We start from the raw sequence: 72089 nt of genomic DNA on the forward strand, positions 1-72089 counted from the left end.
CTTTTCCTTTTTCTCTGACAGACATACTCCTTTGTATCCCCAAGAACATATCAAATGTCACATTCTCTTTGGAGCCTTTTGAGGCTCCAGTCAGTAAGTAGTATAAGTGCTCTGTTCTAATCTTGTGTGGGGTTTCAGTTTGCAGTGTTGAAGGCCTATGTCTCAATCACACACAATAATGCAATTTATTAAATGTCTTCCAGAGCTGCCTGGTATTTCTCGTTTTAAGATAATAAGCTCCACCTTGCTTTTCCTAACCTGTCTCCACATAGGTGCTTTGATAATGGGTTTTTCTGAGGTCAGATGGCCCATGGCTGTCTGAAGATATACTTTCCTTGGATTCCTCATTGCTAACAGGACACCACTTATTGGGTAGGTGTCCTGTTTTTGTCTTGTTCTTGCTGCTGGTTTTTGATATTTGATATTTTATGTGTTTTAATGTTTTGCAGGCAGGTATGGATGTGCACTTCCTGCATGCCTGGTGCTGATAGGCATCAGGAGACGGTGTTAGACTCTGGGACTGGAGTTACAGTTGTGAGCCACCAAATGGGTACAGGGAACTGAGCTCAGGTCCTCTGCAAGAGCAGCCAAAGCTGTTGCTCTAGCCCCCACCCTACCCCCAACCACCACAAGCATAATGTGAGCCATTTCTAACAATGCTATTTTGAAGGCTCCCCCCCCCCAATATTTGGAGGGTGCTCTGTGCTTGGCAATGTCTCTAATTCTCCCAGCAATCTTGTTTTAACTGGCATTACACAAGTTCACTATGACACTCACTTTATACTTAATATTTTGTCTTGTTATTTTGCTTTTAACATAGTTTTTTTATGTTAAGCAGACTGTGTGCTCCTTACAAACTGGGTGCGGTATGTCATTACATATTACTCCAAGTCCTGATCACGGTAGGAACCAAATATGCAATAAATGCTAAATAACTCCAATGAGTGAATACTGTTTTTTTTTCACTAAATAAGAAACAAAAACAACAAAAAAACCAACCAAGTATCTTTGACATAGATAGTGCTTTAACACTCACTGTACAATACTCCAGAGGAGGACCACCTTTCCATCACTCTGTGCCTCCCACATGCTCTTCCTCAGTCCTGTCCCACTTCCTGTAGGACCTTTCACATGGTGTATAAGAAGGGATCCATTACAGTTCCATTTGTAGCCCTGGCTACCTTCACACTGCCTATGAAATAAACATTAATCTATTGGTACAAAAGGTTCATCATAGCCAAACCCAGGACTATTCTTGGCCTGTTTCTGACACTGTAGTCACAGTGGATTCTACGCTTCTTACCCTTGTAGCTTTTACTTCCCTCCACCCACTTTCCTGTGTCCGGTAGGTTCCTCTATCTTTACAGAGCTGGTTCTAAATGTCACCTTCTTCTAAGAAGACAAAGAAGGAAGAATCACCATGCCCATAGTTGTATAGTTGTCCTGTTAGTGCTTTCCACCCTGCGCTATGGTTGTTATGTCTGTTTGCAGATTGTGAGACCCCAGCGAGCAGGAGGCCAGTCTTAAATCACTTTATACTGAAGGCATATGGGTGGGTCATGATCAAAATCTAGTAAATTCTACTAAATGTGTGAAAATGATACATTTCCATATCAGCCATCCTAGGCACCACCTTCCTGCTGTACCATGTCATTTTTCTGAGAAGATGGAGGGGTATCTGCCAGGGCTGATCATCCCTTGTTCCTCTCTCTGCAGTGTTCAGTGCGCTGAGCCCTCCCCTTCAATGGCCATGGCCACAGCACCATGTATCTGCTATTTCATTGAGCTAGTGGTGCTGAAAAATTGGCAGAAGGATACTTCTGTGTTGAAGTATAACAGAAACCTTGGTTGGGATTAGGGGGTATTGGGGTCAATACAATTTATCTGTCTTATTTTTCCTCTTCTATTCTACAATTAAATTTGTTGTAAATATTTATTTAGGTATCATAGTGATAAAATTTTGATATATTTACAGTTCTTGAGGTTTTTTGTTGTTTTGTTATGTATCTTAGGCAAACTGCATGAAAGGATTGTACAGGAAAATAATTCTGGTCTGCTCACAATTGTATTGGCAGTCCGCAGGAAACCTTGACTTTAATGCTTCCTAGAGGAGGAACCTGCCTTCAGCTTCCACCTGAACCAGCTTATTCTTCCTTCGGTGGGAAAGCATAAAGGGCAAAATTAAGATCCTGATGTAAGAACAAAGGCCACTCGGGTTAGCAGATGCTGACTAAAATGGGCAAGGAAGTGCTTTTCCACATAGGTCAAAGTGTCTTAGCATACCACCAGTAAATTCTGGTGTGCGTGTGCTTGTGCGTGTGTGCAGATTTTTCAATCGCTTCACCTTATTTTTTGAGACAGGGTCTCTCCCTGAACCCTGAGTTCTGTAATTATTTAGACGAATTGGCCAGCAGTCCCAGGGAGTCTCCTGTCTTTGTGCCCCCCCCCCCTTTTAAACGTGTGTACTAGGAGAGGGGGAATCCAAACAACTCAGGTCCTCGCGCTTGCATTACAAACACCTCACCGACTGTGAAATCTTATCACTGAGGAAACCCCGTTTTAAAAGCAATTTTATGCAAGTGCAGCAAAAGCTAGGTTTCCTTTGAACAGAAATACAGGTCCTGATCTCCCCCAACCCCGCAACCCCGCCCCCCCAAGATCCTGACAGGGACAGCAATAGGTCAAGCGTGGTATGGCACAACGAGGGGTCCCTGAGTGTCCACGTAGAACACAAGATGGCTAGGGATTGTACCTGTCCATGCCGAGGAAGACCTGGAAGTTAGGGTGAGGATCTCACTGTGTAGCTGCGTGTGTCGTTCTATAGAGAACTAATCTATTGACTTAGACCGAGTGGGACAGGGGGACAGGCAAACAGAGAAGTAAAGACTTGAGAGGTGGAGGAATAAAGGAAGAGCCATGGAAGTCTACTAAGAATCTCCATGGAGTTAACTTGTTTTTCTAGGCACGCACTGTCACCAGCAGTCTGATGCCGCCACAGGTTAGGTATCCTGCGGCCCCCTAGTCCTTCTGACAGGTCTAGGCCCAGCGCTGGGTCCCCAGCGGGTCACACACCCCGGAGTTCAGACCGCCTGTGAGCCCTCGACCTGGACCCGCAGAGCCATCGAGGGGGTTGAGGTGGTGGTGATGTTGCAGTCTCCCAAGATCCTCAGTCTGGCCTTGAGCTGGGTGGAGGGGCGGGGCGTTGCTCCGACGCGAGCCGCTGGTCCCTGGCAGCGGGCCGCCACGTCAAGGTTTGTTTAATAATCGACAGGGTATTTATGGCCTGGCGGGCGAGCAGCGGCGGAGGAAGCTAGAACAGCTAGCCGGCCAGTGGATGAGGCGCGTCGCCCGCGGCTAAGAGCGCCTCCCCCCTCGGTTTCCCGAACCCTGCCAGGTCCGACCCGAGGGGGAGGATGGACACTCCAGCTGCGTTCTGAGCCTGCGCGGAAGATAACACCTTGCGACCACAGCACCCCACGGTCCCTCCCAGACCATCCCCCCTCGTCCCTGTCGGAGTCAGACACCGCGCGGAAGAGCGCGCGATGGCAGAAAACGTGAGGAAGCTGGCCAAAAGCGAATCTTTTCGAGGACTGCAGGAAAAAGTCAACTACTGGGCGAAGGAATACAACGTGAGTCCCGGTGGGAGACCCCAGGCTCGCTCTGCCTAGTTTCCCCCGCATAGCCTCGGCCCCGGGCTGGCGTCCGGGAGGTCGCTTCGCAAAGCTCTTGAGACCCTAACGGGGATCTCAGACTCCTACCCAGATCAAAGAAGGAAGTCCCCTGTCAATCGGAACTCTTCACCCGGGGTGGGGCGATTCTGGCAGCCTCAGAGCGCTAACCTGTGTTGGGTAACCATGGACGCCGGTGGCCCTAGCAACAGAGGGGCTGAGTCTGGCCGCCAGCCACTCTCATTTTCTCTGCCTGCTTTGGAGTCATTTTATACACTACCCTTCCCATTCCCTGCCTTTCCGGAAGGTTCTCACTTTTCACAACACCCAGGATCGTATCACAGCGAACTTTTCTAAACCTACACCTGGAATTTAGTATAGGAAAAGGGAAAGTTTGTAAAAGTTGCGCCCTTTGTTTGAGTACTGGTCACCATGGCACACAGGAAGGCACCAGAGAGGCTTCCAGGAGGTGTTACCAAGGCTTTTGTAAGAAATTACTGTGTCACCAGCATTCTGCCACACCCAGAAGCACACTCCAAGTTTTATTAATCACACTCCACCCTGGCTCCAACAGCTGCATGCTGAATTTGTCTGACATTCGATGCAAGTGCCTTGAACAGGAGGCTCTGGGCTCCACCCAGAGCATAGAGCAGTCAACAGGGAGAGAAGCGGGCTGAGAAGTCAGGCCTTGGCCTGGGTTCTAGGTCTGAATGTGACTACAACTAGCCAAGTAATGTTTCCCAGCCTTTCTGGGTCTTACCACCTCAATCTGTTCCATGGTTGGGATTTTTACTATTATTATTATGTAATAATAATAATAATTAGAATAATTTGTAACATTACTTTCTAAATATCAGATTTTAAAAAATCTAGGTCGGTTTGTTTTTGAACCTACATCTGAATGTATCCTGTATCTTGTTATGTGTGGTTTGGATTTGGGTCAGTTGCTAAACACATTCCTGTAAACCCCAAAGTGGTTTTATTGGTACCAGGGAATTTTGGCTTAAACCTTAAGATGAATATTCACTGCAGCAAACTCTAGTTAAGCTATGAACATTAAATAATACCCAAAGCAGAATAAAAACCAAGAGGCCCACATGGCCTTCTAGTGTTCCATCCTCAGCAATGAAAGAGTTCCACATCCAGTAGGGCCATCTCTTTCCCCCAAACCACCTAGTTGACTTACTTTCTTCTCCGACTTCAGAACCCTTCCCCAGCATTTCAATACAGCAGCTCTTCAGTGGACTCGATGTCCCTGGCACTCCCTAATGTCATCTATCTACTAGTGGCTATGGGCCTATTTTGTCATGCTTCCCATCGTATTCCTGTCCGCACCACTAGCACAATACCTTCCTGCTGTTAAAGGAGTTGTAAACTCGGCACGTATAATATTCAAAACTGAACTTTATGTACAAGATTAATGGCACAGCAGATAAATGAGGCAGCCATATGTATTGGGGTGTAAACAGTCTCTTCAGTTCATAAGGGGACTTTTTTATTTCCTTTAGGAGTAGAATTACTGAGTAGAATTATTGCTGTGAAAGCAGCTTCTCAAACCTCAAAGGCTTAAACACCCACAAAACAGTTCAGGGCAAGTGTTTATCAAGTCAACAGTTCTGGGGGGTTTATGCCTCCACACCCCTTCCCCTTAGAGATTCCTAATGCTTCCTCTGCGTTTAGCTGGAAGATCTGGAAATCTAGAAACAGGGCTGCTCAAGAGATTTTCTCTGCCAGGCCTGGTGTCTACCACTTCCAAGACCATGAGTTGAACCCAATCACAGAGTTTCCTGGGCCAAACAGATCAATCCCAGCTGTGTGTCCAGAGGAATCTATTCTGATAGTACCCAGCAATTGCTGTCAGATCCTGGTAGCCTTTGGACTACACAGCCTCGTGTCTATCTGCAGTGGGTTCTAGTAACTAGGAAATGTACGGATGTCTTCTATTTTGACATTACAGACAAATTCCTGTGATGAAAATCTAAATTATTGCATTGGACTCATCGAACAAGTTGCCAAAGTGCAGGCACAACTCTTTGGGATCCTCACAGTGACAGCCCAAGAAGGTGAGAGCAGCTTCTGCCTCCCCACCCCTTAAAATCTCTCCTTTTCTGTTTGCTCTTTGTGTGTGTGTGTGTGTGTGTGTGTGTGTGTGTGTGTGTGTGTGTGTGTGTGTGTATTCTGGCTGAGATCCCTCCCCCACCCTGCTGATCTGCCATGTACATTCTCTTAGGAGGACGTAATGAGGGTGTGGAAACAATCAAGGGTCGACTTTTGCCTTTGCTGGAGAATTCTTTCAGTTCTGTAAACATGTTAAAACTTATGGAGGCCAAGGACCCCTCTGCTCAGGTAAGGATGCTCAGGGGTGATGCAGCATAATAAAATTGGAACTTCCAAGATAGGAAAATTAAGCAAAGTGTTCTCACTTAGTCCTGGTACTGGTAACATGCATAGGTCAGTGTCAGTTTTTAGACAGTTGGAACACAGACTGGAAAGACAGTATGTACCATATAAGGTATCTGTCCCATTGTGTTTCCTGTTGCCACAACAAGCTCACCCAGTTTGGATAATTTCCAAATAAGTGTATTTACTTTAGGGATCCTTCAGGGGACAACATTATGTATATGGGAAGAAGTGATCACATGGCAGGACAGGAAGCCAGAACATGGGGAGAGGCCAGGCTTGCTCCTTCATAGTGACTCTCTTGAGAATTAGCCAGGGTCTCATGAGAACTTCTAGTTTCCCATGTTCTAATAGCTTCTCCCATCAGATCCTACCTGTCATCTGGACACACTAAGGTCCAAGCTTCCAATCCATGTACTCTTGAGGGAGTACATGCACTCTTGAGTGTAGTCATATTATATACCATGGCAGCCAGTGATTTTACTTCCAAATGTTTAAATGGTTTTGTATAGATTCCTAATGAAAACAGATGTAGTTAGAATGAGCTGTTCTGAGTGGGAACCAGGAGCTGGGGGTTTCCACTTAGGTGAGAACCAAACTGGACAGAAACCTGCACTCTCTACAGACCCAGGGGAAGTTGTAAACTTTTATATTTCCATATAATTATTGGCCACATGGGGACAATAAGTTTGCCAATTTAATGGTAGGATCCTGATTTTTAAAACTTGGCAGGTATACAAAAACAAAACAGCTTTGCTAAGAGCCTGGCACACGGTAAGAACTCTCTCAACCTAGAGATGTCAGTTGTCATTAGTATTTTTTGAGGACATACACTGATTAGAGTTTTACTTCCTGTGGGTTTTATTCTTGTTTGGAACATGCTTTAGATTTTTTTATTCTGGGAGTAGAGATGATGTAGGATGAGGTTTTAAAGTCTTCACTTAAAGTCAAGTCAGTTTATATACAGTGAAGCCCACAGTAGATGAGTTTTGAACAAGGAACAAACACACAAAACTCATTCCTGCACTGACACGCAAGCCATCACCACCCTCCGAGCCTGCCTTGTACCACCTTGAGAACAGCCACTGAGGCTTCCTGCTATAGAAGTTCACACAAATGGAATCATGCTCTTTTGTGTGTGGCTTCTTTTGCTTAGCACTGTTTTCGTCATCTGTCCATGTCATTTTTCATGTCCATACTATTTTTCTTTTCTTTCCAGGATGCGTATTATAGAGATAAAAACAGAGAAACTGGCTTTCGGGATCCGGACCAAAAGCAATCAGACTCTGACCACTACCAGGACAATCCACAAAACCAGGTTCAAGACGAGTAAGAGGAATGCAAGTTATCTTTTTTTCAAACAGAATTGTTCTAAAATTAGTTACATTTTAAGTTTGGAAAGAGAATAATGCATCATGTAAAGTGTAGGGATTTGCAAATAGTACGTGTGTGTGCGTGCGTGTGTGTGTGTGTGTGTGTGTGTGTAAGGGAGGAGGAGAGGGAGAAGGGGGAGTAGAAGGTGTGTGGGGAACGTAATGACTGAGTTGGGACCTGGGTATCTACACTCTGTGATCCTTGGTTCTTTACCTCCATCTCTGTTGCTCCCTCAACAGCTCATATTTTAAACAAAGACCATTAGATAATAATCTGTTAGTTGTCAGAGAATGTATAGAAGGAGGAGGAAGATGAAGGAGGCTGAAAGATGAAGTGAAGAGGAAAACTGAGGAAAAGGAGTGGAGCAGGGACCCTTGTATCAGTCACTTTTCTAGGTGCTGGGACAGAGGACCTGACAGGAAGTGGTTTAAGGGACACAGGGTCTATTTTGGGGAAATAAATCCCATCCTGGTGGAGAAGGCAAGGTGACTGAATCAGGGAGCGGCTGCTCACATTGCATCCAGTCAAGGGGTGGAGAGTGAAGAATGCTAGGCTCAGCTCTTTTCCCTTTTCGTTCAGTCTGGCAGCTAGGCCAACTTCAATGACCCCAATCTAGATAATCCCTCACCGGCATGCCCAGAGGCTTACGTTCCAGTGGCTTTGTTTTTGTTTTTTAATATGTAGACCATGGCTGGTCTGGAACTCACTGAGATCCATCTATCTCTTCCTCCCAAGAGACAGGATTAAAGGTGTAAAGTCATATGCCACTACACATATGACTTACCTTCTAGATAGGTCGAGACCCACGGTATTTATCGATTATCCTCTTTTAGAGGAGCATTTATATTTTACTGAGACAACTGTAAACTTAATCAAGGTTTGGAATAGCAAGCTATTATATATATACATATATATTGTAAAATAGCTTGTTAATATATAATAACATATATGTATATATAATAAAAGTTAGGCAATGCCAGGCAATAGAAAGAGTCAGATTAAGCTCTGGAATCACTGCAAAGAAATTTCAGGCTTTGGGTCTGAACTTGAGGAAGGTAGGCAATTTAAATGGGACACCATTTGACATGCTTAACTAAAAAACAACAACAAAATTCACCCCACAGCATCCACTTCATTCCTACCATGGACAAGATAGCGAGAACGTCAGAGATGGATAGTTTGTGACTCTGTCTTGTTCTCTGGTGGGATTTCCTTTTTCCCCCCTACATGGGAAAATCTTCCATTTTGCTTGATAATAAAAATAATACAAATTTCCTTCTCAAATACATAGAAATAGAAATGTCAAGGAGAGTGGGGTGGTGGTGACACACGCCTTTAATCCCAGCACTCTGGAGGCAGAGGCAGGAGGATCTCTCTAAGGTGGAGACCAGCCTGGTCTACAAGAGCTAGTTCCAGAACAGGCTCCAAAGTTACACAGGGAAACCCTGTTGCAATCAATGCCCACCCCCCGCAAAAAAATCATGTTAGCTCAGTGTTCAACATTTTGACATACTTTACTCCAGACACTGTGTGTGCTTGTACACACACCTATGCATCTGCCATAGGCAAATGAACACACACACAAGCTGAGTTCCTCTAAAAGATTTTAAAGTGTTTCAGCCCATGTTAGCTAATCCCTCCACTTGCTGCTACTTGGTTAGATGGGCTTATCTCGTTTATCACAGTACTCTTTGTATAAAGTGTCTACTAAATTTCAAGACCCATTTCCCTTCTGAGTTGGTTTGTCTCTAGGATTCTTCCCTGCTCTATTCTTAGACATCCCAAAGGTGAGTCACTTGGGTCTAGCATTGTCCTGTGGTCTTTTCTGGCCTTGGTTCCCTATGGGCACTAGTGTCTTATGCTTGTGGGTTCTGAGTCAGGGCTTGTCCAGTTCAGTTTCCTGACAACTGCTTCAGATAATGATAGCTCTCTGGTTTCTCTAGTTATAAGGTAAAGCTTTGAGAATTTGTTGCATTTTGTTGTCTGCCAGCACAGATAGGGCCAGGATTTCCTACTTTCCTTTTGTGTGTTACATGGGTCTCCCACCACTCTTAAGGGGTGAGAAGGACCAGGAATCTTGGTTGTTTTGACCAGTGTTCTCTTGCTTTGAAGAGCCCATGACCGTGACAACTCATCACTGAAAGCATTTCATTGGGGGCTTGCTTACAGTTTCGGAGGTTTAGTTCATTGTCATCATGGCAGAAAGCACGGCAGCATGCAGGTAGACATGTTGCTGGAGAAGTAGCTGAGAGTGCTATACCCAGATCTGCAGACAGCAGGAAGAAAAAGACACTGGATTTGGCTTGGACTTTTAAAACCAAATAGCCCTTATGGCACATTTTCTCCACCAAAGCTGCACTTACTCCAAAATGCCACACCTCCTAATCCTTCTAAGTAGTGCTACTTCCTGATGACTAAGCATTCAAATATATGAGCCAACGGGGGTCAGTCTTACTCAAATCACTACATTGGTGAATGCACGTTTTTTTTTTTTTTTTTTTTTTTTTTTTCCCCAAGACAGGGTTTCTCTATGTAGCTTTGTAGACCAGCCTGGCCTCAAACTCACAGAGATCTGTCTGCCTCTGCCTCCCCAGAACTGGCATTAAAGGTGTGTGTCACCATTGTGCATCTGCATTTTTTTAAAAAGCTTTTTCTTTGGAAAATGCTTCCAGGACGGAAATTTATAAGAATAATGTCAACAACACCCAACCCACCCTCTCATGTCATGTGTCTCATTTACTTTATCTCCCCTGATTGACCAGTTTTCCTTCCAAGAGGCTTTCATGCTCACACAGAGACAGTTGCTGCCATGCCCCCATTTTGCTTAGTTTCATTTAGTATCTCTTTAACTCTTACTCTGTTGTTATTTGTGGTCTTCCAGATGATGGAGTCTGTGTACCCTGTATCAGAAATTTGCTCAAAGAATCAAGTCACTCTATCACAAAACATTAACATAAAATGTATTTACCTGACTAAAACAGTTCTAGTTCCAGAAAGTATCTCTAGCTCTTATCTAGTCTCTGTGTCATCCAAATGTGTGAAATTAGTACTGTGCTTGCCTGTGTGTAGTTGTTCATGTACGTTTGTGCTGTATGTAAGGAGGGGAAATACTTCATCATCTCTGTCTTCACTTTTTCTCTTGGCCCATTTTCTTTGCTACAGTTGATTTCCTTCTGTTCTCTCTTGATAAAAAAATCCATTTTCCCCACATTTACCTTTAAAATCTATAATAGATTCAAATTTCATCAGAATAAGCTAATTTCCTTTCAACCTGCAAGAGCCATATGAAGTCATTTCTATTCCAGCACTCTTTCAGACTGTAGACGATTTGCTTATTTACTCATTTCATATTTCATCTTTTACAAAGATCTGTGTGGCAGGCACTGACTACTTTAAGTGATGAGGGTAAAGAGGAATAATATAGTTTGTAGTTTATGGTATGGATGTGAGATAAATGTGACTAGCACTCAGTGAAAGAGGAGATGCTGAGCTTGAAGGTATGTCTGTGCCATGTAGAGTGGTGCTGGAAGGTGGAGGTGGGCTCGCATTGTAGGTTGTGACAACTTGCCTGGTTTGTGTGGGGTTGGTAGGAATTCTTCATACTGTTATTTCCCAGTCTGCTTTATTCTGTAGGTGAATATCTGTGTCTGTCAGATTTCCAGTGCTGTGACAAAATACCTGAGATACATAACTCAAAGGGAGAAATGGTTGTTTTGGCTCCCGGTTTCAGAGATCACAGTCTCTGGGCAGCTACGCTTTGGGACTGATAAGGCAGAATATCATGGCAGGGGGTCCACAGTGAAGTAAAATGCCTAACTTCATTCTGTCGGGGCAGCAAAGAAAGAAAGGACAGTGTCTGTGTCCCCTTGAAGGCCATGCTCCTGTGTCTGTATCTTCCAAGCAGGTCCCATGTGCTCCCAATAGCATTTCCAACCAGGTATCAAGCCTACCACACTTGAGCTCTTGGCACATTACAGATTCAAACCATAACAGGATCCCAATGCTATGTTTTTAGTCTATTTTTTTCACCAAAAGACTTGTACTCTTTAGTCTCAGGATAACTGTGATGAAACAGCCTAGATAGAAGGCAATCCACAGATGTGGACTTGTGAATCTGTGATGTCTCCCTGTATCAGGCCAGCTCCGTTGAGAACAACTGGTCTTCATCCAGTGTTGTCCATCTCACCTCCACTCACTAAATTTAAATTCTCTAGTCAGAGGAAGATGATGTGGCTTGATCCAAGTTAAGAGGGTCCTGGATATCAATTTTGACTAAGCCATTTGGAAAATTGTGCTTAGTAAGTGTTAAAAATCAGTGGCACAAAACCATGAGATGGGTGTATAACGACTATTCTGAATGCCATGACCAAATATTTACCAAAAAGCAATGTAAGGGAGGCAGGGTGGTTCAGGCCATATAGTCCACCATGGCAGGAAACCTGTGGTAGCAGGACCAGCTCCTGCCTGTGGCAGCAGGAGGCTGCTTGCTCACATACTGGAGGACTACAGAAGAGAAAAGGGAATATTGATGCTGTGCTGTTCTGGCTTTCATCCTTTTCCTAGTTTCCCCAGAAGTATATGATATTGCTGCCCACATTAGAGAATATCTTTCTCTCTCAGCTAATCCTCAATGGAAGCCCCTACACAGACAAGATCCTAATAGAGTGCCTCACTGATGCCTTAGGTGATTCTGCGTCTATCAAGTTGATTTCAGACTCAACTGTCAGCTGTTGAGATGGTTCAGTAGTTAAACAGTGTTTTCTGTCAAGCCTGATGACCTAAATTTTCTACCTGGAAGGACAGAAAATGACTCTCATAAGTTGTCTTTGACCTCCACACATGCACCATGGCATGCATGAGTACATACACTATAAAAAGAGAATTTTAAAAAGCAACCATCACTAATCCAACTTGAGTCAGCCTGATACCCAAGCATACCACTTTAAACCATAATATCATATCCTGCACCTGTAGCCTCAGGCTGATCTCAAAGGGCAAAATGCATTTAGTTCTAAAAGTTCTCAAAGTCTTATGAGTTCTAGAGTTGTTCACAAGTTCAGAGTCTTCTCTGAGATTCCAGGAACTCCATCAACCCATATAAAATACAAAAGCAAGTTCCATACTTTAAATATACAGTGACACAGTATACATACCCATTCCTTAAAGGTATGAACTGGAGCATAGAAAAGAAAGATCAGAGCAAAGCAAGACAGATCTTGCAATTCAAAACCAAACCCTGGGGCTCCATGTGTAGCTTTGGGGGTTCTTGTGGAATTATCTAGGCTTTAGGGGTAGCCCCCTTTTCCTGGGGTCTTCACTGCAACATAAGCTGCACTTTCAGTTTTGTGCACAGTGCACTCTGTAACTAACCTTGCTACATATCACCTGCTTTCACTTTTTTTTCTGGATCCTTGGTATCTTATCTCCATGGTTCTGTCATTCTTATATCTCACATGTCTACAAAAATCAGTACCACATGCCTAATGCAAAGTTCTTTCACCATCTTGAGAAGTAGCCCAGCACCCTTGGACCATAGTGCAACAAGCTGTGTGACTTCTCAGCTGAACCCAGGAAAGCACTTTCTTACTCAGCTATTTTTCTGCACCTTGAAGCATCCTCCTTTCAAATGAATTTTCATGAACATACTGAGGAACTCTTGTTGGCTGAGATCTTGTCCTCTAGGCAACTTTTGTATGGACCTCATGCAATATTCGAAGTTTCTTTAAGTTTCTCTACCTGTCTGGTCTTCATCTTGAACTGGGTCCAAGTTTCTTCCCCCACTAAACTGCACACTTCTGTTTGCAGCCTTATCCAGGTTCACATGATTCTTTAGTAAACTGCACACTTTCCTGTCTTTGGCCCCATTGCTCACTCTCACTTGTAAATCTGGGAAATGTGGGAAGCAACAGCCACACCATAATCTGGATATTATGCTTCCTGAAATTTCCTCTGCCAAACAAATGATGCACTGTTTTTAAATTCAACCTCAGGGCACGGACAGAAGGCAGCCAGATTCTTTGCCAGAATGACATGAGTGGCTTCTACTCCAATTCCCAATGAAGTTCTGTTGGTCTGAAACCTTGTGAGCTGGTACTGTCCATGCTTCTACAGTTTACACTGTTCATATCTCCATTCTGGTGCTTGGGAACTTCCCAGAGAACCATTAAGCTCTGATTACAGAATTCTAGGGCTTTCTCCAGCCTAAAGCTTCAAACTCTTCCATATTATTCCCACAAATTAGTTGCATGAGCCTTCTGGCCAGGAAGTCACAGCACCGATCCTGCTTTTTAGGACCAGTTTTTGGTGTTAGTTACACTGCTCAATGCTGTGGCTAAAAACCTGATATCTTAGGGTTTCTATTACTGTGATAAAACATCATTACCAAAATCAGCTTGGGGATGAAAAGGGTTTATTTAACCTTACTAGAACATAATCCAGGGAAGTCAGAGCAGGAACTCATGGCAGGTTCCCATAAGATACGGACTGATGCAAAGGCTGTGCAGGAGTGCTGCTTACTGTCTTGTTCCCTGTAGCTTGCTCAGCCTGCTTTCTTTCTATACCACCCAGGGCTTCTGCCTAACGGTGGCACTTCTCTCAGTGAGCTGGGCACTCAGAGAGCAATCAACAATCAAAATGCATCACAGGTTAACCCATAGGCCAATCTGATGGGGGTATTTTCTCAACTGAAGCTCTGTCTTCCCAAATGACTCTGGCTTGTGTCAACCTGACATAAAACTAACCAGCATACCTGACTAGATGAAACTTAGGGGAAGACATTTATATTGGCTCATGGTTTAGGGGGATATAATCCATTACAGAGAGGAAAGAGTGATGGAGGTATTGGAGGCAGCTTGCTCATGTCTTCATGGATCAGGAAGTAGAAGCAGGGGAATGTTGGCTTTCAGTGGCTATCTCTCCCACTCTCCCCATTAGTCAGCCCATGGGATGCTTCTGGCTCCATTAAGGGTCATTCTCCCTCTCTTCCCTTAATCTTCTCTGACATACTTCCAAACATGTATCTTGCCAAGATGTTTCTTAATAGAATCAAGTTGGTAACCATAATTAACCCCAATGGACAAATGACTATTTTTATATTAAAAAAGTACTAGAAAAAGGAATGAAGCCCCACAGTGAAAAGCAGTGAGAATAGGAATTGCTACAGAGTGGAAAACGAAGAGTTTACACAGAAAGGCTACCTGGGGACTGGATGGAAAGGGTAGATGATGTGAGAGGAAGGAGCAGGAGGAACTGTTTCTTTATCCATTACCATCTAATGTTAGTTTTTTTAGGGACTAGCTCTGTAATCTCTCTGCATTTGACTAAGCAAGGGATGTCAGAATGCTTCTGTTTGAGTCCATTGTAATGTCTACAGTAAGGTCTGAGGGCTTAGAATCTGATGTTGGTTATGGTGAATTTATCACTCAGGCCAGGAGTTCCCTAGAAAATCTAGACCTTGAGTTGGAAAGTCTGCCAATTTGGGAGAATCTGGTTTTAGTTACTGATTTCTCTTACAGTCTGGCTGACACTGGAAAGAGTCTTGAAGGAAGCAAGAACAGATCAACCATATCCCTCATGGCTGCAGAGGAGGAGATAAATCAGCTAAAAAAGCAGTAAGAAAAAAAAAACTATAGAATTCCTGCAGCTGCTGCTGAATCACTGAGTTTAGCTCTTCAGTCATTTATTATAATATGAGAATTCACCATGGAGGAGAAAGTGCAGCAGTGTTTTTATGAATATTCAGTCTCTTTTTCTCACTACAAGACTTTCTTTTTGACCACAGGAAATTTCTAAAATGCAGCATAGTGTTCAGGAACCTAAAAACCTTCTCATCATTCTACGGCACTTACTGTTACCACTTGCTCTTTCTCCCAATTAATATACTGAAATATCAAAGAACAGATTGAAGTCTGTATGGTTTTGGACTCTACCTTTTCATTTTATATTCTTTTTTTTTTAAGTCACCGAGAAAAAAGTAATGCAGAAGTTAGTTTCAAATAGGTTCATCATCTTAAATTGTCTTAGAATTTCCTTCATGTTGAGAACTTAGACATTAACTTTTAATTGAGGATGCAACATTGGGATAAACTTTTGTTAAATCTTAATTTAGACTTCTCATTAGTTCCTAATGATTGTTTCTAGAGGGAAACAGTGAGCGCAGATCCTTTATCTTCATTTTGAAGCCCACCTCGTTCCTCCAAAGGGGCAAGTGGGAAGTACATCTTATATGTACACACATGCACACACCAAGACACATATCCCTTGAGTACTTTTCACATATATTTTTTAGCTTAATTTAGTTTCCATATATGTTCTAGTGTTAATTTCTTCTAGAACACTCCTAAGGCTTCTTGAGATGCTGTTATGTTTTCCACTTCTTTTTCCCCCTGCCTCATTTTGATCTTTTACTTCCTGATTGGTACACCACCTTGAATTCGTGGGTGATATTACCCAGTTGTCTTCTGCTGTTTCTAGAGCACCTTTAAATCCTTCAGTGCTTCTGGCTTTCAGCACATCCTAATCAGCCCTTCTTCTTTTCTTTCCTCTTCCACTGTTGTCATCTCATCACCACATGTTCTCGGGATTTTTGCTTCTGTTTTATAATGGTCACATCTCTTTGGATCTCAATGAAGATGTCAAATTTGTTTCTAACATTTTTATTTTAGTGCTGCACTATATTTAGAGGTCCATACCTACAGCTAGCCCTTACAGTCTTCCTTTATACTCTGTCTGTTTAAGAAATGAGCTAAGGAGGGTAGGGGGTTATACCAGTGTCAGATTACGTTTTGAAGGTGAAATGCTTTAGGAATTTTGTGCAGTGAAGTGAGTCCTATTGTGAAATACTCTACTGCTCCCAGGGGATCCACATAAATATAGCCTTTCTTCAGGAAGCTTCCCACCTTGCCATCTGTAGAAGTGGGTTAAGTCTGTATCTCTGTGGTTTTGTTCTTTACTTATTGTAGGTTTTCACATATATTTCCCTGGGAATTTCCCTATGCAATGATGGTATGCTGGGTGGTACCAACTGTTTCCTTCCTTCCTTTCTTCTTTTCCATTCACCTTTCTTCTTTTCTAATTCCCTTGCTACCTCTTAAAAAAAACTATTTCATTTTTTTCCATCTTACTTCCTTTCTTTCTGATTTCCATTTCAATGTCTTTGTTGTTAGGCTTAAATCTCTTCAAGCCCAGGAAGATGCCCGCCATAAGAACTCAGAGAATCGTCGCACTGAGTCTTCAAAATCTGAACGTCGGGGAATTTCAGGCAAACGGACCGGAGATGCACGGAGCGCAGAGACACGGGGCTCAGACACGCGGAACACAGAGACGACATCCGAGTATGAGAAACATCTCCAAAATCTGAAGGATGAGATATCTGGCTTGTCTGCTGAAAAATCCGGTCTCCAGGGAAGGTCTGACAAACTCTAATGGATTCTTTCATTTACCTTTTTTTTTTCTTTTCCTTCCTTAGTAGCTAAAGCCTGGATTGTAGGGAGAGGATGACAGAGTGAAATCAAAATCCCACTGGGAAGCTTTAGTGTGTAAAAGTGTTGTTTTCTTCAACTGCACCCTTCTATCCAGGAAAAATGGCTGACAGCCTATGAAGGAGATGCTTGGTCTTGAAACCAGGCTTGCACGAGCTGGCTCTTCAGTGGATAGTACATGCTGGAAGAATGCTCCATATGCTAAGGATCTTACCTCAGAAGCCCAGGAGTCCTGTGTCCAGTGACGGGAGATGGTGGTTCATTTTACAACACTACATTTCCCCCTCTTGAGTCACAGTCCCGCTTTGTAACCAAGACTGGCCTGCAGTTCACTATATAGTCAGGATTGGCATGAGTTTTGCAATCCTCCTGCCTCAACATCTTGAATGGTGGAACTCTAGTGTGAACTACCACACCAGGCTGGAAGTTCCTCTTTTCTCTCTCACTCTGTTGACGGGCCATCTATAGGCTGTTTTCATGAAATCCCTCCATTCAACATGATAGGACAGATAGTATTAAGTAAGGACAAAGCAGCTATGTCTCCGACATTGCATTTACTTACTTGCTCCAGTCCCCCCCCCTCCCCGGCATCTCCTATTGAGGTTATTGCTGGGCTCCCAACTATCCCTGTTTGCCTAGATGTTTCCTGAATCCTTCATTTGTGGAGGATCTCCTCTTTGCTGTACCTATATTGATTGGCACTGAACAGCCAATGGCCGTGGTGGAAATATTTGCCCCATGGCAATTGGCAACACCAGGAAGGAAGGTGGCAGTCTAGACTCATAGAATCTTCTGACTGTATGACTGCTTTGTTGGGCTACTTGCATAGTTCCTTCTGAAGACTTCTCTTTGGGGCCTTATTGCCTTGGGACTGACTGGTTTGATATCTAATAGTTTAGTTTGCTCTTGATAGCAATCCAGTTTCAATCACAAGGCCCTGGGAAGCGCTTGAATGCCGTGTTAGTACTTCAAGATCAGTTTAAGAAACCCTAGCATTCGACTTGTATGTTAACTCTGGCCTTCGTTTGGCTGGTGTTACCTACAGATGGTTCCCAAGAGCTTCCAGTTTCCCCTCTGTGAAGTGGCCAGCAGTCAAAGCTGGAGACACAGAGTGACTGAAACTATAAAATTAGGTGCTTTGTGAATTCGAATTCACTAGATAAATATGAGGTATTTTTTCTCATTTCTGGGGGCCTTTGGAGACAAAAGGCCTTTGGATGACCCCCTAGGTAATCCCCACAGACCCTCTCCCCACCCACATGTGAGAGGCAGTATAGTGCTAGTGTGTCATTTGTGAAGTGTGTGGGGAGAAGACTAGGAGCTCAGGAAGTACAGGAACAAGGGAAGAGGGAATCACAGTCTTGCCCAGCTGATTCTTGTTTACCAACAGGTCAGCCGGGAGCCGGTCTCCTAGCCCTACCTGCCGTAGCAGCAGCCACAGCCGCAGCCGCAGCCACAGCGGCAGCCACAGCGGCAGCCACAGCGGCAGCCACAGCGGCAGCCACAGCGGCAGCCACACCCACAGCCGCCAGCCACAGCCACAGCCGCAGCCACAGCCACAGCCGCAGCCACAGCCGCAGCAGGTCCAACAGCCCCTGTACCACAGTGGCCAAGGTCAGAAGCCCATCCCCAAACCGGTCCAAAATGTCCAGCGTGGCTCGCAAAGCTGCTCTCCTGTCCCGATTCAGCGACGCCTATTCCCAGGCCCGCCTGGACGCCCAGTGCTTGCTGCGGCGTTGCATCGACAGGGCAGAGACGGTGCAGCGGATCATTTACATCGCCACAGTGGTAAATGCAACAGATGCAGCTGGACTTCGGGTCCTTGGGGCAGTGGGAGATTGATTGCAAAGTGAATGGTGCAACCATAAAAGGCTGGTGCTTCCTGAGTCACCAGGGAGAGGGGGATTCCAGACTCCCTATCTGTCCTCTGCCTCCCTTCCTTCTCATGGTTTTATTATATATACTCAGAAGCTATTTGTTGTTTCATGACTGCGAATTATCATATCTACTAACATTTATGTTGACCAGACATTTATTGCAGTGTCCATCACTCAACACAGGACTATCTCAAATAGGACTATGCTAAATTGACTGATAGTGTACCTTTTGCAGTATGTGACTACATGAGCAAGCACACAGTAGGGCTTTTATTCTAAATGATTATTACTTATTTGTCTTCTCCCAGCCTTAGAAAACTAGAAGATGAGTTCACTCACTCTTCTGCCTAAGTTATTTATGAGTTACTAAAGCTGCTATTTGAGTACTGCAAATAAAAATGGTATATAAATATAACCCTTGGTTTCCAAAGTGAAAATACTTGTCCTATGAGTAGATGCCACCTTGAGTTCCATTACAAGAATAAACATGAAGAAACGATTCAAAACATCATGCTAGTGTGAGTGCAGACATATCAGAAATCCTGGATTTGTTTATGTCAAAGGTCAGCAGACTATGTATATGGGCCACATCGGGCTTGTTTCTAAAACACTGCCCAGGAGCTAGCAATGAAGAATGGCTTTATACTTTTAAAGGGGTGTGATAAAAGAAAATAACCAATGATGGAAATGGTAGCTAGTGAAGCCTAAAGCATTTAACTTACCAAGCTCTAGTTCATGTCACTAAGAGTGATTTGGTTAAAGCTGCTTTGTGATTTGGTTAAAGCTCGAGAAATGAAGTTTTAGGAGTGTTACCACATAACAAGTATGGGATAAAGGCTTGTTGAGTTTGTAATAGAAATCTGGAACAGATTGTTTTCTCTTAACGTGTTGACCAGTACCATGGCTGGTCTTATATCCTTGTACTTATATCCTTAGGTCTGCTTTTGGCACCCAGAGTTACCAATACAATGTTCACTTATCTTAAAATTATCACTTGTCTTAAAATTAGCGTGTTATCATGTATATTTCTACAAATGTTTTTACATTGACAGTCATATTATCTCACAGGTCAAAACCATGTTTGGTCAACCATGTTATATGAACACTGGTTTGGTGTTGCACTCTGAATCCTTCCTAATTCCTTTCTTTGAGCCTTTCCATCTCCTGTCCTCATCAGATAAACTTGCTGTGTTTTCATGTACAGGAGGCATTTCACGTAGCTAAAATGTCGTTCAGGCATTTCAAGATCCGGGTGAGGAAGATGCTGACACCATCGAATATGGGGACAAATGACTTTGAGAACGCAGTCATGGACTACATCGTTTGTCATCTTGATCTATATGACGCTCAAGGCAGTGTTAATGTAAGTGTTGGGTCTCTTTTGAGGACTAGCATGTGACTGGTGATGACATATAGAGTACTGATAACTTAGGAATCCACCTGTTGTTGGTTTTATGGCTGTGTGGTGGAAGAAAACAACAACATTCAATTTACTCTGCACCACTAGTCTTTATTAGCTGCTTTTCTTTTTGTATGTCTGAAATGGTGTGTGTATGTGTGTGTGCGCACACGTGCGTGCTGCATGTGTCTGTGAGTGTGTGCACACATCTGTGGAGGCCAGAAGTTGACACTGGGTATATCCCTTGATCACTCTCTGATTACTAAGGCAAGGTGTTGGGCTTGCCAATTTGGGTACGTTAGCTAGCCAGGTTGGCCAGGGAACCTCCAGTCTCTGTCTCTTCAGGGCTAAGACAGTCACCCTGAATTTATGTGGGTGTGGGATTTGAACACAGGTCCTCATACTTGTGGTAAACGCTTTACACACTGAGCCATCTCCTTAGTTTCTTACCCAGATGTCCTGTGGGGAAATGTTCTGAGTTTTCTACTCACATCCTTTAGGTGGGTCTTTGAGATTGGGAGTTGAAATATTTTGGTTCTTAAGAGCAAGAACACTGGGAAATGAATATGGATTTGACCTTGACTTTGCTATGTGACTACTGTGTTGTCTTCCATTTAAACTCTCAGTAGTCTGGTTTCCTAATCTCTGAAAGAGGGCGCCAGAGATCATTATCCCACAGAGTTTACTGGGAGGGTCAAGGAAAGGAGGCAGGCCACTTGTCTAGCACAAGACTTGGTGCATAGTAGACACTTAATAAAGGCAAGCTATTTTACTCATTCTATAGTATAACATGGTGAGGTGATATATTATTTATGAATTAATGAAGATTGCCTGAAGGATCAGAATGCAAAACTAGCCACACTAATTAGTTATAGAAGCTGGGCAGTGATGGCACACACCTTTAATCCAAGGACTCAGAAGGCAGAGGCAGATGGATCTCTTTGAGTTCAAGGTCACCCAGGGCTACATTAGAGTGAATCAGTCTAGAAGAGAAACAGCTTATGTCCTTAATCCCAGCAGTAGAGAGTATATAAGGAGCTCAATGTAGTCTCACAGAAGTCTAGGATTCTGAGGCTTGGTGGAGAGCAGTGGCATCTGGAGACATAATCTGAGGTTCAGTGGATGGCTCCTTTGGTCTGAGAACTGTCTAGTGGCTGGATGCTTTGATTCTCTCATCTTCAGCTTGAACCCCAATATCTGTCTCTGGCTTTATATTATTCATGCTACAGCAGGGGACTAGCCAGAGTCTTTGGCTGGCATCTCATACATTTATTCACAGAAGGAAAATCATGAGGGAAGATGGCTCAGTTGGTAAAGTGCTTGTCGTGGAAGCATGAATACCTGAGACACACATAAAATCTGGGTGAGGTGGCACACATCTGTCATGCCAGCATGAGGAGTCAGAGACAGGCAGATCTCTGGGACTCATTGGCTGGCCCGACAGCCTACCTAAATCAGTGCACTCCAGGTTCAGCAAGAGACCCTGTCTCAAAAAAAAAAAAAAAGATTGAGAGCAATAGAGGAAGACATCCATCATTAACCTGTGGACTCTACATGTGTGCACACGTTCATATGAACCCTGACGTCCCCCCACCCATGAACTAATAAACACCATGGGCCTCTTTAGATTTTAAGAGGGATTTTTCTTGCTTGCTTCTGGTATGTTTTCTTCTTCCCCAGGATCCTCTCCTCATAGTACACCCACACCCTTTTCTGAATTAACTTATTGTCATTCATGTGTCCATTCCCATTCAGTCACAATGGTGTTGGGAGTCCTCTGGATGTCAGAACTTCTTGTCACAAATTGGCAGCCAACTGATGCTATCATTTGCTTTTCAGGATGTCATCCGTGCCATGAACGTCAACCCCAAGATCTCATTCCCTCCTGAAGTTGACTTCTGTGTCCTTAGTGACTTCATCCAGGAGATATGCTGCATTGCTTTTGCAATGCAGTCCTTAAATCCACCGCTTGACATCGCGTTTGGGGCCGATGGAGAAGTCTTTAATGACTGCAAGTAAGAGACACAGGAGCAGCTGCTAAAAGATGCTCGCTCTCTGCTCCCTGGGAGGATGAAGGGGATAGAACCCTGGGTAGAGAAATCAGTAGCTACTCCTATGCCATGAGTTTCTCTGTACCACTGTCTGTTCCTGCTAGTGGGCTCATTCTTCACTGAATGTATTAGCTTTGGGGAGACCTAAGGAGTTGCCTGGAGCCTTTGGTAGTAAAAAAATGCATTCTGTGAATACAAGCACAGTTAAAATTTTATTTTTATTAGTTTTATTATGTGTGGTATAGACATGTGTGTGCACATGTGTGCAGATGGATGCTCCTGTGGAGGTCAAAGGTTGACTTTCAGAGACACCGATTCTTAACTGCATAATTTAGACCAGGTCTCTCAGAGTGTGGTGTGTGCACCACCAACCTCATTTGTTAGGGATGCACACAGCTGCACCACAATGTGTCTGTTTTCTGCTGTGGTTCCAGCATGGGGCTTGGGAGGCTGCAGATCATAAACAGCAAGCACATTCCATGCATACTGAAGTGCTGGACTCTTGTCGAGAACCATTAGATGTTACCAAATTTCACATGGTGAATAGTCCTCTAATAAACCACATGAAGTTGAAATAACCTGGAACATTCATTGAGATTTGGCAAGACCTTAGCTATAGCTGGAGATGACCAAGCTAGTGGTTAAGAAGGCCAGTTCTGGCCTCAAGCTGCCTAGATTTGATTCCTGGCTCTACCTATCCACCATGTGATCTTGAGTGTATTGTGTTATATATGTGCTATTGGTATATATATTTTTTCTGTTCTTAAGTTTTCTTCTCTTTCTAGGGGTGGGGGCTAGCTAAGCTATATCAGATGGAGCAGTGAGGGTGATGCCAGGCGTGTAGTGAGTGCTCAGGAATATGACTCTGGGTCTTCCTCTTAGTCATAGGTCAGGATAGGTAGCTGTCCAGCATTCCTGCAAGCTTATTGATGGAGGGAGACCACACATCTTTCTCTCACCACAGGAATGAGCTTTCTGGTTGGGGTGATACATGCTCTTGATCTTTCCTAGTGTCTTTTAGGTCATTGTTCCCAACAAATATCCACTCCAGAATGGATGCTTGAACATTGCCCTGCAGTTGGGTCTTTTTCCTATACAGAGATTCTTACCATCTTCCATCTTTATTTCTTTCTTCTTTGGAATATGGCTATCATCACTCAGATGGTCACCCACTTTGGTTTGTGGACAACTGTTGGGTGTCTCTGTCACATGTTTTTAACCAGAGATAACATACTTGTGTGCCTGGATGGCTGGCCACTTGAAATTAGAGTTCCTAACTGTGATTGAATGTGATTCTATTGTCTCTCTCTGTCTAGAGGTCCCTGTCTGTTGAGTCAACCAGCCAGGGGTTTAAAATAACCAGGGAGAAAGTCTGAATATGTTTTTTCTTTGTCACCCTCTAAACAGTACATAATAATAATTGTCAATATCTTATTTACACTCTATTAGGTATTTCTAAGTAATCCAGATGTGACTTAAAGTATGCAGGAAAAGGTCCACAGATTATATAAAAATGTAACAACATTTTCTATCTATCTATCTTCTATCATCTGTCTATCATGTATTTATTTATAGTCAGTCTTACTACATAGCTAGCTACATACATACTTTACATTCTGGAGGCAGAGGCAGGTGGATCTCTGTGAGTTCAAGACCAGCATGGTCTACAAGAGATAGTTCCAGGACAGCCTCCAAAACAATACATAGAAACCTTGTGTCAACAAAACAAAACAAAACAAAACAAAAATACCCCAGCAGCAGCAACAACAAAAAGACTGACTTTAAACTCAATCCTGCCTCAGCCTCTAAGTTTGCTGAGCATTTTCTAGGCTTGCAACTCTTATAATTCTGAGAAGACTAGAGGTGGGATGAAGTTTGCTGACATGTTCTTAGCAAGTCTGTGCCAGAGCCACCTGTTTCTGGTTTCTGTTCTGAGAGTACATGTCCATCTCCTTAACCATAGAATGAGGATCTGAGCCCTGTTTAGATCGAAGCCTAGTCAAGAATGAACTTTTCAGTTGGGTTCAGTTAAGCTACAATACACTTAGCTTCCAGCTGGTGGCCATACCCCAGTGGGAGAGTGCATACTTAGAATGCACAAAGTTCTTGGTTTGATCACTACTATGGAAAAGCAGTTTCTTACTATCTTTGTTCTCTTATGCATTCCCACAGGTACCACCGCAGCTATGACTCGGATTTCACTGCTCCCCTGGTCTTTTATCACGTGTGGCCTGCTCTCATGGAGAATGACTGTGTCATTATGAAGGGAGAAGCTGTCACCAGGAGAGGGGCTTTTGTACGGTGGCCTTGCATAGTGACAATTCATCCCCTGTGTTTGATTCACAAGTTCGAGAACATTTATAAACCCAAAGATTCTATAAAAAGAAGTTGATAGAGTTGTTTGATAAGATTTCATACAAAGGAGAAGGAAAACCAGCTGTCTGTTTTTTGGACTGTCCCATAATTCCCTGACAGCGATTTTATTGCTGCTCTTCTGTCTAAAGATGGAGTTATCCACATCTCATTTATTTTTTTAAGTCTTGGAGATATTTTGACATTCCTAATTCTCCATTTGGGGAAACTGTGCATGTATCCCATTTTCTCTCCTTGGTATGATGTATAGATAAGGATGGTAGAAAATGGGGCAGAGGATGGGGAGAAAGGAGCCTCTTGGCTTTGGAAGGGGACTTCCTATAGCTCTTGGTTATAGATGGTTTGAACATCTTAAAAAATTGCCTAGCCTTCCAAATGGAGTGTGTGTGTGTGTGTGTGTGTGTGAGAGAGAGAGAGAGAGAGAGAGAGAGAGAGAGAGAGAGAGAGAGAGAGAGAGAGAGGAGAGAGGAGAGGCACTTTGAGGCTGCACATAGTAGGGGAACTATAGCTTCCCCTACTAGGGGAACAGAGAAGTTTATTTAAAAAAAAACTTAGAATATTGGTGTTTGTTTTACAAGTTAAAAATCCCATTATAGTGAAAACTATCTCCACAAAAACGTTTTGTGTTTCAAAAGCTGAGCTTATCAAAATTGGATTTTGTCTACCTGACGACACATGTGCTCTCCAATGAGTATTTTCATAAAACAGGATTCTTACCCTTAGCACTCTTTGTTAGAAAATTTTAACTACTGGAGTGCAGTTTGGAAGGGAGGGAGGCGACTTGGCCACAGTTTTATTGCTCATGTCAAGTAGCTATTGTCTCTGGATCTTTCTCTCAGAGGCACACTTGGACTTGCTCTTTTTTGTCAACACAATTAAAACAGCACACCTACCATGAATTTGGTGCATAATTTTCTTCATATGGACTCAGTAGCTGTCCAATAGAGGCCTTTCATGGTGTTCAGTGAGACTTGTTTATTCTGTAGAATGTATGGCATCAGTGCTCATTTACATGGCAGATACTTAAAGTGAACAACCAGCCATGAATCGCAAATGGGATGTCTAACAGTTGACCCATGAAAATACTTCCCCAAACACCAGAAAGCGCATTCCCTCAAGTTCATTGTGATGGGATTCTGCTGGAGAAGTTCTTGCCAAACACTGTGATGCAGGAAATAACAGGAGTGTTGCTCACACTGGTGTCAAGGGGACGTGCCGTCCTGTTGGTAAAGTTGGTGGTAAACTGTATCTACTTTCACAAACTCACGACTCTTTCTCTGCCTCTTTTTCTTAGTGGAGTTCTGTGCGACCTGTAACACGATGCCGCAGCAGGAGTTTAAGTCCCATCTGCCCTCGTAGCCGCATTGGAATAAGCACGGTACATTCCTGTCTAATCATTTGTGCAGGAAACCTAATACATTGATGCTTTCCTGTGAAAGCAGTGATTTCAGGTAGAAAGAGAAACTAAGCCCCTAAGTGATTCTTTTTGTAGTTGTTTTTCTCATCACCATAGCTAAGAAATTTAGCATTCTAGAAAGAAATGGAAGTGCTTCCCTTTTTAACTTTCCTGCTTTGGTCTTTCAAGGAATAAAAGACTTATTTAAAAGTTTTATTCTTTTTACCCTTGAACAGGCTGTTAGAGAACAGACAGCTGGACATGGGACATTTGAGTCATAGATCTGAACACAGGTCCCTGGTTTTTATAGAAATTAGTACATGAATTTGGAGGATTTACTTAATCTAGATTGAAATATTTTCTAAAGGGCAGCTAAAGTATCAATTTGTCCCCAAATTCAAAGTAGAATAGATTAAATTAGTTTCTTTGTTTATTAATCCTTGGAAAGATTACTAATCTATTTAAATTAAAAATAACATAAAACATTTCTGAAAACTCTATTTGCTTCCCTAAAAATATCACAATGACTCATCACTGTTAGTTTACTCACCAAGTAGCATTTAGTTAACACCTGTCGACTGTGGGGCTGGACCAACATAGACAGGCTACCAGATCTACCACTCCTTCAGGTGGAGATTCTATATTTATTTGAGCTTGTTCTCAAGGACAGAGCAGTGAAGGAGAATTATGGGTAGCAATATCTCACATCTCCCAACTGCCTCTGGCAATGTGGTGGCAGAGCTACCTCTGCAGAACCACAGAACAGCCCAGTAATAACTCAGACCCAACATCATGGCTGAGTATTCCTCCAATAGGTTCCTTCTTAAACAACTCAAAGGCCAGCTCTGTGTGGGGAGGCAAAAAAACAGCCAAATGCAGTCTTCTCCATGAATGGGTCACCATATGGGACGGTCATTGTAATTTGAACAACTTAGCTGGATGATCATGATGCAGATCAAGTTGAGAGGTCCATGGTTGATGTGGTGTGATATAGTCTATACTATAAAAACCTGGAGGTGGTGAGCAAACAGCATGGAAGCCACAGATGAGGAAAACCACATAAGAAGTGCAAGGGAAGTGAAGACCCACAATGGACACAGTCCTTTTGCTCTTGGAGATTTTATAAAACTTAATTACATAAATGAATAAGTATGTTCAGGAGGTCAAAAAGAGGACCATGCATTTAGTGACCTGATAAATAAAAAGGGAACCTTGGGAGCATCATGATGGGATGCCTCCCTGTCCCAAGAAGAAATGGTGTGTCACAGGGGAGAGCAGTTGAGACTAATATAGTAGATAGTTCTCCAGCCATGGGGCCTTGAACTCTGGATTCTCAATAGAGGTTTTATTCAAGGGGAGTGTCCCCTGCACTGAGTCCTGAGACATGTCTGAACTCCCTTCTCTATCATTCTACCCCCAGAGAGAGCAACATAAATTCCAGTGTAGATGAGGACATAAAATATATTCTCAAAGATGAAACTGAGCCAACTTCCCTTTTCTGCCTATCTCTCTCTCCCTTCAACAAGGGTAGGAACCTCCAAGATGAAACATAATTACTTTGGTTGGTCTGTCTTTGGGGTATGATTAAGGTCATGACTCCCACAGAACAGATTCCAGTTTGGACAGTATCTATCTACCTAACACGTTTGAGAGTTCACAAGAGGACATGGGTGTGTACCTGGTGTCAGATGTGAAGTCACAGTGTGGTAGTTTCTGCTTAGGGAAGGTAATGGTAAGATTTGAAAAGCATTCTTTTGTGGGTGCTCAGACTTTGCTTAGTAGGGCAGGGTTTGGACACATGAGAACTTTTATAAAGAGATTTGAACTTGTGGCATAATTTTAACTCTTACTATGTTAAAAAGTTTCTCTTCCACTAAGCCATTAAATCTGTCATGATTTTAGCTCTTACTAATTATGTTAAACATTTTCTCTTCGCTAAGTCAATATAATTTAAACAGAATTGGATGTGCATTTTACTTAAAAAGCCTGGGAAGACTCACGGGGTGCAGTGCCTCAGAGCAACTAACTGGCTAGCTTTTGTTTTATCTTATTATATTTTATTTTGTTAGGGTTTGTTTTATCTCTCAGAAGAAGCTGTTCTTCTTATTTCTTTTTTTTAAAAGAGCACTTACTGCTCTTTTTAAAAATATTAATTTATTTTATGTATATGGCGCTCTATTTGCATCTATGCCTGCATGACAGAAGAGGGAACCAGATCTCATTACAGATGGTTGTGAGCCACCATGTGGTTGTTGGGAATTGAACTCAGGTCCTCTGGAAGAGCCGCCAGTGGTCTTTTTTTTTAAAGTTTTTTGATTCAATTTTACATTCCAACCACAGTTCTCCCTCGCACCCCTTTTCCAGTCCCCTTTACCTCTTCGAACTGCCTCTCACCTCCCCCCTCCAGCAGCCAGTGGTCTTAATTGCTGAGCTAGTTTTAAGAATCACCCATGTCCAAGTAATCTGTCCTCTGAGCTCTGTATATTGTTTAATTCACATTGCTCTTCCATATTTTCAGATGTCTCGAAGTCGGAGTCCTTCTCCAATAAGATGTACATTGCCAAGTAAGTGAGATAGTCAAGACAGAGCGAGTTCTGCTTTTTAAATATCCTCTGTATTATGACACAGTTTGGAGCAAAATGATGATTCTTGGGGAATAACTTTCCGTTCCAATTCACACCATTCATTTCATTGGTGGTGCCTGGGCTGCTCTCATTAGTTATAGAAGAGCAATCTCCATGAAGGGATTTAACTGCTATGTTCCTTCTCATTTAAGCACCTCTGAAGGATGTGCAAGAAGGTGACCATAGTAACGAGCTGTTTATTTTTCTCCCTAGGATACTAAAGCCACCAGCCACGTTCGCTTGCCACAGTCCATTGAAACAGTCCATCGAAACAGCCAGCTTCCTCAGTGCCTCCACCCACCTGCCTTGTCTGCCTCCGATATCACTTAACATGAAATGAAAAGGCAATTCTGTGTGTCACTCCGCACAGAGTTTAATGCTTTGGTTCAGTGCCTTTGTAACTCTAGATCCATAGCAGTTCCTTTTATTTTGTAGGGGAAATTTCCATTCATTTCATAAAAAACAATGATATAGGCATATAGGATGATATTCATTTGAACAAAGTCCATCACAAAGGTAGAGACTTCTCCCCCTAAGTACTGGGGATCTTTCAGAGCAACTCTAGGAGTGAAAGTAGAAGTCATTGTCCAGCTGAGTCCCAAAGGAAGGACAAGTGCTTTTATTTACAGATCAATCATAAATGCTCTCGTTGTTAGCATCAGCTTTAGCTCCCTGAAACCACAGTGTCAGTGCCTGATCCCTTCTTAGGGCTTCCAAGGCATTGGTAGCCTCAGGTTGGGAAACTCCTCCCAGTAACCCTCACTTCAGGGTACACGTAGACAATAAGAAGATGTCAATTTGAAAGGATAGAACAGTTTGCTTGCTTCTCTCTTTGCACTTTAGCTAAATGTCAGAGCTACTAGGCTTTCTGTTTTCTATTTTTCTCCCTCCCTCCCCTTCCTTCTTTTCTTTCTCTTTTTGTACATAGGTGCCATTTAATCAGTTCAGATCTGGACACCTTAGCTTCAAGAGTTTTGACTTTTAATAAACTGTTCAGTAAAGAATGGGCAAGGGCCATCCTTGAAGATCAAATTAAAACACTAAGTTCTGAGTGCTCCCAGTGTGGGAGCCCAATAGTGGGCCATTCTTGATTACATTTCAACTAAAAGCCAGTGTTATCTAACTTAGGGAGCTACAGCATTCCTGAATGACCAACTGTGTGTTAAAACTGTGTAATAGTCACTTGTGTTGTGTGACAAAAGGTCTTACTTAAAACCTCACTAAATGCCTCTATATTGTAAGCCCCTCCTCCAAAGCCACGTGTGTTATCTAATTTGGAAAAAAATAGTCCAGTTATTTGTTCTCAACCCTATCGGGCCACTTGCCATTTCTCAATCTTCTAATTTGAGCTTTGGCCACACAGTGAAAGCCAAATGGTGGAAAGCATCTTTTGGAAGTGTCCATGAACCCAGAGGAGGCTGGCCTGTAATCATGGCATCTGGGGGTGAGAGGCTGGAACACTCTTGTTTTGCACTCTGGGTCAGTGTGAGTTTTTGTGTTATTGCCCAGCACTTAATAATAAAATCACTGCAGAGTGCTAGACTCTGACATGCCTTTCTTCCAGATTCTCAGGTTTAGTGGTGGCCCCCACCTTCACTAACCCATGAAAGTGAACCACAATCACACATTCATCAAGTAAATACTGACTGTAGCCTGCCCCAGGTTGACTCAGAGAGTTGCAGCCCATGGGGAAGGCCAACTGATGGCTTTGTTTTGTCTTATTTGTAGCTCCTCTCATCTGTTCAGGAGACCCTGTGGACCCTGCTTAACTGTTTTCATTTACACCATTTCAGTGGCTTCCCACAATAGCTAGGCATGTCTGTGGCTCCTTACATAAGGAATGTTTTTCTTCAGTGAACTCTAGAGTCTTGTTCCAATGTCTTTTGCTTTAGAGTAAGACCCTGTCTCATTTTTTTCTGTTTCTCTTGGTACACAGCTCTGGTTGTTTGTTTGAGGGGAAAATTGTGTGTGTGTGTGTGTGTGTGTGTGTGTGTGTGTGTGTGTATTCCTGGATTTGTTCTATAGTGCTGAGGATATAAATGTAGAGAAAGGGCAGGTTTCTATGGAGTTTAATGTCCCATCTAGCTGTATTCCTTGGTGATTTTCTTGTCATAAAGAGATGTGAATACATAAGAAATTAGAGCTGATGAAAGCTGAGCTTGTGGCATACAACTGCAACCTCAGCACTTGGGAGGCCAAGGCAGGAGGAGTGCCAAAAGTTTAAGGCCAGCTTGGGCTATTCAGTGAGTTCTAGGGCAGCCTGAGCCACCTAGGATGGCCTTGTCTCAACAAAAAGAAAAGGATACAGAGAAAGGCCCAGTAAATGTAGCAAAGAAACTTTTACATGCCAGCTTGAAAGATCTAAAATTACTATCAGGTAAATATATCTGCATAGAACAAAGCTGTGGGGCTGCCGGGAGAGCACCTCATCTGGGAGAACTCCTTCCAGGCAGTATAGTGCTTGCCGTTCATTGTAAGAATCTGAATTTGGATCTTAGCACCCGTAAGGCTAAGCATGACAGTACACCTCTTACCCCAGTGCTGGGAAGGTAGAGACAGGTCCACTGCTGCAGCTCCTGGTCCACCGTTCTAGGTAAACAGGTGAAGATTCATCTCAAAAATAAGGTGGAAGCAAAATGAGAAAGACCCTTGACGTTGATTTCCAGCCTCCACATTTAACATGTACGTATGTGCACCCACATCTGTATGCACACACATAGATGAGCACATCACACACACACACACACACACACACACACACACACACACACACACACACACAGAGAGAGAGAGAGAGAGAGAGAGAGAGAGAGTGGGAGGCACAGGAGTGTTAGGAAAGGGAAGAGTAGACTAGTATGGTAAAATACACCAGAGAATAGACCTCAACTTACCTATAATCCTGGCATTGTTAAAGAAGCTAGTTTGAGACGGCAGAAGCAGTTCAGAGGACATCGGTTTGTAGGTGCCCAATAGCACAGCTGTTTGCTCGACCAGTTGTATCTCTAAGTTACAGGGCATTTGCTGATCGTTCTAATTTGCTTTTAGGCATACCATACATCCTGTTGCGGGCACAGTGCTGCCAGCATCATTCTGTAAGGCTAGAGTCGGTAGGAGATTTCTTAGTGGTAAAATTTCAGACATATAATTAAGGGTAAGATGTTATGGAACTTTAAAGAAACTAGAATTTACAAATGGCAATAGATCATGGAACTGTGAGCCCAGGAACACATGAATAAGTAAAATTTAAAATGGCATGTTAGCCCTAATACAGGAATGAGCAGTGGCCTTGAAAATACAATAGAAATAGCTTTCTCATTGCAAATGAAATGTAACTGGACAGTTTCACACTTGAAAAATACAGTCCAGCAGGGGTCAGCATGAACACACTTTCCATAGTATCACCAACAATTATCCACCAAAAACTGGGCATCTATTTGTCCTACTACTGGGTGAGTGACAGGAGAGTAGCAAGTGTGCATATTGCAGATTTAATTACAAAGTGGGTTATAGTACTTTTAGAATTTTAGAGTTGAAATGGTGTCTTAAAATATGTTGTATAGTGTACTAGAAAAGCTATTTAGTAGTTGGGCAATGGCCAGAAGATCTTGGGTATCACACTGTGAACCAAGTCCCTTAGTAACTCACTTCTTATGGTGGGAAACTGAGGCCCTGAGGTATTACAGGGGCCAAGTCCTGGGGCCCTGCCATAAGCCCTGTGGGTCATATGTGTGTGGTAGGATGGAACAAGGTTCCTTCGTTATCATTTGAGAAGCTTTTGCTGGTGTGTTAAAAGATATTCCAAGACCTTCAGGTGTTGGAGAGAGCTTTTAATGGAGTTCTTGCAGGGTAGCATTTTAGAAACCGTGCTCTAGGACATGTTTGTCTTTAGGATGCATTTTTTTTTCTTTTTCAGAATTAAATATGCTACTGACTATTGACGACCATTGTATTAACTTTTCCAAGTGAATGAGGTATCAGAGTGATGTCATCTACTAAACAGTCTGGCCTAGTCACTGAGCAGTGAGCACTATGGTGACAAGTGGTTCTACAAGGTTGTGTGTGTTGAAATTTAACACCCATCTTGAGGCATTGCGGGGGTGAAATCTTAATTCTTTTTTTTTCTTTTTTTAAATCATTTTTTTTATTTGAATCAGAAACAAGATTGATTTACATGACAATCCCAGTTCCCTTCTCCCTCCCGTCCTCCCCTACCACTCCCCCAAGTAAAACCCTACCTATCACATATCCTTTCTTCTATTCTTCCCCTGACTCAACCTTTCTGCTCCCTCATGACCTCTGCATCCTTCCTCTTCCATCCATCCTTCCTCTGCAGGCCTTCTAGGTGGGGTGTGATTCAGTTCTGGTGGCTGCAGAAGAGACATTTACACATGTTCTCACTATTTTCTACTGTGTGATGCTCTGTGCTGTCTGTGGACTCTGTTAGCAAGAAGGCCTTCACTCCATGTGTCCCTTAGACTTTGTACCTCCAGGACCTTAAGTCACAATAAAGTATTTTATTATAGTAGTGAAAGATGTACTAATGTAACCAGTTACTGAATAAAAGACCCAAATAAGCAATCTCCTATTTGTGTTCTTTATACATGCTTATCTTTGCTTTCTATTATATACGTGTGTACATATAATATTATATGTATACAATATATAATAATACATAACATAAATATACAATTATAGATAATATACAGTATATATTAACTGCATTACAAAACTGTATTATAAAAACTACTATAAAATAAAACTCCTCCTATTTCCAATGCTGATGACAGAATTTATCCAGCATCTATGCTTTCTTTCTTTTTTTTTTAAGATTTTATTTATTTATTACATATATTACATATACAGTCTTCTGCCTGCATGCCAGCAGAGGGCACCAGATCTCATTCAAGGTGGTTGTGAGCCACCATGTGGTTGCCAGGAATAGAACTCAGGTCCTCTGGAAGAGCAGTCAGTGCTCTTAACCGCTGAGCCATCTCTCCAGTCCCCTATGCTTTCTTTTACATTCCCTATCTTTACAACTTCATTTCTAATTTGTTTCTGGTTTTCTTCGAATTTCTCCCTTCCCTTGGGTTTCAGTTGCTCTTATCTCTTGGATACAAATCCATTTCCCCTTAAATATCAGCACCTAAACTTTGATGTAAGTATGAGTGAACCGAAGACAACAAATTTATATTCATATAATGCACTAATTTTACTGAATTTTCAAATAATTCCCAAGTTTAAAATTTAGGGCATTAAAAATCAACTCATTTAACCGGGCGTTGGTGGCGCACGCCTTTAATCCCAGCACTTGGGAGGCAGAGGCAGGCGGATCTCTGTGAATTCGAGGCCAGCCTGGTCTCCAGAGCGAGTGCCAGGACAGGCTCCAAAGCTACACAGAGAAACCCTGTCTCCAAAAACAAAAAACAAAACAAAACAAAATTGACACATTTAAAAAGTTAGTTATATGTATAATAAATCTGATCTATGGCTTTTCCCAACTCATTGAGTTCCATGAAAATATTAGCTTTTGACAAAAATATGTTTTGCACATCAGAGATTTATTCTTGGGTTTCCCTCAAAGCTTTCTAAGGGTCTCTGAGGGTGTTTGTATTAGCATGTCTTAGGGTTATCAATGTTGTGATGAATACCATGACCAAGCAACTTGGGAAGGAAAGGGCTTATCTGGCTTACACTTCCACATCACTGTTCATCATCAAAAGAAGTCAGAACAGGAACTCAAACAGGGCAGGAACCTGGAAGCAGGAGCTGATGCAGAGGCCATGGAAGGATGCTGTGTACTGGCTTGCTCCCATGGCCTGCTTTATTACAGAACCCAGGACCACCAACCCAGGGATAGCACCACCCACCATGGGCTGGGTCCACCCACACTGAACACTAATTAAGAAAATGCCTTACAGCTGGATCTTACGGAGGTATTTTCTCAATTGAGGTTCTCCCCTTTCAGATAACTCTAGCTTGTGTTAAGTTGACATCAAGCTAGCCAACACACATAAATAGGCAGGTTTGAAAAGACCAGGCTTTAGTAACCCCACAAATAGAATGGCACAGACCCAATGAATTGCATAGAACTTTCTAAACAGAAAATGCTCTGTTAACCTAAAAAACCTCTGAGTGTATTCAATTATTTGTCTTAACCTGGAGATAAGACAGTTCTTTTTAATGTTACTTTGTTCAAAAGTCAACTTTTCCCCCTTTGAATAGCCTGTGGTGATAATGTAATATAAAATGACATTGAAGTTTGGAAACCAAAATTGTAATAGTTCATGGCATGACCTTTCCCTCTCTTAACTAGCTGAGGCCACAACTGGAAGAAATTCAAGGGGCTGGATTTCTTAGAGGCCTGTGACCCCCTGATTTCCCAGGAAAACATATGAGAGGAGACACTAGATGGCAATGTTGCTTAGGAAATGAGAGGCATAAAAAGCCCTCAGATAATATCTACAACTTCATTACTAGTTTAACTGCTCACTATAAATTTGGACAATACCTTATATTGATAGTGAATAGTCAATATAAAAATCTAGAGTGTCAGAAAATTAATTTAGTAGGCAAGGATGCCATAACACCTGAAAAAGGATTTATGCATTTGATCCTCTGAAGGCTCAAAAACCAAATACTTCAGCTCAAGGGGCAAGAGGGGGAGGGGCATTTCTTTTCTCTTTTTTTTTGGTATTTTAAAATATCAGTCTAACGTCATCATTGTGTCAACCTAGAGTTCTTACCAAGATGCAATGCAATGGAATGTTTGGACATCAATTTGCCCTTACTGTTCTGGCAGAAGCCAGGGCTGCATCCCCAGCACCCACACTGTGACTCACAATTGCCTTACCAACCAGCTCCAGAGGATCTGACCCCATCTTCTGTCCTCCAAGATATCTGCACATACATGGTGAGCATGAACTCTGGAAGGCATATAGACAGAAAAGTACACGCATAGTCACTTGGCTTTAGTGTTACTTTTCTTGCCTTTCTGTATGAATGAGAACATGTGACATTTGTCTCTCTGGATCCAGGTTACCTACTCAGTTGACTGGTTCCATTCATTTACCTACAAATTTCACTTTTCTTTATAGCTGAGTAAATAGATAGGGTTTCATTATCCACTCATCAGTTGATGGACATTTAGGCTGTTTCCATGTTGCAGGTACTGTGAATAGAGTGGCAGTGAACACGGATGAGCATGTGTCTTTGCAGTAGGTTGTGGAGTCCTTTGCGTATTTGCCACTGGTTGAGCTGGGTCATACAGGAGATCTATTTCCAGTTTTCCCAAGGAGCCGTCACTCTGATTTCCATTGTGGCTGTACCAGTTTGCACTCCCATCAAGAGTGAAGAAGTGCTTCACCACTCCCTCCCCACCCTCACCCCCAGCCTCTGCAACACTTGTCTTTTGTTAATCTTAGCCAATCTGACCGAGGTAAGATGAAATCTAAAAGTAGTTTCTAAAAGCGTTCCCCTGACAGTTTAAAGATGATGAACATTTACAAAAATATCTCTTAGCCACTTGTATTTGTTCTTCTAACACCCTCTGTTCAGTTCCATGGCCTTTATTTTGGTTGGGTTGCTTTCTTAATGTTTCATGTTTTTATTTCTTTGTGTATTCTGGACACGACTTTTCTATCAGGTGTAGAGCTTGGCTTACACCAGCTGTAGTTTCCTACAGAAAACATATGCACAAGCCAGTCAAAATGGAGCATGGATAGGAGAGGGCTCCTGAGTCCTGCCAAAGAGATATTGACAGTTGGCAGCTTCTAGGGGAGGGAAAATCAGTTTTCCTTAGTGACTCTGGTAGATTAATCACACTCCAGTGAATGGCCCCACACCCATAAGTTTGAGTATGTGAGCAGCACAAACTAGACTCATAGATTTTTCTTTTTTTAAGACACACACTTGGGGTGGAGTGTGGAAAAAATGGAGACTAGATTTGGGAGGAGTTTTGGGAGGAGTCAGGGTAGGTAGAATCAAAATACTTTGCTTGGATAAACAAGTATTAATAAAAATGTTATATTAAAAAAGAAATCTTATTGAAATTGAAAAAAGCCCCCCCCCCAATAAAACCCAAACAAATCCCTGCAAACCAAAGTGAAGTTGCCCTAACCAAGTTGCTTAGGTACACAGCTGATTTACACTGGGAACCAAGTTTCTTACTGAAGAGAATCTTCAGCCAAAGACAGAGAGAGAGTTGTAGTAGTGCTATTGCAACAGACCACCCTGTGAACAGTGCCCCCTGGAATTGCATAGCACCCAAAGCCTGCAGTGAACCTGGGTGCGAGGAGGAGGCTTTAGGACCAGTTTAAATGACATCTTCAAAGTTCTAGGAAAGCCTTATCTAAGAAGAGACTCCCCCTAATGCACCCCTACTCTCACATTCAAATTCTTCAAACTGGTCTTCTTCTTCCTCTTCCTCTTCCTCTTCCTCCTCCTCCTCCTCCTCCTCCTCCTCCTCTTCTTCTTCTTCTTCTTCTTCTTCTTCTTTCTTCTTCTTCTTCTTTCTTCTTCCTCTTCTTTCTTCTTCCTCTTCTTCTTCTTCTTCTTCTTCTTCTTCTTCTTCTTCTTCTTCTTCTTTTCTTTTCTTCCTTCTTCTTCTTCTTCTTTTCTTCCTCCTCTTCCTCCTCCTCCTCCTCCTCCTCCTCCTCCTCCTCCTCCTCCTTCTTCTTCTTCTTCTTCTTCTTCTTCTTCTTCTTCTTCTTTCTCCTCCTCCTCCTCTTTCTCCTCCTTCCTTTTTTGGGGGAGGGATCTTTAGGAAAAGCGTAATATTTGAATTTAAGTGAGGTAATTTAAGCAGTTGCTTTAGATACCAATAACTCAGTAAATATATATATATATATATATATATATATATATATATATATATATGTTTCGAGATAGGGTTTCTCTGTGTAGTTTTGGAGCCTATCCTGGCACTCACTCTGGAGACAAGGCTGGCCTCAAACTCACAGAGATCCACCTGCCTCTGCCTCCTGAGTGCTGGGATTAAAGGCGTGCACTACCAATGCCCGGCTACTCAGTAATAATATTTTAATGCAGTGTTAAGAAACAATGTCTTGAAAAACCAAAAAAACAAAAAAAAGAAAGAAAGAAACAATGCAAGAAATCTATAATGAGCTATGACAGCATCTTAAGGGACGATGGGAATGCACTCTCCAAGTTCTGAATGTACTGAATTGTCTGCAAACCAGCTTGGCTCAGCTGGGGGAGTCCCACTGTGATTTGTGTCTGTTCATTAAGTCTTCTTGGAAACAGAATCAAACCCAAGAAACAATTTTCTCATCCCTGATGAAATAACACGTTATCAGTAACTTATCTCTATTGTCTGAAAATTGAAGAGTGGTGTGCTTGAGAAACAGTGACTCCCCAGTTTCTGTGTCTGATGACATGGGTGTGGGAACAGATTCCACCCTGTCTTCTTCTACCTTGTTCCTGGGGCTGTTTTATGTCCCACCCTGACTATTGAGCTGAACTGTCACTCTGATGTACAGATACCATTAATGGCTGCTCTAAAAAAGGCATGCTTGAGCTTTCAAGGGAGCAGTGAATAAGACTGTGAAGGAATTCAGCAGCCAGGGCTGTCTTGTTTGAATAAAGCATCTTCACCATTTGTATTGAAGGAGAACATCTTTCGTCGGAATAACAGATAATGGAGGCTTGCTGACTGCTGCTGCAGCTCTGCTGTCCACTCTCTGGCTGAGTTCCTAAATGCGTATCTTTTTGACTCCACATTGGAGAGCTAAAGTCAGCCTTAACACTAGCACCAAGCCCGGCTAATCCTCTCTGTTAAGATTCCCTTTTCTAGAGAATTAAATGTATTTAAATATAGTCATTAATTTCTAAACATGCCAGCCATGGCAGCACAGCTTCTTTGGGAACCAAAGAAGCCTCTCCTTTCCACAAACCCAAGATCCATGTATGATGCCAACCACTGGGCCACCAGCAGGCCTCTGTTTCGATTTTTAATGTTAGAAAAAAAAGAGGGTCTGGAGAGAGGGCTCAGTAGTTAGGAGCACTGGCTGCTCTTGCAGAGAGCCTGGGTTCCATTCTCAGCACCCACAGGCATCCACTTGGTACACTCACATGTACACAGGGAAAATACCCCCCACACACAAAAAAGACAAAACAAAACCTTAAAAATTAGAATAAAGACCAGGACCAATCTTGGGTTGCCTGGTCAGACTTTAAGTGAACAAGGATAACTGCCACTCAGATAAAACAAGTCCACTAAGTGTTGTTTTCAAAAAGTATGGAAGTAGTTTAGGGGGAAAACTCAGAATTTTGCTGTACTTCCTAAATAAAACCCAGCCTTACTTACATGAACCAATTTCTTACTCTTTTCCTTTCCTTTCCTTTCCCTTTCTTCCTCTTTTTCCTCTTTCTCTTCCCTCCCTCCCTCCCTCTCTCCATTCCTTCCTTCTGTCTTTCCTTCAGATAGAGTCTAAATAGCCCTGGCTGACCTGGAACTCACTGTGGAGAGTAGGCTAGCCTTAAACAGAGATCCACCTGTCTCTGCCTCTCAAGTGCTGAGAAAAAAGGTGTGCACTCGACTTGTAAATGGTGTGTGTGAGGCTGTTCCTTAGTTTTTTCCCCCAAAGCCTTTGCATGTAAAATAACAGGTATCAGGGCAGGACATGAATCCAGTCTGCTGGCTGAGTCCTTTATGGCAAGCTGTCCACTTGTGCTCTCCTCACACCCTCTATGGCCTTTCTCCAAGATTTCCCATAGGTGAGAGGCCTGCTTTTTATTGTCAGAAACTCCAGACAGCTGCCTTGGTGTCTTGTGTTTCTTTTGTTCCTCTTACATGTGCTGTAGTCACAATCAGCAGACACTGGGAGCCTGCTCCACGATGCCCCCAGTGTCTCTCTGTCTTGCCTGCAGTGTCAGCCCCAGTTCCAGGGGTCTGCATGACTTTTGAGCACTAAAGTCCCAGGGCCCTGAGGGAGGCACAGCAAACACAGGGACAGTGTGATGTTAAACAGAATGGTGTTTGAACTTTGTTGAGAGAAGACAGCTGGTCATGACTTCATCACTTCCCCTCTTTCAGGGCTTTAAGAAAAGCAGATCTCCTGGGCTCCATAGGGAACACAGGGCCCCAAGTAATTCAGGAAAGTAGGGTGCACTGATATGGAGATATTGCCTGTTCCCAGGGATGGTTCCCTCCTGACTTAGACCAGCATGTTCCAGGACCAGCCCAAGCAGGAAAGGGTTTGGTCTGTCATTCAAAAGCACAAAAACACACTGCCAGCCTCAGAAACTGGTATGAAACAAGATGGAGAATGCTCTGGCTGGTTTTGTCTTGATTGTGCGAAGTGTCCTAGTAGAGATGCTTGTGTCAAAAAGGGAGGATTAAGAGTTTGAACAATGGGGAACTCATGAGCCCCAGACTGATAGCTGGGAAACCAGCATAGGAGCAATCCAGACCCCCTGAATGTGGGTGTCAGTTAGGAGGACTGGGCAGTCTATGGGGCCTCTGGTAGTGGATCAGTATTCATCCCTAGTATACAAATGGACTTTGGGAGCATATTCCACATAGAGGGATACTCTCTCAGCCTAGATACACGGGGGAGGGCCTAGGCCCTGCTCCAAATGATATGACAGACTTTTAAGATCCCCAATGGAGGGCCTCGCCCTCCCTGGGGAGCAGAAAGGGGATGGGATAGGAGGTCAGTGGGGGACAGGGGAGGAGGGGAGGGAGAGGGAACTGGGATTGACATGTAAAACAAGCTTGTTTCTAATTTAAATGAAGAAGGAGAAGTAGAAGGAGAAGAAAGAGGAGTTTGGTCGACCACGATTCATGAAGCTACCCATGCCTCTCAGTGGCTTCTGAGAGGAGGGGATGCCATCTGTCAACCTCAGGTCAATGTTGGGTGCCATGATCCATTCACGAGGACAACAAATCTGGGATGTCAGAGATTTAGGGGAATTTTGTTCCCAGGCAACCCTGAACAGAGGCTGGGAGGTGTGGTGGGTTGAATGAATATGGCCCTCATAGGCCCACAAGGAGTGGCACTATTAGGATGCAAGGCCTTGTAGGTGTGGTCTTGTTGAAGGAAATGTGTTGCAGAGGGTGAGCTTTGAGGTTTCAGAAGCTCCAGACAGGCCCAGAGTCACTCTCTCTCCATGCTGGATGTAGAAGTCTCAGCTCCTTCTCCAGCACCGTGTCTGACTGCATGCCACCATCCTTCCCTCCATGATGACAATGAACTAAACCTCTGAGCCTATACGCCAACCCCAATGAAATGTTTTCCTTTATAGGAGTTGCCATGGTCATGTTGTCTCTTCACAGCAACAGAAAATTTAACTAAGACACAATCTCATGAGAAATACTCTCAGTCCCACAAGACTGCTCCACTCTTGTGGGAAACATTAAGCCATTCATGAATGTGCATCTGCCATGAGTGAATGTTTTCCACTGGGTCTTCTATTAGAGGTTCTACTGCCTCAATACTGCTATGTTTCAGACCAAGCTGCCAGGACTTGGAGCTTTGGGGGACACACTCCAACTGTATCTAAACCAGGTCATTGGAGCAGAGTGGCAGATACTGGTAGAACCAAAGGAATGAACCCTGGCCTCTGCCCCTGAGGCGGCAATCAATCTGTTCACTTTCTCTGGTCTCATACTGCCACCCTTGTCTCCTGGAGCCACATATAGCTCCATCACTGAACAAGAACCAACTCTTTACTTTTTGGGTACCAGGATCAGGTGGTTTAATCTGTAGACTCCTTCTCAAATCTTGAATTTAAGCCAGGTACCTGGAAACCCTTGCTCTGCCCATGACTCCTTTGTGAACTTGGGGGCATTGAATAACTTCCCAGAGACTTACTGAGGTGGCTTGAAAGAGAATTGCCCCCCCACACACACACTTAGGCTTATATATTTGAATACTTGGTTACCAACCAGTGGAACTGTTTGGGAAGGATTAGGAGGTGTGGCCTTGGTGGAGGAGGTGTGTCATTGGGACTGAGCTTTGAGGTTTTAAAAGCCCATGTCATTGCTAGTTAGAGCCCCCTCTCTGTCACTGTCTCTCTCTCTCTGCTTCCTGCCTGTGGGTTAGGATGTGAGCTCTCAGATATAGTACTATGTTTGCCTACCTGAAGCTGTGCCCCTACCATGATGATCATGGGCTCTTCCCCTCTGAAATTGTGAACCCCAATAAATATTTCCTCTCATAAGTTGTCTTAGTCACATTGTCTTATGGTGGCAATAGAAAGATAAACTAAGATATTTATTTTCCTTGATGTGAAATGGGATGTTCATAAGAACTAAATTTAACCATACAGAATGGATGCTAAATAGATGTACTTAGAACACAAACCATGAAACAGGAGAGAAACAGCTGTGGGAGTTATCAGTTCTTTCTTGCCAAGGAACATCCTGAGCACCTCACCTCCCACCTTGAAACTTCACCTAGTGCTAGCCCTCTGTCCCCGATGTCTCTGAGTGTGTTTTCTCCTAGTGCTAGCTCTCTGTCTCCAATGTCTCTGAGTGTCTGTGTTTTCTGGACAGAAGTTGCTGACCACATGGGCATTCTAGGAACCCCAAGATTTTAACCTCTGGTTGTGCCTTGTCTTAGTAACAGAGGAACAAGTAGAGTGTGCAGGGTTTTTCTATAAGATGCATTGGAAACATTTTTTGAAAAGTTATAACAATTGTGCATAAGGACTTAATAATATGTTTGAAATGGGAAAGACAGCAGACACTTGGAAGGCTGAGTAGCCTTAAAGCAACCCGAAAGGAGTATTTGAATGTTTCACCACAGAGCAGTGATAAATATTTGAAGCGATGTGCTTATTTATTCAATTTGATCATTATACAATGTATGTGCATTAAAACATCAGACAGTGCTCATAAAGTTGGATGATCACTGTGCCGATTAACAGGAAAGCAAATGGGGGCTGGAGAGATGGCTCTGCAGTTAAGAGTGCTTGAGGCATTTGCAGAGGATTGGAGTTCATTTCCCAGTAGTCACACTGGGGGGCTCAGAACTACCTGTAACTTCAGCTCCTGGGGAATCTAACACTCTCTCTGGACCTCTATATGTAGCTCCATGCAGGTCCATAAACACAGATACATACACACACACACACACACACACACACACACAGACACACAGACACACAGACACACACACACACAGACACACAGACACACAGACACACACACACACACACACACACACACACACACACACACACGTAAAAAATTAAATATGTTAAAAACCAAATAAAGCTTCCCCCAGTAAAGCATACCAGGGGCATCTTGCTGTTTGTCATCACCTATCTTGAAATACTTTATATGGTTATAAGATAGGATGAAAAGCTAAGAACTATGAGGAAGGAAATCTCCACTTTTGTTTTTGTTATGATGAACTCCTGAGCACTGGGAAGAAAGATCCACATATGGCTTCCCTTTAGTAATGAGACTGTTTTTGCAGAATCCCCATGAGCCAAGTGACTGGTATAATTTCTGATCTGCTCTGGCCTGGGGTGCTGATGACAGGAAGTAAGACTCCATTCCTTCTTGCACAGTCAGTTTTGACGTCAGATGTCAGTGTTTCCGAGCGCAAGAATTTTGTGCAGTCTAAAGGAAGTCAAAAGTGGAAGGCAGGATCCCTTCCACTCTTCTGATGTAAAAGCCTAGTAAACAGGAACAGTCACAGTCCCACCCTCCATTTTCCTATTAACACAGATGACAGCAGAGTCTGGACCCTAGTCATAGTTTAATACTCTGGTAAATCCTTGGCCTGGCTGCTCTCTCTTTTAATAATTAAAAATTCAATTAACTTCAATATATGAACACAGTCAGGGAACAAGGTTGGGTTTTATGTGGAGCTCAACTTGGAGAACTCCCAGGCAGCTCATGGGCTATCTTTTCAACATGAACCTGCAGGAGCTTGTTATCCAGCCTCCCTCTCTCAGACTGCCATATGGCTCTCACCACAACTTAATCAGGGCCAGGCTTAGCCTGATGTGAAATAAGATCTGAAGGCTTTGAGGAGTCACCCTAATGAAACTGGAGCAGCTGGGGCCCACAGGCCAAGAGGAGCCGGTTTAGAAACCATCATTTCCATTCTAGATCCCCAGGCCACCTCAAAGGGAACACAGCTCATATCTTGGAACCTTGGCAGCACCGTCTGACTCCAGGGGCTTCCTGTGAACCTGAACTTGGCTTGTAACTAGTTTAGGAAATGACAAATGCCTTTTTGGATAATGGTGTGCCTGGGTCTGCAGTCATTTGACTTTCATATTTCTTCGTATATGGTTTTCCAGTAAATAGCAAGAAAGAGCAATGAACATTGTTACAGGTCAAGTCGGTATGTGTCTTTTCACGAGTTTATTTTTGTTGCATCACATCACCACAGCCACAGGGAGGCATTGTGAGATGGAGAAAACTGCCAATTAAGTTTCTTTGGCATGAAATGAAATGAGAAACTGGGCCTAGAGCTTTAGCAGCGTTTCACAGATGCTTGGGGTGAAGATGAGAGCAAAAGCAGATGGGCTTGGCACAATGACCATCTCAGTCCAGTACTTACTCTCAGGAGCAGTGAGGGTGGCACTGTGTCTAGAGAGCAGCACCCATTGCCCAAGACAATCTGACTTTGCAGTCCTTGGTGGAACAGACTTGTTGCATTCACTTGTTTAGTTCATAAACTGGCTGGAGACATCAAATCCTTCCTTCTAGATATGTTATTTCCTAGCTTATGACTCAGACCCCTTCATTTGTCGTTTGTACAATGAAAATAGAAAGGGCAAGCAGACACGCTTTACAAGAGACACCCAGGAGAATCATTACAGAAGTAAGTAGGGTGTGTAGACCTTAGGTTATTAGAATTTAGTGTTCTGACAAACACACAATAGCTTCTGTCTAACCAGATGAGTAAAGAAAGTGTCTCTATTGACACAAGACTGACAGCATGCTGACAGAGTCTTCTAAATCCTCTTATTTTGGGGAGTGAACTGACCCTAAGCCAGTCTACACCCATTGTTTACTCTTTTGTTTGATCCAGTGTCTGAGAGAATATTTTGAAGTATTTTAAATCTCTTCTTTCCCTAACTCTTCTTCAAGATGGTACCCAAGTAAGTACAGGATGGGCATCATGAGTTTGTGTGCCCATTGTTTGGGACACATAAATAATGTTTCTGAGATTTGACTAGCCTGGCTCTCTCTCTTGGAGTTCTGCTGGCATCTTGGCTGAGATTTATGGGTTATTAGAGTATGATCTAGGCTTTCTTGACAGGTCAGGATTGAATGTCTTCCCACCTTTCCTCCATCTCCTTTGCCATGGCCACAGCACATTCCTACTTGTCTGTCTACATTGTACAAAGGAGCAAGGGGCATACATTTTTTGTTCTATGAGAATGAATGTCTTGCAGGTCAATGGCAGGAAACTGGGGCCTTAGATGTAAAGCTGAACCCTAGAAGGACTAAGCATTCTATCAAGTTCTGGGCTTTGTGCATGCTAGGTAAGTGTCCTTCCCCTGAGAGACATCCCCAGCCCTTCTCTTGCAGTCTTTCCCTCTCTGCTTCATTTACATTCTTTCCTAACAATTTACTCTGCTTTCGCATGAACCACCTAAGGAATAGATATAACATACATTAGCCCCTCCTTTTTATAAGTGCATAATAAGAAATATTCACTTGTGATTACTTTCAGGGGAAATATTTTAATTGACATTCCCTGGGGTGTTTGAATTTTCCAGTGCTGTGAAATATTATTTTCACTTTTTTGCTACACATGTCATGTGTGTATGTTAGTCAGCCTTCCACCTCTATAACCAAATACCTGAGATAATTAACTTAGAAAGAGCAAAGGTATGTTTTGGTTTATACTTTTGGAAGTTCCATCGTAAGATTGGGCAGACCAGTGGTTTGAACCTCAAGTTGAGTGCTGGGTGACAATAGTGGGGGAATGAGGCAGAACAAACTGCTCATCCTATGGCTAGGAAGGAAAACTCAAAAAAGGAAGTGGCTGAGACTCAATAGTTCACTTTGGAGCCACTCCCAAAAGACCTAAGGATCTTCCACGAGGTTCCTTTCCTAAAGTTACACAGTTCTTCCGTATAGTGACACGAGGAAGACATACAAACCTTTGATGGACTTTCAACAGCTGAACTATGAATGGAAGACAGTGGAGTATCTTTTTAAAGGTAATTTTGAAGTTCAGTACTTGGCAGTAGAAAACTCAACTTTGCCAGAGATGATGTGCTCAAAAAGCAGTTTCACAACGGCAAACACTATATGCTTGTCAAATTCCATGGTCTAAAATGTGGGAGTGATTAAATTCTCCTTGAGAATTTTAATTAGTCAATTTTGTTTTTCCATGACAGGGTCACATGCATCCTAGGCTGGCTTGGACTCAATATGTAGCAACTTTGAACTCTTGATCCTTCTGCCTGCTCTCCGATTTTGGGATTAAAGGCTGACACTAGCACATCTGCCTTGTGGCTCTGGGAATCACTCTGGTCTTCATGCATGCTGGGCAAGCGCACTTAGCTACTTCCTTAATACATCCTTATACATTTTAACTGAAAAGGAACTGATGCTAATTGAACAACATCAGTAAAAATGGAAAAAAGTAAAATAACATCAGTGAAAAGCACCAGCAGAAAATTTATCAGGAGCTACAGTTGGGAGGTGAGAGTGGGGTGCTTTCTCTTTGGATTTTCTCACCTTTTCAGCTGAATCCTGAGCCAACTGCTCCCCATATTGGAGTCTCCCTTGCTGTGAATGCAGCCTGGTGTCTGTGCTCTGTAAAGGGACTGGGAGTGGATTTCTGAAGAGGTTCAGTCAGAGGGAGAGACACGCCCTCCCTTCCTCCCCTCCCCTCTTCTTCTCTCCCTTCCCCTTCCCTCCTACCCCTTCCTTCCCTTCCCTCCTCTTCCCCTCCCTTTCGTTCCTCTCCTTCCCCTCCCTTTCTTTCCTCTCCTTCCCCTCCCTTTCTTTCCTCTCCTTCCCCTCACCTCCCTCCCTTTCTCTTCCCTCCCCTTCTCTCTGCCCCCATTCCTTCTTTCTCCTGTCCTGGCTGAATTTCCAGCAGCCTCCAGGAAGGAGTGGAACTAAACATGTAAGCCACAGCTGACCATAGAGCAGGACCATAGAAGAAAGAGGTGTGGGAATTTCCTAGAATTGCATCATTGTCCCTAGAAGGCCCATCTATCTCCACGTTTCTTTCACACGAAAGAATAGACTCTTAATGTGATCAATCCATTATTTTTTTTATATCTCCCACTACTCACAGTTGACTATTAATTCCTAACTCCCATACTGGCTTAATAGTATTTTCTGTAAAAAGTGAATTATGAAAATTCATTAATATCAATAACATTCTCATTAAAATATATAATCATTCATCCTTAGTGACAAGAGCTTGAGATTCAAATGTCTTGTCCTCTGAAGGTGTGCATACAGAAACCAGCTCAGTGCAAATAGGGGATCTGTGTTCTTCACACTTACCCAGAAGTGACAAAGTGGATTTTGTCTCTAATATAACTGCTATGCAAATCTTGAATTACAAATGTTTCTGATCGCAGGCACTTCTGGGAAAATACAGCTACCGTGACCCACATTCATTCTGCCTTTCACCCTGCCCCTCTTACAGGGTCGGATGCTGTGCTTTGTTTGCATTGGCCTGAGATAGGTTGGATAGAACCAGCTGAGAGATTTCAGTGGGAAATTCTTGATTGAACCCAATGGTTATCTTGGATGTCATCTGGGCTCTCCTGAACTCTTATGATGGAAATGAGAGCAGCTGCACCAAACCTCACATAATGAGTAGTACCTCCGATGTAGAAGTTTGCTTTCACCTCTGGCTCCACTGTCCCCTTTCCTTGAAGTCTTATTTTGCTCTTTGTGTCTTAAAGCCCATGTGACTCCAGGCTTACCCATGTTTTCTTGAGACTCCCATCCCTACACTCATGAACAGACGGGTGTGGATGGTGGGAGCACTTTTGTCAGAGGTTTTCTGTTGGTTCTCATCAGGGAACTTTGTGTCACCACTGCAGAATAATCAGCACATTTTGTACTAAATAATTTTATCCATCAGGATTGTTAAGACACCTAGTTCTACCAGGTGTCTCACCTGCTCTGTCGTACCATGTCATGTCTGGGCTTCTTGTTAGGTCTTCTGTGTTAATTTCCTTGATTTCCCTTGATTTTTAGTCTTCCTTCATTTCCATTTATCTCCCAGGATTCCATACCCTTCTGTAGTCCTTATTCATAGCATAGTCCAGACTCTCCATTTTCTATCTTTCAAGCTTTACAGAGGACCAGGTGGACATGTCTGCTGGATGTAACAAGGGCGCTGCATCTGCCGTCTCTCAACAACAAAGCTGTCTGCACAAGACCTGCACAAGACTGTACCAATCAACGTGCCAACACAGATGGGAAAAGGGTTCATAAGGTGCACCCTTCATTGCAAAGTAAAGGTAGGGGGCTGGGAAGATGACTCATCCATGCAGAGCATGTATTGCTCTCTCAGAGGACCTGAGTTTGATCCCCAGCACTCATAGCAGGTGGCTCACAAACACCTATACTTCAGGTGCAGTGGAATCTTTGGCTTCTGCAAGCAAAATACACTCACATGCACATGAGCACCTTCCTCCATAACTAAAAATTAAAAAAGAGAAGTTAAAGGGAGTCAATGACCACACACACACACACACACACACACACACACACACACACACACAGAGAGAGAGAGAGAGAGAGAGAGAGAGAGAGAGAGAGAGGGTCCATTTTTTTTCATGGAGGACTCCTGATAGGTCACTCAAGACTAAGTGGTCAACCCTAAATCTGTGTGCATATGGGCAACACTAATTGGATTCAATGTGTGTGCATAACATAATAATAATTGTAGAAGAACAGGACATGAATTTGAGAGGATAATATGGTAGTGAGGGCATAGGAAGATTTGTAGGGAGACAAAGAGAGATAACATGATAAAATACAGTGTATTTGTGCATGAAATCCTAAGAAAATAATTCGTGGATCAAAATATTAAAAAATCAGGTTCAAAATAGGATGGGGGAGTTTCCTAGGCTCCAAAACATACTGTTTGTTCTCAACCAATTTATCTTACCTAATCTCAGTTCTTTCCCAATAAATGGAACACAAGATCAACTTCTTCTGGGGTTAAATGAGATAGTTATGATCAGCCAGAGACTAGAAGGAGGATAAGGACAATGGAACACTGTGTCCATATTGTAAGGACAGATATGATCTTCCCACAGTTGGTAAAACACAATGGACCCTAATGTAACCATGGAATTCAGTTATTAACAGAGGAGTCCCCATTAGACTAATACCTGCCCCAGAGCTATTGCAGTAAAGTAGAATATCAGTAATGAGAATTTGAGGTAGAAAAGTTGCTATGAAAAAATGTTAACATAATAGACCAGTGCTGGTAACGAAGATGACAATGTTCATTATTGCTTCAAACTTATCCTGGGTTGTTCATGATGGGAAAAAAATAGGGGTACTCTGAAAGTCCAGAACACTGTAAGTTCTTCCATGTTCCACTAGCTAAGGAAATGAGCCTAGCCCAGATGCAGGAACTGGAGAAACAGAATACAACACTTTTTGTTGTTACTGTTGGCTTTTCAAAACATTGTTTTTCTGTGTAGCCCCAGCAGTCCTAGAACTTGCTCTGTAGACCAGGCTGACCTCAAACTCACAGAGATCTGCCTGCCTTTGCCTCCCAAGTGCTGGAATTGAAGGCACGTGCCACCATTGCTTGGCCAGAATACACCTAATGATGGGATGTGCATCGTGAACTGCAAAGGGCTGGGTGATGTCCACACTGCAAAGGGCTGGGTGAGGACCACACTGCAAAGGGCTGGGTGAGGACCACATTGTGAGACACCTGGGTGCGGTTGTATCCATCTTTGTTTGGATAACCCACCAAGAGGATGGGCATAGGTTTCTGCTTATCTCTCCCTTTGAGAACTCATAGGGCTTAGGCCCTTCACACTCAGCTGACCAAATTCATGCAACTTTTTCTTTTATCTAATCAGAGTTTGTGTTTTTAAACTTGACATTTATCAAAGCTTAAGATTTGTCCCGCGCGATAGTCTTGCCGGCAAGAACCACACAGGACATTCGGATCCTTCTGCTGGAAAGCTTTAATGCGTCTTGAGAGGAGAGCATAAGCTTACCAGAGCGGAGACCCCGAGCCAAGAATCCCGTCCCCTAATAAAGGCTGGCAGCCGCTGCCTGGGACGTGTCACCCTATGATTGGCTTCAGCTCCTCAGGCCATATGAGCCACGGAATAGGCAGAGATCAAGGAAATGGAAAATTACCCAGCGCCTGCGCAATAATTTACATTCAGTGCCTTCAGGCGCCATCATTGTAATGGAGAATGCAGGGACGGCTCCCTACATCTCCCCCTTTTTTTATTAATTAATGATAAGGCTTTATACAAGCAAATAGGTCACCCATATGTTGAGGGATAGAGGCAGAGGTTGTACCTTCCCAATCAAACATTAAGACTGTGTACAAGAGTCGCCATCAGGCTGTTAGCTTGACCCGAAGCGCTCTCGACCTGTCCTCTGCCGTTTTTCTGGGAAAGGGAGACTAGGGCAGGCAACCCTTATGCAGGACAACATGCCTCCCAGAGAAGCCTGCATATTGGGCAACTCTCTGTGTGATGCCTTGCTCAACATCCCTCATGGGCTGCTCAAACCAGACACTCTACCCTGTGCAATGAGCCTAGGCTCCGGGTGTGCAAGAGTTGTCTGACCGGTGGCCTATTGCTTAAGCATTGTTAACCAAATGTCAGTGGAAGCCCCTTGTTCCAAAGCTACAAGCGCTTGGGCGATAACCATCTTGTCTCTCTTAGTTTGAGCCTTGAGCCTACAGACCAGCCAGAGAAGTAACATCAATCTGCAGCAAACGGCTGCACCAAACAATCCCATCCCCACCCTTTTCTTAAAATAGGAGACAGCTGAAGCTATCTATGATGACAATCTCTCTGTCAAGGACAGGAGTTAATCTGGATAATAGCGGCTCTCAACTCCCGGGGAGAGGGTGGAGTTTCGACTTTTGAAGGTCCGAAGGGGTTCTTTGTGTGAGTCTTTCCGGGATCCACAGGGGATTCTCTTCATCCTGTGGAAAAACACATATAGCTCCCCTGGATCTTATGAGAATAGGATCCGGGCCTCTCCAAAGACCAGTTAAGATATCTTTCTATTTTACCATTTCCTTTGACCTTTTAGGTTCTGAGGTGTGGCGCTTGGCCGCAGTATGGCCCCGAGCGTCAATGTTTATGAGGCTTTAAAGCCCCAGGCATTCCAGGCCTCCAAGAAGTGTTGAATAACATGCATGGCCTTTTCCCCTATCAAAGACTGGGAAAGCCATCTGTAATTTCCTCCGCTCCTCTAATGGTAAAAAGGAGTCAGTACCAAATAATGGGGGTGTTGATGGAAGTACACCCGCTGGATTAACAGGTCTCTTAAATTTACCGGGGTGTGACCGGTTATCCCCTATTTTCTCTCCCTCCTTTTTTGTTTCTTTTTCACCTAGCTGAGCTGTTTCCTCTAAAACTTTATCTCTTGAGCTTTTAGAGTCATCAGAGCTATCAAGATTTAAAGCTTTAAACTTATTTACAGAATCATCTAACAAATTACTCACTCCCTTGTCATTAGACATCCCGGGAGGTCCTTTTTCCTTATTTGTTGTTGTTTCTCTTCTTATACACACTCCCTTGTCACTAGACATCCCGGGAGGTCCTTTTTCCTTATATTTTATTGTTGGGCGCGCCCCATCTCTCACTACATTCGGTTTCTGACATGTAATTCTGGACTTCTTTAAGATTGCTACAACAGTGAAAAAGGTCAAAATGGCTCCTAGTAAAAGCATAGAAGCCTCTACACTAACCTCCCAAAATAGCAACATTCCCAAGCCAAAGTCCAGAAAAGACATACCTCTCCGAATTTACCACCCTGCAGTTCTGAATCCGCCCCGTTAGAGGGGTCTCCGCAGTGCCGGCGATGTTAACAAGTTCCAGGGTTTCGGCACCAGATGTCCCGCGTGATAGTATTGCCGGCAAGAACCACACAGGACATTCGGATCCTTCTGCAGGAAAGCTTTAACGCGTCTTGAGAGGAGAGCATAAGCTTACCAGAGCGGAGACCCCGAGCCAAGAATCCCATCCCCTAATAAAGGCTGGCAGCGCTGCCTGGGACGTGTCACCCTATGATTGGCTTCAGCTCCTCAGGCCATATGAGCCACGGAATAGGCAGAGATCAAGGAAATGGAAAATTACCCAGCGCCTGCGCAATAATTTACATTCAGTGCCTTCAGGCGCCATCATTGTAATGGAGAATGCAGGGATGGCTCCCTACAAAGATTTTAATCCAGAAAGACAAAAGGAAAGACAAATCACTGTAATGGGCACTCAACTACACTTTTACCTTAAAGCCTGGAGCTTTTGTGAAAGAGACCTACAAACCTGTCACAGGCCCTCTGTGACAACAGCTAACTCTGTTATTATTCTGCTATCAAAAGCAATGATCTCAGTTGCTCAATTGCACTGGAAAAAGAAAAAGAAAAAGAAAAAGAAAAAGAAAAAGAAAAAGAAAAAGAAAAGGAAAAGGAAAAGGAAAAAGAAAAAGGCTTTTATATAACACAGTTTATGAAGCCCAGGACACTCAAACACAACTTCTAACCTTTGCTGTAAGAAACACGGGTAACAGCCACCCTGGGAATAAGCACACATTGGGCTTAACTCAAATCAAGACATTTCATGACATTTGGTGGAGAAATGCTCCAACTCAGGGTCTGGTTGCCACAGTTTCCAACAGCTGCCCTTGGGCTTCTATTGACGTCTGCAGAGAAACACTGCAATTTTACGGGAAAAGTATTAAGAAAAAATCCACCCACATTATGAAGAAATGGGTTTGAAAACTTTCCACTTTGCTATATGACATACTTTTTAGTTGTAGGAAAATATTTGTCTTCTTCATCATAGGCTCAGTGTGGGCCATCGGATGTTCTGAGGAAAAAGCCCTAAAGACCATCAGCTGTTCAGTGTACGTGAACATTGAGCCCATCTCTGCCCCAGACACCACGTGCTGTCTGACTGTCTGTCCCCTCTTGACTCCAGTATCTAGGATATGCTTCTGAAGGGATTGAAACTCTCTCCATTTCCTGGGGAAGGGGACTTTCTTAGAGAATGTCTCCCCTCTGCTTCTCCTGGCTCTGATGTTATACTTGAGAACTGCTCACTCTTAATGAAATTCCATTTCTCCAACATCAAGGAGCCAGGTGTAGTGAGATGTTCCCTTAGCCAGGGTCCAGGCCAAATGGAAAAGTGTCAGTTTCTGCTTTTCTTTTTCTGAGTCATTCAGTCTTGGCTGATGCTACTCTGAAAGTGTTTTTCAGAATATTTCGCAAAGTGTATCCACAGAGAACAGATTCAGTAGAATGTTCCGTAGTCAGATAACTCTGAGGAATGTTGGAAACCCAAACTCTGTTCTTGGAAAGATGATATGCAAACTAGGAAGAAAAGTTTCAAGAAGATTCTCTGTAAAGAAATGCAGTTCGTTTTGTATTCTTCTCTTCCACACTTGCTTGCTTAGAGGCTCCTTAAGGATGACCATTCTAAATAATAATAATGCTTCTAAACACTGTGGATAATTCTGTCATGCTCTGAGGCAGGGCAGAGGGTGAGGGGACATTCTGGCCACTTAAGAACCTGTCTCCTGGAGCATGGGTTGTCTGTCATCTCAATCTTTTATAGTCTGTTGACTATAAACACTTTTCATTTCAGGTCAAAGCTCTAGGGTTATAACTGGGCTATGAAGGGTAGCAGCATGGTATGCTCAGAAACTGTGGTGGTTTGAGAGAAAATGGTATCCAAAGGGAGTGGCACTATTTTTTAAACTAATTTTTGTTTAAATTGAAAACAAACTTATTTTATGTACCAATCCTAGTTCCCTCTCCTTCCCTTCCCCTCATTCCCTCCACCAACTCCCCCATCCCATCCCCCATCCACTCCTCAAGGAGGGTGGGGTATCTTCAAAGTATGTTACATCATTTGGGGCAGGACATAGGCCTTCCCCCAAGTATCTAGGCTGAGAGAGTATCCCTCCACAGGAAATGGGCTCCCAAAGCTCATTCATGCACTAGGGATAAATACTGGTTCCACTGCCAGAGGCCCCATAGACTGCCCAGGCCCTCCAACTGACACCCATGTTCAGGGGTCCTGGTTCGGTCCTATGTTGGTTCCCCAGCTGTCACACTGGGGTTGGTGAGCTCCCATTTGCTTGGGTCAGCTGTTTCTGTGGGTTTCCCCAGCATGGTCTTGACCCCTCCCTGGGTCATCACCCATTTGCCTATGAATTTCAAGATTTCATTGTTTTTTCTTCTTCTTCTTCCCACTGAGTAGTACTCCCTTGTGTAAATGGAGTTAAGGATAAAAGAAACCTTCTATGGAATTTGCCCCCCTCCAAAACTAAGGAAATCCTCTGAGACCAGGCATGTGTCAGGAGTGTCCTTGAATGAAGGCCCAGAGAAGTCATTATGTGAATCTGTGAAGTTGAAGCCTGGATTGTCTTGGTGACCCCAAGATGTTAGAGATACCAGAGCCTTGAATACCTGATGAAGAGAGCTGCTAACAGGGAGTGGAACCAGCCCAAGAGAAAGAAGTGTGTTGCAGTCAACAAAACTGAAAGGAGTTGGAGATCTGAAGAACACTTTGACATCAGACATAGAGATGCAGAGTTTAAAGTTTGCCTAGCTGGTTTTCAGTCTTGCTTTGGTCCAGTATTCTGTTACTATGCTCCCTTCCCTACATTTTTGAATGGTAATGTATATTCTGTGACATTATATGTTAGAAGTATATGATCTGTTTTTTGATTTTACAGGGGTTACAGTTAAGCAATTGCATGAATCTCAGAAGATACTTTGAACTTTGTACTTTTAAGTAAGTTGAGACTGTGTTAGAAGTTGGACTGAATGCATTTTTGCATTATGTTGTGGCTCCAAGCCTTTGGGGGCCAAGGAGTAGAATGTGGTGGTTTGAAAGAAAATGATCCCAAAGGGATTAGCACTATTAGGAAGTGTGGCTTTGTTGAAGTAGGTATGGCCTTGCTGGAGGTAGTGTGTCATTGTGGGGGTGGGCTTTGAGATGCCTTTTGCTCAAGCTTCACTCAGTGTGACACTCATTTCACTTCCTGTTGCCTGAAAGATGTAATAGGACTCCTAGCTATTACTTGAGCACCCTTTCTTCCCGAGTACTACCATGCTTCCTGTCATGGGAATAATGGACTGGATCTCTGAACTGTAAGGGAACCACCCCGTTTAAATGTTTTCCTTTATAAGAGTTGCCTTGATCATGGTCTCTTTACTGCAATAGAAATCCTAGCTAAGACAGAAGTCAAAGCTCAAATCTTACCTCCAACACACATATACACAAATTAAAAACTACATCCTAAAAAATTAGCCATGACAGGGCTGGTCTATAGCTCAGTGTTTAAGCACTTTTCGCTAGCACAGATGAGGCCAAGGGCTCTGTCTGCAGCACTAAAAACAGATGAAACAGCAAAACATAGAAATAGGAAGAATAAGGAAGGAGGTAAGAGACAGTGTGAGGGAGGAAAGAGGAAATGAGGAAGGGAGGGATTCTGAACGAGTGAAACTGGGGGTCCTTGCTCTCTTCAGTGAACTTGCTTTGCTTTGGTTCTCCATAGTTAGATACTTATTGGCTCCAAGGCAGGGAAAAATGGGTGGGTATTGAAATGTATCTATATCTATATCTATATCTATATCTATATATATATATATATCTATATTTGAATGATATATGTGTATATATCCATATTTGTATATCCAATCCATATATACGTATATATACCCATATAAATAAGTCATTTCTATTTATCATTAACAACTCTCTGAAGTTTGTCTTCACCAGCCAACCTCCATGAGAGCAAGAAAGTGCATCTGCCATGTTCCTCAATGCCAAGAAGGGGGCTTGGCCCAGAGTCAACACCGGTCTTCACCATCTATGCCTCTCTCAATAGAGTGCACCACTCCATTTTTCTATCTTTCCCATCTCTCCTCATTTTTGTTGTTTGTAGTGGTGTCCAGTCCTGCTGGGTGGCTGTGTTTTGGTGCCACTGTCCCAGGTCCCAGACCAAGAATTTTCAAACTCCCTTAACCTGCAACCCTTTTTGAAAAAGTTTATTGCTGCAACTGAGTGTACATGGTGTGTGTGTATGTGTGTGTGTGTGTGTGTGTGTGTGTGTGTGTGTGTGTGTGTGTCTAGGTCAGCATGGACCTTGCTGAAGAAGGGTACCTCTTGTTGTGTCTGTTCCTCATCCTCTGGGATAGTTGGCTTGTGAGCTGTTGGCAGGTTCTCCTGTATCCAGCTCCAGTCTCACCGTGGGAGTACTGGGATTATAGATGCTGGCCATCACATCCAGCTCACCCCCAGCCCCGCTACCTTTTTGTCTTAAATAGATACTTAGTTGGAAATCTTAGACCTGTAATAATAGGGCGAAGGGAGATTCTATTGAAATGGTGGCATGGAAAGGAGCTATGAGAGTGGGATGGAGGTGGAGGAGACTGAGTTCTTCCCTACAGACCTTTCCTAACCATTGTATTAGCCTCACAGCTTGAAGATTTCCATGTGAGTGAGATGGGCCCCAAGGTTTCTTGCACACTGGATGTTCTAGTTTTCAATCTTCTTATCTTGTGAGAATGTGCTCAGCATGGACCAGTCAGAACTTTGGATTCTCACAGCCTGGCTAACAACCAAGGAGAGAACTGCTAGGAAGTCTTAATGCTGTGGCCCTGCTAGGCTTGGAGTGTGGCAGAGAGCAAGCTTTTAAAGCGGGAAAATACGGACAACTCCTGCTTTGTCTTTAAAGCCCAAACCCGGTCCCTGCTGGGTGTGATGCTAAGTGCATTCATTTGTGGAACTGGGCTGAACTGAAGAGAACCAGAACTTCGGGTGCACATCAGGGAAACATCTGGTGGTTTCTTTACTCCATCAATGTAGATTGTCACCTTGACAATTTGGATTCACACGCAGAAGATAAAAATGCCCGTGTAAGTTTTCCTTACATTGTTGATGCTTTGGACTGAGCATCTGAGGCTTCCTGTACTGTGATGCACCTGACATTGCTGAGAGACATGCATCCATCTGAAGCTGGGCACAGGGCCAGTTTGTTATGGTGACTGTGTCTAGGGATGATTAGTAGAGTTGACCAGAGGGGGGCATGTTTGCACACCACAGCATCATGCTTAGCTGGATTCTCAGGGAAGAGTGACACCGCACTTTCACATTTGTTCAGGACTCCAGAAATGCTGTCCCTCAAGACTCTGTGGGGGAGAACCCAGATGCAGTGTGCAGTAGATGGCAGCTTCACAAAGACATGGTCAATTATTTATGGAGCACACTGGAAATAAGCAAGGACTTTTTCCCAGATGTCTGCCTAAGCAAAGAGCATGCCTAGGAATGGTAGCTAGAAATGGACATCTCAGGGTGGCTGTCACAGGATCCTGAGGACACAGACCAGATTGATCCAGACTTTTCTGGTCCCATTTGATTAAGGCTTATAACAAGAACGTCCTCAAAACTAGAACTATAGGTTCATGGTAAAACCTACTAGGTGTCCTCCCTTTATACTGTTTGAAAGTACAACTGGTGTCTCAAAGGCTACAGTGCCTCAAAGGAAGGGCATGGTGTTTGTTTGCTTTTCAGGTACTTTCTAGCTCTAGAATCTAGCATAAAACCAGCACACAGTAGGTGCTTCTTTACCTAGATACACTCTTCTTGGGTTTCTTGGACCTATATCAGCAGTCCATCCCAGCATCTTCTGTCAAGTCTCTTCCTGTGGGGTAGCTATACGACATCACCTTTTCTTTAAAAGCACTTTGAGGAAATTTCTAAGTGCATAGATGCTTTGGTCTCAAGTTATTGCCTTGTCTTACAAGATGGGAATTCCTTTCTGCCTTCTTTGTTTTTTGTCCATAGATGCTGACTGCCAGATTTATTACCATCTCTGCCTAAAAATATTGGTCTTCAGAAGCCAGTTTCCCATTCCCGACAGAAGGCAAACTAATTAGAAGTCTCTTGGGCAAGTTTTATGGGGGCAAAAAATGTATTTTTAGAGCAGTTGGGGGAACTGAGGCTACCTTAAATAAGAAATAAAAAGTGAGAGTGTCCCTTGGGTTTGCACATGAACGAATGAGGAAGTCAACCAGAAACCCCACTCCTCTCCCAAAGGCATCGACACACTGACTGTGGCAAGCTTCATAGAGAGAAGAAATGGGGCACCCTATAAATTTTGCTAACTAAAACAACCACAGCATATCTACTGTTTAGAGTCTGAAATTTGGGGTCAAGTGAGAGAAACAGAGGTACAAGGTTAGTTTAGCTTTCTAAGTTTTGGGGGCAGGGTAGGAGCTACATTACAGAAACCAGGTGATTCAGGGCTTTCTCTATATGAGTCTCAGTGTCTTAAAATTACAGGTCTGAAACTGGACAGTCTGCCATCTAATTTTGGCTCCACAATTAATAATGTTTCCTGGTAATGAATAGTGTTTCCTGGCAATCACATGATCCACTTTATTTTTCAATTTTGCCATCTAGTGAATGAAGTTTACCACAATACCTCCTTATAGTGGTTTTGTTCAAGTTTCCAATTAATCAGTGCCCATAGAATTCTTAGTGTTCTAATATGGAGTACTCCAAAAATGTCCCCATTACTATCCTCTATGAGATTTATGTGCTCTTTCATTTAAAATCTAATGGCTTTTTAAAATTTCATTCATTTTTATTTTATGCACGTGTGTGTGTGTGTGTGTGTGTGTGTGTGTGTGTGTGTGTGTGTGTGTGAATGCCTCCGTGTATACATGTATGCCACATGCACATCTGATGTTCTTGGAGGCCAGAAGAAGGCAATGGATCTCTTGGAAGTTGGAGTTACAGGTGGTTCTTAGTTGCTATGTGGGTGTTGGGAACCAAACCCAGGTCCTATACATGAACAGTGTGTGTGCTCTTAACCTTTTGTGTTTTCAGCTGTGGGTCGCAACACCATTGGGGGTTGAACCACCCTTTCACAGGGGTCACATGTAAGATATTCTGAATATAAGATATTTACATTATGTTTCATAACAGTAGCAAAATACAGTTATGAAGTAGCAATGAAAATAATTTTATGGTTGGGGTTACCACAACATGAGGAACTGTATTAAAGGGTGAGGAAGGTTGAGAAGCAGTACAAGCCATCACTCCAGCCCCAACACCAGCCATTGACTACATCAACTTCGAAGGATTTATCATGGAATTGCAGGAGGGGGCTCCCTATTTTAAAGGAAAATTTGGTCCCATTGCCTAACAAAGAATTTCAAGATGGCAATGTCAGAGCACTAAGCCAAGCAAAGGGCTCTTTCTCTGGGAGATCTTGTATGACCTATGGACCAAACACCCTGGAGACTGGTCTTGGAAATGAGCTACACAAACTGGAAACTTTTAGGAATAATGAACTCACAAAATAAGTCTGAGAAAGCTAATTACCTTTCTTTGCTGGGAAAGTCAGGGTACAAGCCATGCATGAAGGATAAACCATTCTAAGAAAATGTTATCAGGATGGACCATCACGGAACTTAATTTAGCAACACGGCAGGCAAAATGTAGCATCCTTCAGTAGATTCACATAGCAAGCCAAACACAGCTATCAGCACAGAGTTGATTATTTCAGGATTCCCTTTTACCTTTTATTGAAAACGAGGAGCTCCCCCAAAGTGACTTATGGTCGCAATAACCAGGAAATCTGGTCTTCCCTTTTGATTGCTGATCGTCAGGATGTAATTCCGGATTGAATGGCTCTAGGTCATGCATGGCTTTCCAATAAGAAAGATTTATGGTCCAGATGAACAAAGAACCACATAGCAAATAACAGCTTTGACTAAATGGATGAAGAAGAAAGTACAAGTTCTATTTACTCTCTGCCAAATCCTTTGAGTTTGGGGATTTGTATGGTCTACATTAATTAGACAGATCAAGGCAACAAAGAGGAAATTAAATCTCAGACAAAAATGGATCTATGCCCTGGATCATTAAGTAACATATGAATATATATGCACATAAATACATATTTTAAATCACATTTGGTAAGTTCTTCATCTACTATTGTCTACAATTCTTTGAACGCTCAGTTGTTCCCAGTGAGGCAGACAACCATGGGCAAATGTTTTCAGATAGTATAAATGAGGTTTAATATTTTCTTTGAGTGTGTGTGTGTGTGTGTGTGTGTGTGTGTGTGTGTGTGTGTGTGTGTTATGCTTTAGTGTTCTTTCTGTCCTCATCCAAGGAGTTCAAGCACAGTTAACCACTCAGTTTTCACATGAGTAAAACAATTATTATTATTATTATTATTATTATTATTATTTAAACAAAAAATTTTATTTTTTTATTTGTCTGCCAGAGACTTTTGACAATAACTGTTTAATGTTTGTGCTAAAAGAGAGGAAAATAGGGATGATGGAGGGGAGGAAGAAGGGAGGGAGAAAGAAACACATGTATGTGTTTCCAATGTTTTGAATACTCCTTCATTGTCTGTGTAGGAGTATAGGAACAATAATTTTTAATCTATGGTATGAAACTATTAGTGCTTTACGTCTATATTATAAAGTTATCATAAGATGGCAAGTCCAGCAAGATACACTGGAAAATGAACTGAAATAAAGAGATTCAGCAGATACCGAAAAATTAGAGGAAATGTCTAAAAAAGAGAGTATGTGCAAGGTTTATCATGCTTACTGTGTTGGTACTGGTTGGAGACGCTCTGAGGTTGTGTGCACAGTCTCAGTTCCAAATTCCCAAATGAGCATAACCTCGGCGGATATTGGCAGAGATTCTCTGTCTCTGAGCACTTGGACAGAAGTTTGGAAAACTTTGAAATGTTATAAAAGACTTTAATATGCATTTTCAACTGGTGTTAAAATGCTCTCCTTGTTCTCATCTGACATTTCTCTAGCTGTTTGCTGACTCACCCATCCTCCGGGGACATCCTTATGCCTACATCAGCAAATATGATGAATCCTCTCATCCACATGCATGAAAACAATAAAATTTTAATTAAAATGGCAGAGGTCAAAGCCAGCATCTGAAATGAACTGGAGGCTTTAAATAAACACCCAAAGTAGGTTCCCAATGGAACCTACTAGGTTCTAGGAGCCTGAAGTTCTCCATTTATTCTGCATCAGAAGGGAAAGTCAATAGCTCCTCAAGGCCAGGCTTCTGGGATACCTTTCCAAACCTGTGAGCATGCTGGACATTTCTCTATAGTATTCACAGAAAGAGTGCCTTAGTTGGGGTGTTTTTATGGCTGTGAAGAGACACCATGACCACAGTAACTCTTATAAATAAAAGCATTTAATTGAGGTGATGACCCTCTTACAATTCCCGAGGTTCAGTCCATTATCATCAGGGTGGGAGCATGGCTTACATGAAGGCAGATGTGGTGCTGGAGCTGAGAGTCCTATATCTTGACTCAAGGCAAGAAGAAGCCAATTGACTGTCACACTGAGTGAAACTTGAGAATAGAGATACCTCAAAGCCCACCCCCACAGTGGCACACTTCCTCCAACAAGGCCACACTTCCTAATAGTGCCACTCCCTTTGGGGGCCATTTTCTTTCAAAATACCATACAGAGAAATCCACCATTGTTTCTTGTTTCTCTTTCCCCTTTTTCTCTTTACAAAAGCAACCTTTTGATTTGATACACTGTAGAATATTTATCGGACCATTATTAACGGTATGATTTATTTTAATTGGTGATTTTCCTTTTTTCTTTTGCTATTAAAAGTTTTATAGTGAGCTAGACTGGTTTTACAGTTCTTTAATAGCAGTACTTGGAAGGTAGAAGCAAGCAAATGTCTGTGAGTTTGAGACCAGCCTGGTCTACACAGTAAATTCCAGGACAGCCAGGGTTATATAGTGAGACTCTGTCTCAAAAGAAAAACAAAAACCCAAACAAAGCAGAAGCAAAACAAAAAACCTAATTAACAAATTGCATTGCTGTATTTCCCAGACAAGCTTGTTGTATTTTAAAATGTTAATATGATGTAATATAATATTTTTAAATATTTTAGTCATACATTTATCTCTATTTCTGTAAATTTTTACTCTATCACTCCTGGGCATAGACCAAAGAAGTCTATATTCTACTACAGAAAAACTTGCTCATCCCTTTTCCTCCATTCACAAGAGTTAGGAAACAGAATTAGCCTAAATGTCTGTCACCTGCTGAATGGATAGTGAAAATGAGATACCTATACACAGTGTCATTATTAAGCCGTAAAGAAAATATAAAATTATGAAACTTGTAGGTAAATGAATAGAACTGGAAAAAAATATGCAGTTGGAAATGAACCAGGCCCAGCTAGATAAATTGCCCATGCTATAACTCATTAGTGGATCTCAGCCTCAAATGCTTAGTGGGATGTATTTAACCTGTAGAAGCCAGGAAACTAGAATGAAAATATGGGGAGGGGGGAGCAGCTTAAGAGAGGGAAGCTAGTGGAATACACATGATACAAAAGTAGAGAGGGAGAATACAATGGTTAGAAAAGTTTAAGCAGAGGTGGATGTAGGGGGAGGGGAGAACCAAGGAGGGAGAGAGGGCTGATCAAAATGAAGTAGCAATGGAAAAGCATCTGGAAACCTACCACTCTGAAAACTAATTTATAAAACTAAGTTTAAAAACTGGTGGATGAAGAGATGGCTCAGAGTTTAAGAGAGTTGTCTGTTTTATCAGAGGACTGGAGTTCAGATCCAAGCACCCACTTCTTGTAGCTCAAGGGCGAGAGAGAGATAACAGAGAGTCGGGAATGAGAGGAAACAGAACATTTGGAATTGGCAAAGAACTAATTTAATTAATCAAAGAACGTTGATAGTGAATAAATTGCATAAATATCTTTTTTTTTTTTGGTTTTTTTCGAGACAGGGTTTCTCTGTGTAGCTTTGGAGGCTAGCCTGGCACTCGCTCTGGAGACCAGGCTGGCCCCGAACTCACAGAGATCCGCCTGCCTCTGCCTCCCGAGTGCTGGGATTAAAGGCGTGCGCCACCAACGCCCAGGTCATAAATATCTTTTACCAGGCAAACTCAAAACAATTTTAGGCCTTTAACTAGTCTCATAAGTAGTCATTTTTCTTTGTGTGTCTATTAACAAGTGTTAGTTGCCCATTTTAATGAGGTGAACAGTGATGGTTCTAGCCATGGACACAGCATACACTGATCAAATCTAGTCTTTTATTTATCATCCTAATCTATGTACCCTTCTCAGTATCCAGATACCACTTTTCGTTTTCAGGCAACTTTTTAAAGTTTCTATAAATGAAAAAGAGTGCATGCCTTTCTGCATATGTTTATTTCATTTTACATAATGTTCTTAAGGGCGACCCCATTGCACAATAGTTGAATATCTGATTCTATAATATACTCCAATTCCACCTCCTTTTCCTGATAATGATAGGATTGCAATTCATTCTTTGTTTTACCTTATCTGCACCACATATTAACTATTTAGCTCTTGTTGAGTACCTAGGCTGATTCCATACATGAGTAGACTTGAATCCTTAAGAAAACTGCTTTGCTGAGATATAATTAGCAATGAACTGGACTCATTTAAACCACACAATTTGATTCATTTGGGCACAGGAGACTATTATCAAAATCAAGACAATGGGCATTCCTACAAGGGACCCAGAGTTTCCCCATTCCTTATAACCCTCCCCTCACACCCTTTCTCTCAGGAAAACCCTTACTTGTTTTCTGTTACTGGAAACTTATTTGCTGTTTCTCGAATTTTATATTAACAGAAATATAAAATAGGTACTGGTGGTATGAAGCTCCTTTTACTCAGCATAATTATTTTGAGATTAAACGCATTATGTGTCTCAATAGTGAATCCACTTGATTGCCGAATAGTTTTCTGTTATGTGGATATACTACAATTTAGTTTTTGATGGACACTTACTCTAGGTTCACACAATGACTAGATGGTGAAAACACCAAGAATTCTTTTACAAGGTAGTATACCATTATACTTTAAGCATTTCAGTTGTTTCATATTCTTGCTAACACTTGACATGGTCAGTCCTCCTCATACTAGGCATGCATAATTGCAACTTTCTTCTTAGGAAGTTTTTCCTATAGGACATCGGACTGAACCACCAGTGAATAAGGAGTTTTATGACTTTCATTTACACCTGAATGGTGGGTATTTCTTTTAGTTGGCTAATGCAGTACAACAGTTGACTACAAACCTAAGACTAAGCATCTCTATTTTGCTTCTGACCTTGGAGGGAAAACAGTATTTTATTGTTAGCTGTGGACTTTTGTAAATATGTTTTGGAAGTTTCATATGTTTCTAGTTTGCTGAGAGCTTAAGTTAAGAATGGGTGTTCATGTAGGGTTTTGTTGAGCATAGTTTTTTTCATCTATTGAGACAATCCTTTGTTTTCCCTCTGCTTATAAAAATGGGGAATTATATTGATTGTTGGTTTTGATTGTCAAGCCAATCTTCATTCCTGGATAAACAAAAACCCACTTGGTCATCTTCTATTATTCTTTCCCCATTTTGTTTAGACTTCCTAAAGTTTTGTTTGGGATGTTTTTTTACCTCTATATTCATGAAAGATAGTTACAGTTAATTATTCTTTTGTGTCTGGTTTTAGTAATACCGACACAATGGTCTCATATAAACAAGTGAGAAACATCCCCTCTTCTTGGACTTTCATGAAGAATTTGCATAGAATTGAATTATTCTTATGTAAACTCTCCACGGAAGGCATCTGGCCCAGGGTTTTCTTGTGAGAATGTTTTCAAACTACAAATAAAAATTTTATATTGGGTAGAGAGTTATTCCCATTTCTTCCTATGTAGCATTGGTGGTTTATCTCATCTTGGTTGTTGAATTGATTGTCATAAAGCTGTTTGTCAATATCTCCTTATTATTCTTTGAGTAGCCCTAAAATATTTAGTGATAGAACTACTCTCACTCCTCACATTTATAAACCATGCGTTGTCTTTTTTATTTCTCATAAACTTAGCTACACATCTATCCTACATTAACTAATGTGGTAAATTGCTTAAAAAATGATCGGATTCTCTTGGGCTTTCTTAGGTGAACTATGGTTAGTGTAGGTTTAATTTTAGCACTTCTCTGGTTTTGGGTTCTGCAACTCTAGCTCCTTCGACCTCCCCAGACTTTCACTTTTGTGTCTCTGATTCAGGGAGACTACATTGTGCTTTGGTCCCCACTCTGCCCTCGGAAAGGAGAAGTTCTAGTCCACTCCATTTGTTTCTCATCTCTCAGGATTGCTGTTCTTTTCATCGTGGGGCTCGCTATCTTGGAGAGCTTGCTTTCATGAATTTTGTCTGTTTTAAAGTTATTCCCGGCAGGAAAGCAAGTCTGACCCATAGGAACATGCTGTATGACAGGAAGTTGATATCACCCAGCTAGAGTGCTAAAGGCTAGTGATTACTGAGAACTGTATTCTAAATGTTTCTAGGCACGATACGGTAAATGGAACAGCCCAAACAAGACAACTATAAAATGTCCTATTATAATTCCTATCTTATAAATGAGGGAATCAGGATGCAGAAGTATTAAACTCTGTCTGTAAAGTCTGGCATGGGCAAAGACAGAGACTGTGGCTTGCATCCAGAAGTATCTGTTGCCAAATATAGCTTCTTAATCAGGCTGTTCCTGTGTCTCTTACAGTCAGCTCTGGCTGTTTAAACAGATCTGGGGAAAACAAATGGCTGTGTCTTATATTCATCAACATGGAGCTCATTCTTTCTGAAAAGCTCTCTTACTTCTCTCTCTCTCTGTGTATTGGGGGGGGGAATGCGGTGTATGTATGTCTATGCACACTTCCCCATGCATGTGTATGTGCACATGTAGAAATCAGAAGTCTGTGTCGATGCCCTCTTCTATTACCCCCATTCTTATTTATTTATTTATTTATTTATTTACTTATTTATTTTGAGTAAGGGTGTCTCATTGAACCTGGAGCTCACTGACTGGATAGGCTGGCTGACAAGTGAGTCCCCAGGATCTGCCTGTGGCCACTCACCAGTGCTGGGGTCTGGATATTTGCTAGCATGACTGGGCTTAAGTGGGTCCTGAGATCTGAACTCAGGTGTCCATGCTTTTGGAACCAGCACTTCTGCCCACTGAGCCATCTCTCTTGCCTCCTTCACTTTGCCATCTTTCTCCAGATGGGGAAATCCTATAGGTTCCATAATATAAGGCCTGATTTCAAGATTTCCTTTTGTACATAGAATTGGTTTACTTGGGACCTTGACTTTTTCTCCCTATGTGTACTGAGGCAAATTAAGGCCTGGAAGTTTATACAATAATGAATTTCCATTACAAATGTATTAATTTTGGTCAAGAAATTACTAGCTTCTTTCAAACCAAAGGGGAAAAAGTTTAAAAAGAAAGCATTTTCTTTGCGAACACTGTGAAGATATCCCTAAAGTTTGAATGGAAGGAAAAATGAGGTTTAACTTTCAAATCCACTGCCAACTTGAGTGTGAGTCCTGGCATGAGGGTTCCTCTGCGGAAAGATCCACTTGTGCGTGCTCACAGCACATCCAAGAATCCCCAAGAAAGCCCCACAGGGCAGAGCAAGACTGAGGCCAACACAGTTTACACAAAAGCAAAAGACTGGTTTGGTACCGATCCTTTTTGAAGGGAATATCAACACATAATTACAGTGGCAGGTCTGGGATGGATCTAAGTGTAATTCTGATGTTCTCAGTCACTTGAGACCTGAGAGGTTTTGGTGATATCAGGGTGGATGCACTTAATCCGGTACTGGAGGATGGATGCTATACTCAGTGTTAGGATTTGAACTTCTTTTCTAGTCTCTTTCTTCTCTCTTTCTCACGAGTGCACAAGTGTCCCTGTTGAACTCTACTTACACATGTAAAATATATTGTTGAAAAATATACATACCTGACACCAAAAACCTGAGAATAGAAAGCCCAGGGACCTGGGGTAAAACCAAATGCTACTGTTCTACGAAAAGAATGTAGCAATAAAATGACTCCTAATGACATTCTGCTGTTCAGTACCTTGTTCAGCCATCATCGGAGAAACTATCTCCTGCAGCAGATGGGAAAAAATAGAGAGACCCACAGCCAGATGCTATGCAGAGGCCTTGGAATACTCATCCCTAAAGGGGATGTTCCATCAAATCCCTCCACTCAGGACTCAGGGAACCCTGCAGAAGAGGAGGTGGAAAGAGTGCAAGACCAAGTAGAAGACACCAAGGAAGCAAGGTCCTCTAATCAATGGGATAGATGCACATATGAACTCACAGAGACTAAAGCAGCTTGCACAGGGCCTCTCTGGGTCTGTACGAGTTGGGGCCCTAGAGCTGAAATGAAAAGTGGACACAAGCCCCTATCCCTAATCCAGAAGCTAGCTACAACAAGTAACCACTTACAAATGAAAATTTAGTTTTCTCCAAAGGAGCCTCACTGGGGAAACAGACTACTCTTAAGAGTGGTTGCATGCCCAACAGTAAATGGGCAAGAGAAAATAAACTCTCAGTGGCATCTTTGGAGGTTCCTTGTCTCATAATACTGTGTCGGGGTTTCTTATCTCATATTTTATTTTTTAATATTTTGTTTATTTATTTTGTCTCTCTTCTTACCCTAAAGGTCTTTTGTGTATATATTATGGCTTCAAATTTAGTGTTTTTCTGGGATTCCTCAGTATGCATATGAGTGGGTCTCTGAGTCTATATCTGTTTCTTCTTCCTTTTCTTGGGTCTTTTCTTTCTGTTTATTTTGTCCTATTCTTATGTGTTAGTTTTTATTTTATTATTATCTCTTAGAAGTTTGTTTTCTAGTAAGAGACAGAAGTGGGTAGATCTGTATGAAAGGAGAGGTGGAGAGGAACTGGGAGGAGCAGAAGGAGGGGGAAAAAGTAACCAGGGTTATATAAGGAGCTCCCAAATAAACACATGGAGACTTATTGTTACTTATTATGAATACCAACCTTTAGCTTGGCTTGTTTCTAGTCAGCTTTCTAATTAACTTAATCCATTTCTTTTCTATGTTTTGCCTCTGGGCTTTTTACTATATGTCTTTGTTCTATATGTTTTTCTTCCCTTCTTACTCTGTGATTGGTTGTGTGGCTGTGAAGCTGGCCTCTGGTGTCCTCCTCTCTTTCCCCTTTTCTTGACCCCCTCTTCTCCTGAGCCTAGATTTCTCCTCCTATTTATTGTCTCTGCCTGGTGACCCTGCCTATTTCTGTCTCCTGCCTAGCTATTGGATTTTCAGCTCTTTATTAGATCAATCAGGTGTTTTAGACAGGCAAAGTAACACAGCTTTACAGAGTTAAACAAATGCAACATAAAAGAATGCAACACATCTTGGCATCATTTAACAAATATTGCACAGCATAAACGAATGTAACACATCTTAAACTAGTATTTTACAACATACATACATACACACACAATATATGAAATATAAATAACAAGAAAGAGGAAAAATCACCCAATATCTAACTACCAATTAATAATAACAATGGATATGAGTGACTTTCTGATCTCTATCTGCCCCTATATAAAGTGTGTGTGTGTGTGTGTGTGTGTGTGTGTGTGTGTGTGTGTGTGTGTTAGCTGATAGTTCTAGACTAGCTTATGCCTCAGGTAGACATCTGGAATGTACTTATTGCTTTGGTAGAAGGCCAGGAAAGGCCTGAAGTCTTATCTGAACCTAGGTTGGAAGGGCCCTTGCTTGAGTGTGATGTGTTCTTTTACATTGTTTTATGTTCTCCATCTAAATCCTCCTACTTCTAACTGTGGGCTGTGGGCATCCCCAGAGACAGTACCTAGACCTGTGATTAGACAGTGATGATTTACAGGGAAGTCCCCAGACTGACTAGGGCTTAGACCTTGGGCTAGAAGCAGTCAGAACAATACTTCTCAGACCTGCAGCTGTGCAGGTTACACTCCACAGAGGGCCCCTAATCAAGGCTGTGAGCACAGAGAGTAGCCCTCCCTCCCACCCCCTGCCAGGCTCAGACAAGCACTATGAAGACTGGCTCACCATGAATTGAATATAATCCTTTGCAAAAGCCTAGATAGAGACAATTAGTGAAAAAGAAGGGCTTGTATTAGAGGAGTCTCTTGTCATTTTGATAATTCATAGGAATCTACCATGAGTTAAGCAAAATGGAGTCTTGGTGAAAAGTAGCTGCTCTTGAGGTGAGAGATTGGGGAGACAGCAGAAACACTAGACAGGTATAGCATGCTGGCAGGAGTGGGATGACCTGGCAAGCACTGGCTGCCCTTCTGCTTCTGGCACTGGAGTCTGAGCTGCCTCTTCCAACAACTGCAGAGCTTGTGTCACGAGTACAGTGGAGCCACAGTATCCTATGTCTAAATATGCAAAGCCTATAAATTATTACAGATCAAATAATCAGCCAAATAAAACATCACGTGCTCTTCTCTTGACAAATGCACTTTAGTAATCAGCTGAAAAAGTCAAATGTGAGAGTTTTCAACTTTCTTGTTTCTAATGGATGAAATTCAGCTCTGCACAGCCCAGAGAACATCCCTCTTCTTTGACTACATGAGCCTGATACAAGAATACCAGCCAGTTCTGTGGACAACATCCCTTGACCTTCTCTTGGGCCCAGGGATGTGACTAGTCTGCTCCTAGGGGGAATGGACACAGGAAAGACTACCATAAGGTTCTGAAAATTCCCTCTGGGTCAGTGGATCCTTGGAAGTGTAGTCAACAGGCTCTGAGTGGGTGAGTCCTTGGGCATGTACAATCTAAGGAGGGTTACAGTGAATGATACTCAGGGCAGAACCCTTAAACTGAGCCATAGAAAAGTCCCTTTGTCTGAATCAAAGCAAGCATGTCAACTATAGATCTGTTGGTGCTGGTCTATGAACCACTTATGGCTATTGTCTTGCTTTCTTTCACTATATCAAAACACCTAAAGATGAGTACTATACAGAGAAAAGAGATTTATTCATCCCAGACTCTTAGGAGGTGAAAGTCCAAATAGCTTTGATGAACCATATCCTTCTCTGCCCTCCCCACTTGTGTCAGAACATGGAGCACAATGTCACAGTGAGAACATTGGAGCAAGTTGTCAGTGAGGAGCGGCAGAAAGAATCTGGTTAACCTAGAGCAAAATGGACTTTGGGAGTCCATTCCCTATGGAGGGATACTATTGCAGCCCAGATACAGCAAGGAGGGCCTAGGGCCTCCCCCAAATGATATGAGACTTTGAAGGTCTCCTGTGGAGGGCCTCACTATCCCTGGGGAGGCATTGGGGGTTATGTTGGGGGGTTGGTAGGGAACATGGGAGGATGGGAGGGAATGAGGGGATGGATATGTAAATATGAGTGCCTCTAAAATAAAAAAATAAAAAAGCAAAACAAACAAACAAAAGAATCTGGTTAAAGCAAAAAGTCCACTGCCACTCCTTTTAAATGAAATGGACCACTCCAAAATCAGCTGTTAAATCAGAGTCTGCATGAGGGGAACTTCGAAAAAATATATAAATGAGATCATGAACACAAGTGGTCAAAACACAGCCAAAAAGAAGCCAATATGGGATTACCTGCTACCTAATGTGAATGAGGGAGCTTTCTCTCACTTGTTAATGTCCATTTTGAGGTCTGAAGTGTCTTCCTAGGAGTGATGGGAGTGAGGCTAGAAGTTCCTTGGCCATTAGTTGGTGTTGCCCATTCACTGTCCACTTCTTTCTGTGTTACAAACCTCCTCTCCTCTGGTATCAGCTTCTAGTTGGTTGGAACGTTGTTAAAGGCTCTTTAGCCTGACCTGTTCAGAATGTCACGAACTCATGTGATAGGGAATGTACTTCTGTGTATGTTCATCTTATTGATTGTTGAATAAAGTACTGTTCGGCCAATGAGGCAGCAAGTTAGATGGGACTAGGAGTTGAAGAGGATTCTGGGAAATGTAGTAAGAAGTGGTGATCCAGGTAGGAAGTGACATAGCAGGGAGACTCATATTTAAGGAAGGACAAACAGGAAGTGGGCCCTTTTCCCCCTTGGCTCTTCTTCCAGTGGCGCCATGTGATCTACCTGCAAGGGAGGACACCAATGGAAGGCATCCGATAAGATAAGTCTTATAAAATATATAGATTTATGATAATTAAGACTGAGCTAGAAGATGAGAAATCCTAGTCATTGGCCAAGCAGCATTTGTACCTAATATAAGTCTGTGTATTATTTTGTCCGTTCACTCAGCGGGCAGAACTCAGGCTGCTGGCAGAGACTGCCTACGTGGTGGTCGGGCTCGGGTGGCTTTTGGCGGGAAAGATTTATCATAACACTCATGGTCATCCCTGGGCATTGTATCCTGAGTGTTGGAATGGTTTGTGGGACATCAGCTGTTGGCATCTGTAATTCATGGCAGATAGTTAAGATGGAGATATTTATGAAGGGGAGTTCCAGGTGGAGGATGTGATGAGTGGGTTATGGGAAATTCCTTCCCAGAATACAGAACTTGTCTAAACCTGAACCAAGGTGCTCTCAACTTCTAGCTGTATCTGGGTACTTCGATGGGTTTGAATCAAGTTCTCAGGTCAAGAACCACCTAGAAGACTGTTTTTCTATATCCTCTGCTCTCCAGGGACAGAGACCTCCTGGTGGTCAACACCACTCTGAGCTACAACACATTTGCATTTGAATCCAAATTCCATCAGTTTTCTGCGTACTTCACTTTCCTCATTTGTCAAAATGGATAACAGTCTGGGATGGGAAATGAAGCTAAAGGTGGGTAGGGTTCCTGATACTCTTGGGTTCTTTTGGGGTTAGATGAGGCATCCAACCCTTGGGGCTTGCTGTAGGTCAAGTATGAAATGAAACCGAAGTGACTTTTAGTCAAGGCCATTGGCCTCCATGCTGTAGAATCAAACAACTTGTGGTCAACAAAAGGGAACAGCAGATGAATCTTCTTTGCTCCCCACTGTGCATTCTGGGAGTCGGGGGGCAATGCTTTTTACAATTTCTTTTGGGTGACATTGGGGTGTTTGATTCATCAGATTTCAAACATGAGTTATTTTATTTGGTGTTTTTAGGCATGTGTGAGACGAGATGACACTGTCTATGCAACATGCTGGGAGGAAGGAGTGGAGTGATCTTGTGGGGACAGAGACAGCACTGTCACCACATTTCCTCATTAGACAACAAATCTGCTCACTCTGAGGATTTGTGTTTGTAGAGAATCTAAACTCCTCCCCTTTTTTTGGCCAGCATCCAGACTGCTCCCAACTTCTTCCCCCATGGGATTTTCTTTGATTTGTGAGGGAATAACACTCTTGGTTTGACCCACTTTATCTCCCAGATGGGATATGTTGGGGATTATATTCCCCTCTGTTCCTGTAGGATGCTAACAGTCAACTACATGCAG

The 72089-nt window shown here is 42.6% G+C and overlaps 1 protein-coding gene across 1 annotated transcript; it reads left to right on the top strand.

Moving 5' to 3' along the window:
* Positions 1 to 3204: 3204 nt before the first annotated feature.
* Positions 3205 to 33213, top strand: Spata18 (spermatogenesis associated 18). Its single transcript, XM_027390886.2, has 14 exons — positions 3205 to 3629; positions 5626 to 5731; positions 5899 to 6014; positions 7288 to 7397; positions 14957 to 15052; positions 16607 to 16849; positions 18312 to 18391; positions 18528 to 18709; positions 20003 to 20161; positions 22037 to 22212; positions 24421 to 24544; positions 25916 to 25999; positions 28536 to 28581; positions 28855 to 33213. Exons 1-14 carry the CDS (start codon positions 3543 to 3545, stop codon positions 28860 to 28862), a joined length of 1617 nt encoding a protein of 538 aa, XP_027246687.1. The 5' UTR covers positions 3205 to 3542; the 3' UTR covers positions 28863 to 33213.
* Positions 33214 to 72089: the final 38876 nt, after the last annotated feature.

The sequence above is a fragment of the Cricetulus griseus genome (genome assembly GCF_003668045.3).
Source record: "Cricetulus griseus strain 17A/GY chromosome 1 unlocalized genomic scaffold, alternate assembly CriGri-PICRH-1.0 chr1_1, whole genome shotgun sequence".
NCBI lineage: Eukaryota > Metazoa > Chordata > Mammalia > Rodentia > Cricetidae > Cricetulus > Cricetulus griseus.

Bases quoted from the DNA above. Each gene is read 5' to 3' on its own strand.
- Spata18 (XM_027390886.2), top strand. From the start codon at position 3,543: ATGGCAGAAAACGTGAGGAAGCTGGCCAAAAGCGAATCTTTTCGAGGA. The intron at 7,398-14,956 runs GTAAGAGGAATG...TTTCTCTTACAG, and splicing joins CAAAACCAGGTTCAAGACGA to TCTGGCTGACACTGGAAAGA. The intron at 20,162-22,036 runs GTAAGTGTTGGG...TTTGCTTTTCAG, and splicing joins ACGCTCAAGGCAGTGTTAAT to GATGTCATCCGTGCCATGAA.